Source organism: Peromyscus leucopus, chromosome 2, assembly GCF_004664715.2.
Source record: "Peromyscus leucopus breed LL Stock chromosome 2, UCI_PerLeu_2.1, whole genome shotgun sequence".
Lineage (NCBI taxonomy): Eukaryota > Metazoa > Chordata > Mammalia > Rodentia > Cricetidae > Peromyscus > Peromyscus leucopus.
The window spans coordinates 133,180,929-133,241,876 of NC_051064.1; the positions used below are offsets into that span (position 1 = coordinate 133,180,929).

Below are 60,948 nucleotides of genomic sequence, written 5' to 3' on the forward strand. Positions count from 1 at the left end.
TGGCAGCACATGCCTTTGATCCCAGCATGAGTACCAGAGTTCAAGGTCATCCTCGGCTACAGATTGAGTTCAAAATCATCCTGGACTATAGGAGTCCTTGTCCACCCTCCCCACCCCTGCCAAAGAAAGAAAGATTAGACAAGCGAAATGCCTCTAGATACTCGTATCTGTGCATTTGTCATAAGTGGAAGCCTCGTGGACGCGGACTCAGATGCATGTTAGAGTCGAGAAAAGGAGTTGAACTTTACAGAGGAGTCCTCCACTTCCACAGAGACACCTAGCCTGCGCTACTCTGCACCTTTGGTTTGTGGTTGTCCTTTTTTGTTTGTTCTATGATGATAGCTGCAGCATGGTTTTTAATAGTAATCACCAACAGTAAACACCCAGCGACAAATAAATGATCCTGTCCTTGGTCTCAGGAGTTTGGTTTGTTCGGACACAGGAAAACATGCCAGGTCGTTTTGTGCCTAATGCGCCTCCCTGGGTGCTGACTCAAGAGTTTATCTTCCTGTCACCACCCCTGGGGTGACAGCAGCATGAACCACTTAATCTGGGGTGGGGGTTGCTAAGAAAGTCTGCCGCCCCAGGGTAATTGCCATATTTACTTGTTCCGTTCCATGCAGCCAATCCATTCCAGCTGCAGGTTGGTCGGGTGTTAAGCTCCCTCAAGGGGCTAGCTATAATAGTTAATGTATTACGCACGTCCATAAAGGATTAAAGATCAGCTCCACTTTAGCTGATCTGTAACTGTCTGTTTGGGTTTCCTGCCGCTCCACAGCCTGCCCCCCACACCCCATCCCATGCTGTCTAGGGACGTCAGCCTTGTTTTCTGTCTGAGGATAATTAACCCACTGAGGCTCAGATTTCCTGGATGGAGGCTCTTAGAGATAAGGTCCTTTAGTGAGCACTTGCTGGGTGCCAGGCTCTAGGGTAAACACTTTCTGTGAATCTCTCTCCCTCATTTACTCCAGTTCCTAGCCCTCTGAGGCAGGTGGAGGTCTAGTTTGCTGGTTGCCAGAGTCCGCCATGTACTCTGCTATAAGTGTCTGGTCCTCTAATATTGCCTTACCATTAACCCCTTCCTGGGGTCAAAGGTCACATGCCATTATGTATATCATCAACCTGGACAATTTCTTTGTTCTTTTTATTTATTTATTTGTATTTTATGTACATTGGTACTTTGCTTGCATGTATGTCTGTAGTGAGGATGTCAGATCCCTCTGGAACAGGAGTTACAGATAGCTGTGAGTTACAGACTGCCATGTCCGTGCTGGGAATTGAACCCAGGACTTCTGGACGAGCAGTCAGTGCTCTTTTTTTTTTTGGTTTTTTGAGACAGGGTTTCTTTGTGTAGCTTTGGAGCCTGCCCTGGAACTTGCTCTGTAGACCAGGCTAGCCTCGAACTCACAGAGATCCATCTGGCTCTGCCTCCTGAGTGCTGGGATTAAAGGTGTGTGCCACCACCACCCAGTGCACACAATTTTAAGAATAAAAAAATTTTTTAAAAGAATTTAAGGCTTAGTCTGGAGATGCATAGAGCTCAGCTAATAGAATGCAAGAGCCCCACATTCTGTCTCCAGTAGTGCATGTAAACAAAACCAGGCATGGTGGCAAATAACTGCAAAGCCACAATCAGGATGTACACGCAGGAAGATCCGAAGTTCAAAGTCATCACCAGCAACATAGCAAGCTTAAAGCCAGCCTGTTGGTTAAATGGCGCGCTGCTGGCTGAGGAGGAGACTGCTGATCAGAAGAATCACAGGCCATGGTTACCTTTTTAGAGCTTTATTGGGAGAGAGGAGGGGGAGAGAGAGAGGGAAAGGGGGGGCAGAAGGAAGGAGAGAGCAGAAAGAGAAGGGGGGCTCACACAGGGCCCACCCGCTTTTTAGGATGGTGACATAATTAAGGATAGAATCCTTACACAGCCTGGGTTACTCTGTAAGAGCCTGGAGCAATGGCTCAGGGCTAAGGGCATTGGGTGCTCTTGCAGAGGACCAGGTTCAGGTCCCAGCACCCACATGGCGGCTCACAACCATTGGTAGCTCCAGTTCCAGGGGATCCATTGTCCTCCTCTGAACTATGCAGGCGCCAGGCACTCACATGGTGCACACGCATATGCAGGTAAAACACTCAAACACATAAAATAAATAAACCTTTAGATAAGTAAGAGGTAAAGGCCTACAGGAGTGACAGGCTGAGTTCAAGGCCAGCCTAGATAACTGAATTTGGCCTTTCCTGAAAAAGGAAGAAAAAATGAAAATAGAGGGGCTGGGGAGATCGCTTAGAGGGTGAGAGCAGTTGCCGCAGAAGCCTGAGGACTTGAGTTCAAATGCCCAACGAGGCATGGGTTGCAGGGGCCTGAAACTCCAGTACCTGGGTAGAGACAGGTCTCTAGCCTGGCTCCAGTTTCACTGAGAGATCTTGTCCAAGGGCAATAAAGTAGAGAGTGATAGATCAAGATCCTTGATATTCTCCTCTGGCCTCTGGGAGCCCCTAGGCACACACACACACACACAATGTACACACCAACACCACACACACAAACACACACACACACACACACACACACGCCATGCAATGTATACACACCAATACCACACACACATACTCATACCACACATGTGGCATATACATAACACACACAACACACACACACACACACACACACACACACACAGCACAATTACTTTTCTAAAGGCTTGTTTTTATTTCCCAACTAAGTGTCTGTGGTATCTGTGCATGTGTGAGTACAGGTGCCTTTGGAGGTTAGGGCTTAGGACCCCACAGAGCTAAAATTACAGGAGGATGTGAGTCTTCCAATGTGTGTGCTGAGAACAGAACTTAGGTCTTCTGGAAGAGCATAAGCACTCTTAACCTCTAAGCCATCTCTCCAGCCCCTTAACTTAATTTTTAAAAAGAAACAAGCTGAGCAGTGGTAGCAAGCATCCCAGCACTCAGGAGGCAGAGGCAGGTGGATCTGTGAGTTTGAGGCCAGCCTGGTCTAGAGAGTACCAGGACAGCCAGGGCTACACAGAGAAACGCTGTCTTGAAACCCATCCAACCCCCCTCCCTCACCACCAAAAAGAAACAGAGGCCTTAACAGCATGAGTGAGGTCCTGGGTTCAATGCCAGCGCTACAAAACAAAACAAAAGCAGACTACTGAGAGGAAGCCCCATTAGGAAGCAGGGACGGAGGGAATGGACGAGAGCGCTCAGAAACTCCAGATTTCATCAGAAACCTGGTATAACGCCCCCTAGAGGACAAGGCTGTTAGTGATGACGATACCTGCTGGGGGCTGGCGGACTGCATCTCCACTTCTTGGTCCTTGGTGACTGGGTCTATCAACCACTAGTTACCTAAGAAACCACACAAAAGCCCCTGTTGGCATTTGTGGATGCAAAAGTTGCGGAAGATTCGGCTCCTAGCTTCCACTCTGGTGGGAAGATGAGAACCCAGAGTGCGGCGTTGGTGTGACGATGCAGATGGGCAACATTCCTCAGCTCCCCACAGGAGAGAGTGACACAGGCAAGATGCAAATGCTCAGGCTGAGACACCATCTCCACCTCCTACAGCCAGGCAGCTTCTACGGCCTAGTGAAGATGAAAAGGAAACCCGTGTGACACACTTAGCCACAGTGTGACACACTTAGCACACGGACCGGGACTGCGGTGCCGGCAGACACGGCTGGGTAGGAACCGTTAAAATGCTACAAGCAAGAACTGCAACCAGCGTGGCTTCGTCATCACTGGTATCTGCTCTTCCCCTGGAGGACCGTCAGGAAAGGACTGTGCAAGAACCGGGACCGTGTTCAAGGTGTGACTTCAGGAAAAATCTTTCTACCTAAGATTACAGGCTGCAGACTGAAAAGAGACAGCTGTCTTCAGACTCTTGAGACTCCAGGGAAGGATGGGAAATGAAGCCCTACAGAGCAGAAGGGACTTGCCCAGGGTACAACAGCAAGCCTCAGCAACAGACAGCCTTTCCCTGGCCGGTTCCTTCTCAGCACAATTTCTCCATTCTCAGTTTTGGAGAGTTTCGAGGGAGAGACTCACTCTGTAGCCCAGGTTGGCCTCCCAAATACAAGGATTACAGATGTGTGCCACAACACTTACACACCGCGCGCGCACACACACACACACACACACACACACACACACATCGGTTTTTAGAGACAGGGTTTCTCTGTGTAGCCCTGGTTGTCCTGGAACTCACTGTTGTAGACCAGGCTAGCTTCGAACGTGGAGATCTGCCTGCTTTTGCCTCCCAAGTGCTGGGATTGAAAGTGTGTGCCACCCACCACCTGGTTATTTGTATTATATTATATATGTATGTATATGTGTGTATGTATATATATTTGTTACATTTTATTTTATTTGTGTTGGAGAGGGTATGCCACAGCATTCGTGTGGAGGTCAGAGGACATCTTATGGGAGTCAGTCCTCTCCTTCTACCATGTGGGGTTCCAGGGATTGAACTCAGGCCATCAGGCCTGGTGGGAACAAGACAGGATGTTGCTATGTAACTCAGGCTGGCCTAGAAGTCATTATGAAGCCCAGGCTAGAGTAATTTCTTTAGTCTTGTAGACTTGGGTGGATTCCTGACCCTGGGTAACCTGTGTGATTTCGATTAGTGATACAACAACTCTGAACCCAGTATTTTCATTTGTCAAATTAAATAATGACATCAGTCTTACTGGGTTGCCATAAAGATTGAATTATATGGTAAACATAGTATGCAATTATTAAAATACATACCTAGTTCCCATTTTAAGGGGAGGAACTAAGTCTTGCTGCAACTTCTCTCCTCGTAGATTGTACCTCCAGGCAAGAAAGAGCCTGGAAGTTGAAGAAACTTCTGGATGAAGACTGGGTGGGTTTGACGAAGCTAACCTCCCCTTGAACTTGTCACCGGGAGCTACCTTTTTGTACAGGAGATCTAAAAGACACCAGGCAGCCAGAGTCCTTGCCCAGCCTCTGTGGCCTAATGGACAAACAGGTTGTGAAACCACCGAGCTGTGACTCAGCCTGGACCTGCCCCACTGGTTACAGCCAGCAGGCTGGGGCTGTTTGGCTGAGTTCTGAAAGGACATTGTGTCTAACAAACACATCGCCTGTCAAAGCCCTGACAGGGTGCCAAGCACAGACTGTGAACTCTGGTCATTGGGGCGTCATGAATGACTGAACTGGGGTACCAAAGTTGTATGCCTCTCCTGCTTGTTATTCTTGTCTAATGACGCCCGGTGCTCCTGTCAGGATGAAGGAATGTGCTAGAGGCTGGGGAGCGCTCCTGTCTCTCCAGGGGAAGCTTGGCCTGGCCTTTGAGGTCAGCATTATGCAAAGCTGAGTTCAGAGCCCAGGCTCTGCTGCTGAGTGTCTTTGTGACCCTGGGAACCTATCTTTACCCTCTGTAAGCATGAACTTCCTACTATAAAAAAAAAACAAAAAAAAAAAAAAAAAAAAAAAAAAAACTCCCACCTTGAAAAGTTGTCATTTAGTGATAAAGTATGCAAAGTTCCTTCCTAAAGTATAGAAAATTATCTGTAAGTTGGTATTAGAATTCTGTGCTGGAATCCATCCTTTCCCAATTTTAAAGGGAACTTGCCTCTTCTGCAAGGTAGGGTTCATATTATGGCAGAATGTTCCCACTCACCAGCACTTAGGAGATGGAGGCAGGAAGATCTTGGGATTAAGGCCAGCCTCAGCTACATAATGAGTTAGCTGGACTACATGAGAAGGGTCTCAAAAGAACCAAAAACCAAAACCTTTTGGAGTTATACCATGTAGCCCAGGCTAGACTCAAATTCATCATCCTCCTGCCTTAGCCTCCTAATTCCTAAAAGCTGGAATAGCAGTTTTGTATCTTATGTCTGGTTGAGAAAGAAACATTGTTAATAAATGGTCCCCAAAGGCACCCAAGTCCTTATCTCTGACTTGTCAATGTTGAATGGATCACATCACTTTGCAAATGAATTGAAGAAAGGTGACAAGACATTTTTGAGTTGAAGTCATTATCCTGGAAGATCTAGGTGGGTTCTGTTTGGGATCATATCTGTCATTATAAAAGGGAACTAGATCCTACTAAGAAGAAGTCAAGAATATGTGCTGTGGTTCAAGCATGTCGCACAAAGTTTATGTGATGGAAACAATCCTCAGGGCAAGGACAGTAAACTGTGAAACTCCCAGAGTGATTAAGTCCTGGTGCTCTGTTCTCATGGCTTCCTTGTAAACAACCTCTCGCCATTTCTTCTCTCTCTCCTTCCACCAAGCCCTGGTCTTATCTGATGCCTTGCAGCATGTTTTTATGCTTTTCTATTCCATCTAGAAATCTTCACCCTTTGGAACAGAAAGAGATCAATTCTTTTTTTGAGACAGAGTTTCTCTGTGAAACAGTTTTGGGTGTCCTGGAACTCACTCTGTAGCCCAGGCTGGCCTCGAACTCAGAGATCCACCTGCCTCAGCCTCCCGAGTGCTGGGATTATAAACAACTCCACACCTGCTTTTCTTGGTGCTCGAGTAACACGAAGAGCTTCAGTTATGGAGGGCAAGCACTCTGCCAACTACACCGCACACCCAGCTTACATTTATTCATTTTCTATTTCCACTTATGTATGTTCAGGCTGGCCAATGTGTTCGTGCATGCCTGTAATCCCAGCACTTGAGAGGTAGAAACAAGAAGATCAGGAGTTCAAGGTCATCATTGTCTATATAGAGGGCCCAAGACCAGACAGAACTACAGGAGAGCCTGGTGGCCCACGCCTTTTAATCCTAGCACTTGGGAGATAGAGGCAGGAGGATCTCTGTGAGTTGGAGGCCAGCCTGGTCTACAGAGCAAGTTCTAGGATGGACTCCAAAGCTACACAGCAAAACTCTGTCTTGGAAAATAAATAAATAAATAAATAAATAAATAAATAAATAAATAAATAAAATAAAAACAAAATCCCAAGGACTGATGGTTTAACAGGTAAAGGCACTTGCCACCAAGCCTGAGTTTGAGACCTGGGACCCAAATATTGAAAGATGGTGGAAGAGAAAACCAGACCCTACAAGCTGTTCCCTGACCTCCACATTCACACCATGACTGAATGAATTAATGAGATGGCTCAGGGGTTAAGAGCGTTTGTTCTTTTGGAGGTCCTGCTTTGGTCCCCAGCACCTATAGAGTGGCTCAGAAACATCCTTCACCTCATTTCCTGGAGGGTCTGACACCTCTGACCTCCTTGGGCACAAGCGTACATGAAGGCAAAATACTCATGCCCATAAAATAAATCTAACCTGGTTGATTGTAGCTGGAGAATTTCTCCCCAGCTCCTGCCAAGTCCCACCAGTCCCGGAGCCCATTTATAAAATAAACACACAGACTCTTACATTATTTAAACTGTTTGGCCATTAGCTCAGGCCTATCATTACCTAGCTCTTACTCTTATATTTAGCCCATTTTTATTAATCTATACTTTGCCACATGGCTTGTGGCTTACCAGTACTTTACATCTTTCTTGTCCTGGCTGCAGTTCTAGGCACTCTCCCTCTGCCTTCCTGTTCCCTCAATTCTCCTCTCTGTTAGTCCTGCCTATACTTCCTGTCTGGCTACTGGCCAATCAGTGTTTATTTATACAGAACGATATCCACAGCAGTTGATGATGGTGCATGCGTTAATCCCAGCACTCGGGAGGCAGAGGCAGTCAGAGCTCTGTGAGTTCAAGGCCAGCCTGGTCTATAGAGTGAGTTTCAGGACAGCCAGGGCTACACGGTGAAACCTGGTCTTGAAAAATGAAAACAAAACAAAACAAAAATACAAGAAAGGAAGAAAGGAAGGAAGGAAGGAAGGAAGGAAGGAAGGAAGAAAGAAAGAAAGAAAGAAAGAAAGAAAGAAAGAAAGAAAGAAAGAAAGAAAGGAAACACCACATATGGTGCTACAAGAAAGTTAACAAATCCAAAAACAGTTATCTAGCATGCACAGGTCACAGGTTTGATCCCCAATTTTTTTTTTTGCAGGGGGGACAACACACCAATTTACCGTGTAGCCCAGGTTGGCTTTCAACTGGCAATCATCCTGTCTTAGTCTTCCAAATGCTAGAATAAGAGGAATGGGCCAGGACACCAACTGACTGTTGTGTTTATATTAAACATTTAAAGCAGCTAAGTCTGTAGGAGCTAAAAGTGTATCAAGATTGTGTAAATCTGAATGGACAGAAAGTTTGGGGATTGCCAAGAGTGATGACACTTACCAGTAATCTTAGCACTTGGGAAAAATGGAGGCAGGAGATTGAGGAGTTCAAAGTTATCCTGACTACATGGAAGTCCAAGGTTATCATAGGCCTCATAACACCCGATTGATAATCATCATCATCATCATCATCAGGGATCCCAACACTCAGGAGGTAGAGGCAACTGGATCTCTGGTATATTAATTTAAGATGTGCTACATTTGTTTATGCTGTGAAACATTTGTTTTAATGATGCAAAGATGTGCTGCATTCTTTTATGTTACATTTGTTTAACTCTGTAAAGCTGTGTTACTTTACCTGTCTAAAACACCTGATTGATCTAATAAAGAACTGAATGGCCAATAGCTAGGCAGGAGAGGGATAGGCAGGGCTGGTGGGCAGAGAGAATAAATAGGAGGAGAGATCTAGAGAAGAGGAGAAGAGAGAGAAAAGGAGGAGAGGAGGACAGTAGGGGCCAGTCACCCAGCCACACAGCCAGCCACAGAGTAAGAAGGAAAGAAAGGTATATAGATTGAGAAAGGTAAAAGCCCAGAGACAAAAGATCTCTATGGGCTCATGGTCATGGTCAGCCTGGTCTACAGACTGAGTTCCAGGACAGCCAGGGCTACACAGAGAAACCCTGCCTTGAAAAACAAAACAAAACAACATCAAGAACAATAATAAATAAAGGGCTGGTTATGTCATTTAGTTGATACACTACTTGCCTTACACACACACACACACACACACACACACACACACACACACACACACGCCCAAAGTTCCAGTTCGATCCCAGCACTGTCTTAACTGGGTGTGGTGGAGGTGGGGAGTGGGCGGAGAGGAAGATCAGAAGTTCAATGTCATCCTCTACCATACAGTCAGTCTAGAACTGGGGCTCAAGCTGGCCTCAAACTGAAGATCCTTTTGCCTCGGCACTGGGATTACAGGTGTGTGCCTCCATTCACAGGTCCAAAGCCAAGAGATTAACCATTTCATTTGCTTGCCATTTTGCTTGGCTCATGAGACCTCCTCCTAGACTGGCTGATGAGGTCTGCACAGAACTTTCCGTTCCCATCCGTTCCTTTGCTAGGTGCTGTAGCATTTCCTGTGACTCTCCTTTGAGGCTGAAACCTGAGTTACTTCAGTTGTCCCTGAAAGTTTCCTGATTCTGAGAAGATAGGGACTTGCTGAAGGCATGGTGACCAAGGAACCCAGCAGGATGCTCACACCAACCCTGGGACCTGGGGACCCTGCAGAGACCACAAACCAAAGACCATGACACATTAGCTTCTCACGAGCAGCTCAGTAGTCCCTTCACCGTTTTGTCACAACTTAAGGCTCTTTAGTGTGTGTATGTTTGAGGCAGCAGCAGTGTGTGACGGAAGAGTGTGTAGACCAGAGCTCAACATCAAGTGTCTTCTCTGATCACTTTACATCTTTGAGACAGGGTAGCCCCATCTGTCCTGGAACTCACTCTGTAGCCCAGGCTGGCCTGGAACTCAGAGACCTGCTTGCCTCTGCCTCTTAAGTGCTGAGGTCAAAGGCATGTGCCATCACTGCCTGGTAACTTTCTTTTTTCTTGTTTTCCTGCAAGTTTTCTCTTTTTCTTACATGTTCCAACAAATATACTGGGCACAGTTCTCATGGATTCAGCTTGCTGAACGTGTCCTTCCTTGTACCAATCTCTGTGTGTTCTAATCAGCTAGACCAGACTTCATTGTGTATCCATATCTGGAGATAAGGAGGTAGGCTCAGGCCTTCCAGGCTTCCAGAGCATAAGATAAGTGCATCTCCAGACAAAATAGCCCCATGCTGTTTCCAAGAGATGAGGAAGAGGCTGGGTGGACAAATTCATACACCCTTGCCAGGGTATTTGAGATGGGACTGACTCAGCGTGTCCCCACCCAGATAGCCTTGAGAGCTGATGCTCCTAGCTCACTGTCCATTCTGCTCCAGTTTTGAATGTACCTTCTCGGTTGTTAAATATTTTTTCCACACCCACCTGAGTCCTTCTCCAGCTCAGTCGTTAAGTACTTTGAACCCATTCATTTCTACCAAACGAACAGTTTCGGCCCAATTTATCAACTTTTCCAGACCGATCTGTTTTTACAGCTACACACACATCCTAGGGCCTGACCCAATGGTTCTGCATCTCAGAACCTCAGCCTATAAAGGAAAAGTCTACCTGCCCATCTTCTAAGACCAGTTCACCCACAGTTCCCCCCTTGAAGACTTCCTAACTGCCCCCACCTACAACTAACTTCAGAATGCCTTACTCTTACTGAACGCTCAGTCACCATCTGTCTGTGTTTGATGGATGGATTAGACTTTTGCTGTCTTCTTCTCCTGTATGAGACCCAATTGCTTTTGAAGGCAAGGACTATACAATATTCATCCTTCCATTTCCATAAAAGTCTATCACAATGATCCCGGACCACTTAATTAGCCTTGTGATACTGAGTAAAGTCATTTATATCTCTGAGGTTTGGCTGTGTGTGTGTGTGTGTGTGTGTGTGTGTGTGTGTGTGTTGGTTGGGAATTGGATACAGGCTCTGCCATGTGCTGTGGTATCTATGCAAGATTGTTTGTTTGTTTGTTTTCCAGAGCTGAGGACCGAACCCAGGGCCTTGTGCTTGTTAGGCAAGCGCTCTACCACTGAGCTAAATCCCCAACCCTGAGTTCTGCCTTTTTTAAGACAGAAATCTCACTATGTAGACCATCTGCCTGGCCTAGAAGTCACTGTGTAGACCACTGTGGTGATATATTGTGTACCCTAATAAATTTGCCTGAGGATCAGAGGGTAGAGCCAGCCACTAGATTAGACATAAAGGTCAGGCAGTGGTGGCACACACCCTTAATCCCAGCACTTGAGATCTTATGTCTTTGCTTGGGAAGCACACACCCTTTAATCCCAGGAAGTAATATGGCAGGGCAGAGAAAGGCATATAAGGCATGAGGAAACAGGGACTCAACTCTCTTTAGGCTGAGGATTTATTTCATAGAGGTAAGAACTAGTGGCTGGCTGTTCTGCTTCTATGACCTTTCAGCTTTCACCCTGATATCTGGCTCTGGGTTTTTTGTTTTTGTTTTTTGTTTATTTGTTTATTATTATTATTATTATTATTATTATTATTATAAGACCATTTAAGATTCGAACAACAGACATTCATGCTGGACTCAAACTCATAGAGATCCTCTTGCCTCTGTCTCCCAAATTCTGGGATTGAAGGTGTGTGCTATCATGCCTGCCCTAATTTTTTAATGTGCATATACTAGGTGACCCTTGCATTGGACAAATACCCATGTTGACAGAGCTGGAGTTCAAATGTTTTTCTTTAGATAAAGATTGATGTGACGAAGGACTGTTCCAAAAATCATTCCACGTAGGAAACAGTGGCTGGCACATCGCCGGGAAGCAGCAGTGAATGTTGCTAAATAACTTTTCTCAGTAGAATTGAGTTGGTTTCCGCTTTGGCTGCCCTTTGTCCTGGAGTGCTTTGGCCCTCTCCAGTTTATCCAGGATTCATCCAGGAGGTTTCATCAGATCATGTGACGCAAAGCTCTCTTGGAGAGTCTCACTAGACCGAATCTTCTGAACAGGCATCTTCTGAATAGGCCAGTGTTCAGAAGTGGGGTGGGGTTGGGGCGGGGGAGACATGGGCCGGAAGTCCTGGATCTGGAGCTGCCCAAAGGTCTTTGCGCTGACCCAGACAGCAAATGGAACCCAGACCAAGGGAGATGCTGCCTGGTGGGGAAAATGTTAGTCTTGCCTTCCCCACTGTGCCAGGAGTCCGAAGTCCACAGCTGCGTTCCGTTCTGAGCACACTGCTCACCCTTGGGTTTCCAAGGCTTTTTTTTTTTTTGGTGCTGAAACCACTTCTCTATTGGTCTGAAGCACTCCAACACACTCCCTTCACGATGCCTGAGAGAGCCATGGAGGTGCGGACTGACCGAACCCATGTCCTGCTCGTGGGGACAGTTTCCTCTGAACGCAAGCTGGGAAGATGGCCCACTGATAAATTGCTTGCACCCAAGTAGAAATCCCTAGCACCCAGGTCAAAGCCTGTATAATCTTAGCTCTCAGGAAACAAAGACAGGTGACTCCTTGGGACTCTCCTGCCAGCTGTCCTAACTTAATTTTTGAGCTCCAGATTTGGTGAGAGACCCTGTCCCCCCCAAAATATGATAGGGCCTGGAAAGATGTTAAGTGCAATTACTGTTCTCCCAGAGGATCTGAGTTCCATTCCCAGCACCCACAATGCAGAGAGAAGGGGCTCCCCAATACCTGAAACCTTAGCTCCAGGATCGCCAATGCCTCTTCTGAGGGCACCTGCCCTCACGTGCACACACCCAGACACACACACACACATGAACACACAAACATGCATACACCATACACACACACTAAAACACAGTCTGTTTGCTTTCTAGTTACCAAGCTCTTGAGACTTACCGGGTGTTAGATTGAAAACATCATGTGTGTTATTTCATTCAGAACTTATCAACCTTGGGATAGTTGACTTTTTGGACTGGATAACAGTTTGTTACGGAGCCTGTCCTGTGTGGGGTATGATGCCTGGCAGCACCCCTGGTTTCCACCCAATGAAGGTCAGGAGCACTACCAATCGGGATAAACAAAAATGTCTCCTGACCTTGGCAAATGTTCTGGTGGGTAAATTATCCCTAGATGAGAGTGGTCACTTTTTTTTTTCCTCCAGAAGTCACCCCGCGGGAGTCGGTTTTCCCCTTCACCAGGTGGACTCTGAGCATGGATCTCAGGTCGTCAGGCTGGGCAGCAAGTGCCTTTCCCTGCCGAACCAACTCACTGGACCTAATAGCACTATTTATTTTTTTAAAGAAAAGGAAAAAAAAAAAAGGACAAGGTCTCGTTGTGTAGAGTTCTTGATGGTTTGGAACTTTCTATGTAGACCAGACTGGCCTCAAACTCACAGAAATCCACCTGCTTCTACAACCCGAGTGCTGGGATTAAATGTGTGCGCCACCATGCCCAGCATAATTTTCGAAATTGATGGTGACATTACCATTTTGTAGATGAAAAAATTTAAACAAGTTATTAATGGTCCTAGGAGCACTTGGGCTCTGTTTGTTCATGCTCTGCCTCACACCAGATGGACTCGCACTGGGGTTGAGGCTCCTCCGTCTGGTTCCAAAGTCCAAGCTCTTTCTCCACCACTAGACTGAGCCCGACTGTCTGAGCGCTGGCCACAGAACAGCCAGCCAGGCAGGGAGAGGGGACTGGAAAGGAGCCAAGGCCACTGCCTCAGAAATTGTGATTGTTTTTTTTTTTTTTTTTTTCCAAATAGGGTTTTGCCATGTATGTAGCCCTGGCTGTCCTGGAACTCACTCTGTAGACCAGGCTGGCTTTGAACTCAGAGGTCTGCCTGCCTCTGCCTCTTGAGTGAGAAACTGATTTAAAATTTTTTTAAAATTATATGTTATTTATTCAGTATGTGGATGTGTGTGCATGACATAGTGTGTGTATGTGTGTGTGTGTGTGTGCAAGTTAGAGGACAGCTTCCACCACGTAGGCCCCAGGGCTTTGACTCAGTTTGCAAGGTTTGACAGAAAGTGTCTTTACCCAGTGAGCCATCTCACCAGTCTGAGATTAGGGTTCCCTGAGTGCTGCGGCCCAGCACTAGACTAGGCATTCGGGTAAAGGGGTAAAGATAGACATTTACAACTGCACACCTTGAATTCCAGCGCTCGGTGGGCAGAGGCAGGTGGATTTCTGGGAGTTCGAGTCCAGCCTGATCTAGAGAGTGAGTTTCAGGACAGCCAAGGCAAAAAAAGAGAGACCCTGTCTCAAAAAACCAAATAGATTTAAAAAAAAAAAAAAAAGACATTTACCCCACACCAATTCACTCAACCCCTGCTATGAGAATAAAACAAAGCACACCAAGCAAAAATCCCTGCCTCTCTAGGGTTCGTAAGTAAACAGGAAAATGAGATAGTCACACAAATAATTATAACTTGGATTTTAAAAAAAGTCTTTGCAGGCTAGGGATGTAACAATGATGTACTTGCTTGACCAAGGCGCTAGGTCAACCTCAGCTCTGGGATTTGGTATGGAGGGAGAAACTACGGCAGAATAAAGGATTGGAAATGGAAGGATTTTATAAAGATTAAATGTATTCTAGGGAGGGATGGGCAACCGGGGAAATTCTTTTCTGTTTTTGGGATAGGGTCTTGAGTAGCGTAGGCCAGTCTCAAACTTGGTATATAGCCAAGAATGACCTCTACCTCTGATCCTGTTTCCATATCTCAAATGCTGGGATTACCGACATCCATCTCCTTCTCCAGTTGATGTAGGGATCGAACCCAGGGCTTTGTCTATGTGGGGCAAACACTCCACCAACTAAGCTCATACCCAGCCCAAGATAGTCTTTATGTTAATTAATTGATTAATTTTGAGACAATGTTTTCTGATATATCCCCGGGTGGTCTTGAACTCATCACATATATCAAGTTAGCCCCCCGCTGTGGTCTCCTGCCATTCGTTTCGTTTAGGGTATACACCATCGAGTCTGACTGATCTCGATGTTGTTTTTTTATTATTGTTTTCAGAGAGAGGGCTCTTGTAGCCCAGTGTGACCTTAAACTCCTCATCCTCCTGCTTCTGCCTTCTGTTAGAGTGAGACGCTAGTTCCACCATGCCTAGTTCTATGTATGCTTTTCTTTGAGTCAGGGTCTAATTCTGTAGTCTAGGCTGGCCTACAACTTGTGCCTATCTTCCTGCTTCTGCTCCCAAGTGCTGGAACTGTGGGCCGGGCTAGTATACCTGGGTAGACATGTCAATCTTCCATCCTGCTTCTGTTCCCAAGTGCTGGAACTGTGGGCCAGGCTAGTATACCCAGGTAGACCGAAAACCTTTTTAGATGTAAGGTTCATTAGAACCAATTGTATAATGGAGCTATTAAAACCAGGCATGGTGACTCACACCTGTAATTCCAGAATTTACAAGACTGAGGCAAGAGATCCATGAATTCAAGGCTAACCTAAGCTACATAGCAAGACTCTATCTTTAAAAAAAAAGAGCTGAGTGTGGTGGTGCATGCCTTTATTTAATCCCAGCGCTTGGGAGGTAGAGGCAGAGGCAGACGGATCTCTGTGAGTTTGAGGCCAGCCTGGTCTACAAAGTAAGTTCCAGGGCTATTACACAGAGAAACTTTGTCTCAAAAAAAAAAAAAAAAAAAAAAAAAAAAAAGAGGTTGTAAAAGGCTCCACAGAGAGGGATGTGAGATGTGAGAGGTAAGTCAATAAGGCAGACCATGCCTGTGAAGTAGGGGTACCACATTCTAAGTCTTGTACTCCACTTCCTCTGCTCATAAATAGTATCTATTTTGCAATAAACTATAAAATCTCCTCAGAAGGTTTCCCAACAGCATAGGACAAAGGCTAAAAAGAAATTGTATTTTTATTAACTTGGGTATAAAACCCAGGGCCTAGTCCACACTGTCCAAGGTGCTATACCTCTAAGCGATAGCCCTCAACCAAAGTCCAAAATTCTACCAGGTTGTCCTGGGACTTTTCCCAGCCTCCGCTCTCAGTTTTCCCTTTCCTGCCCCTTCAAGGCCTGGTGTGGTGGCGCACGCCTTTAGTCCCAGCACTTGGGGTGCGGAGACCGGTGGATCTCCTGAGACCCTGTCTCAAACCCACAGAACCCTGTCCTTCTGTGCCAGCTCCTTTACCCCGCTCCCAAGTCCTAAGTCCACCCTCGTCCTCCAAGCCTGCAGGCTGTCCTTGCTCAGAACTCCCTGGACTTGGATTTTTCCCAGGACTCATCCTGAGTATGTCTATGAAAGTCGTCTTTCTCTCATGAACTTCATGGCCACGAGGACTGGTACTGTGTGTGTGTGTCCATTCAAAGCTGTTCTGTCAGCATCCAGCTGTGCGGCAAACAGGAAGCACTCAGAAAGGTATAAACAATAAACAAAAAGTTTTTGTTTGTTTGTTTGCGTTTTTCTTTTCTTTCTTTCTTTTTTTAAAAATACCTATTTTACTTTATCTGTATGAGTATTTTGCCTGCATGTATGTCCATGTCCCAGGTATGAACCTTGTACACATAGAAGGCATTGGTTCCTCTGGAACTGGAGTTACAGACAGTTGTGAGTCACCATATGGATGCTGGGAATTGAACCCGGGGCCTCTGGAGGAGCAGCCAGTGCTCTTAACCTCTGAGCCATCTCTCCAGTCTTTGCTTGTCTGGTTTTTTTTTTTTTTTTTTTTGAGACAGGGTTTCTCTGTACACAACAGCCTTGGCTGTCCAGGAACTAACTGCCTCTGTCTCCTGAGTGCTGGGATTAAAGACTTGCACCACCACTGCCTGGCTTGATGTTGCTTTGTTTTATTTTTTTATTTTATTTTTTTTTTTATTTTTTCGAGACAGGGTTTCTCTGTGTAGCTTTGCAGCTTTCCTGGGACTCACTTGGTAGCCCAGGCTGGCCTCGAACTCACAGAGATCCGCCTGCCTCTGCCTCCTGAGTGCTGGAATTAAAGGCGTGCGCCACCACCGCCCGGCGATGTTGTTTTGTTTTGTGTTGTGTTTGTTTTTGTTTCTTGAGACAGGGTTTCTCTGTGTAGCTTTGTGTCTTTCCTGGAACTCACTCTGTAGACCAGGCTGGCCTCGAACTCATAGAGATCCACCTGGCTCTGCCTCCCGAGTGCTGGGATTAAAAGTGTGCGCCACTGCCACCCGGCTGTTGTTTTTAAAGATGGGGTTTCATGGATTTGAGGCTGTCCTTGAACTAACTATGTAGACAAGGATGACTTTGAACTTCTGATTCTCCTGTTGTAGTGCTGGCATGGAACCCAAAGCTTCCTGTAATCTAGGGTAGCTCTCTACCAGCATCCCCTAACACCATTTTTGTTGGGGAGGGGAGATAAGGTTGGCCTGAGTAGTCTTGGCTCCCAAGTTGCTAATGAGGCTTGAGCTACCACACCCACTAAGATGCTCTTTGTTGACTCTCAGAAATTCAGCAGGAGCTCAGGTTATCCCTGCTATTCCCATTATTCCTAGAGCAACAGGAACGCAAGTGATTTGGACTTAGGAAGAAAAGAATTTCCACTGCTAAGACCAGTAAGACTTGTTTTGTTTCTGTTTTTTCTTTTCGGGGCCAGAGGTTGACTTCAGAGAAGGTGGAACACTCTGGCACCGTATGTTAGCTTTTCTACAGGGGGCGGAAGTGACTTAGCCAAGGTCTCCAGCAAGGGAACAGAAACCTAATGTGGCTAACATACCTGCTGCCACCAACCAAAGGAGGAGGAAAAATAAGGCAAGGAGTTTGTAATTCCTACACTTGGGAGGTAGAGGCAAGAGGATCAGGAGTTCAAGGCCAACCTCAACTACACAGTAAATTTAAAATCAGCCTGGGCTACATGGAACCCTTACTTGTCAGGGTGAGGGTTGGGGGGTAGGGAATGTATGTGCGTGTGGTGGGGGTCGGACAGGACTGTCAAGATAGCTCAGCACTTCCCGATATGCCTGAGGACTTGAATGTGGTCCTGGGGTTCCGAATGGGAGAAGAAGAAAACAAGATCTCTCAAGTTGTCCTTTGACCTGTTTGTGTGTGTGTGTGTGTGTGTGTGTGTGTGTGTGTGCTTTAAAACTTAAAAAATGATTTTACTAGAAGTAAAATCATTTTAGTGTGTGTGTATATGTGTGTGTATTTGTGCACCATGTATGTGCCTGGTGCCTGTAGAGGCCAGGAGAGGGCATCAGATCTCCTGGAGCTGGAGTTAGAGACAGCTGTGAGCCACCGTGTGGGTGCTGGAAACTGAACCCAAGTCCTCTACAAAACAAGCAAGTGCTCTTCACCAACGAGCCATTTCTCCAGCTCCTTAAAATAACTTTTTTCCCCTCTGAGTGGCCTTGGCTGTCCTGGAACTCACTCTGTAGACCAGGCTGGCCTTGAACTCACAGAGATCTGCTTGCTTCTGCCTCCCAAGTGCTGGAATTAAAGGGGTGCACCACCACCGCCCAGCTACATTTTAAAAAATTTATAAATTATAAATAATTTTAAAGATAAAAGGAAAAATCAAGGCAGGAAGCTGTGGGATTATAATACGACATCCATGAGACTTTGAGCAGGTCCTTACTCTGTTATCTTTATTTTCACCATGTAGAGGAACAGAGTGTCTTGGTGAAGCATGCTGGTAAGCAGACTCTGAGGTGGAAATTTGCATACAGCTTTACTTGGGAACAGTGTCCTAGGCTGAAGCCAGGCTTCAGTGCAGTTCTAACAGCCAAAGCCAGGGGCCTGCGCTGGGTAATCCTTCCAGGTTGTTTGAAAGAGAAACAGAAGGACAAACTTCCCAAAGAGTTTTTCAGAGACAGTCTTGGGGTCGAGGCTGTAGCTCAACTGATAGAGTGCTTGCCTAGCATGCAAAAAGCCTTGGGTTGGGTTCGATCCTTAGGGCCACAGGATCCTGGCATGGTGTTACACTCCTTTAATCCTGACACCCAAGGGGCAGAGGCAGTCTCACATAGGGGGTTGGAGACCAGTCTGAGGTTATGAGATCCTGTATCAAAAAGAACAAACAAAAAACAAGGTAACATGGTCTTTCCTTGTTGCCTAGGCTAGCTTTGAACATGCCTGGTAGCCAAGGCTAGCCTCAAACTCAAGATCCTCTTGCCTAGTCTCCTGCAACCTGGAATTATAGGTGTATACTACCATGCCCAGTGTAGGGTAAAGGGGCTAGCCAAAGAAACCCATGCTAGCCCTGAAAACTGAGCCAGTGAAAGAGAACACTTTAGCCCTGAACCCAGAACCAAAAAAATACACCCTGACCCTGAAACCAGTGCCAAAGAAACACATTTTGGCCCTAGAATCAGAGCCAGTGGGAGAAATATGCTCTGGCCCTGAAATTAGAGCCAAAAGGCTAAAAAATGGCCAGTGAAAGAAACACGCTTTGGCCCTGAAAGCAGAGCCAAATCTGCCCCTGACCAACTAAGCAGAAAACCAGCCAATCCCTGAGCAGGAAAACCAGCCAATCCCTGAGCAGGAAAACCAACCAATCCCTGAGCAGAAAACCAACCAATTCCTGAGCACATGATCTAGCCAATCTGAGGACTGAAATCTGACCAATTCTCACCCTGAAAATCTTCTCCCTGGAAAAACTCCACCTCTAAGAAATCCTGCCTGTTTGGTTTGCTGCTCCCATTTTCCACCCAGGTAGAGGCAGCCACCCTCCTGGATTCCTCCCTCCCAATAAAGCTCTTGAATGAGGTTTGGGTGAGACCTTCTTTCGCTGGAGCAGAGATGGCGCCTGGGCCAAGCAGAGCAAGGCTGTAACACTTTTTTTTGCTGAGGAAACCTTCCCCTACCGGAGAGAGTTGTTACACTGGGGAGGGGGGGGGGGGGACCTGAGCAGAACTGTAACAATTTTGCTGGGGAAATCCTCCCCTGCTGGACCAGAGCTGTTATATTGGGGAAATCTTTCCCCGGAGCAAGGGTGTAAACTGCTATGTTTACTGTTGTATTCCTAGGCCCCCAATTGCCAGAATACTTTTCCATCTGAGCTGTACACTTAGTATTCCTTGGCTCCTGAATGCCAGAATCTCTTTTCATCCGAGCCGCAATGCTTAAACTTGGCAGACCTTAGTACACTCCTCTCCCATCAGGGACTCATTGGAAGTTGACTGCCATCACCTAGAGGGGGACATAACCATCACCCACAGTGTTCTCTTCAACCCAGTGCAGCTCCAAGAGAGAGACTTAGCTAAAACATTAAGCAACCAACACTTTTTTTTTTTGTCTCACTGTGTAGACCTGGCTTGTCCTGGAACTCACTCTGTGGACCAGGCTGGCCTTGAACTCACAGAGATCCTCCTGCTTCTGCCTACCGAGTGCTGGGATTAAAGGCGTGCGCTACCACCTCCCGGTGAAACCAACACTCTTAATGGAGTGAGGAGCAAGGGAAGGAGTGGGTACCACAGTCTAGGTGGAATGTTAGGAAAATGTAGTGAAGATCTCCAACTGCCCTGTGGGGACCTTGGCTTCCAGAAGGTACTTCAGTGGATTGGGAAAGTGCTCTTGAATGTGCTGTAGCTGCTGCAACAGTCTAATCTATCTTGGAAGAGAATTTTCTGCCTTTGAGTTGGAAGTTGCTTTGTAGGACCTCACATTTCTCCTTTGAGGTGCCAATCACAATTGCAATGTAAATCATTAGATGAGTAACAATTTTACACCAGGCTCCTCCACTTGACAGTTACTCCCAAGGGACCGGAAACTTCATCCCAGGATTTACTCCTGTATCTATAGGGCTCTTTACCTATTAGGTGATCAACCTCTGTTGAGTGAGCAAACACCAGAGCAGAGGTTACAGATGTAACAAACATATCCAGCCGGAGGATCCTGAGGTGTGACTTTGTCCAGCACTTCTATCTACCTGCTCCAGGGCTCTGGTGACTATCTCTAAGCTGCAGGGGATTCCCTCTGCTCCTTCCGGGCAAGCCAAAGGATACAGTGCTGAGTGTGTAAACAAAGCTGCAGAAGTCAAGCAAATAACCAGGACCTGGCTGTGGATAGAGCAGCCAGGAGTTCAAGGCCATGTTCAGCTACAAAGCCAGTTCAAGGCCTCCATGGGCTAATGAGACACACACACACACACACACACACACACACACACACACACACACTGTCAAAAAAATACATAAAGAGAAAGAAGGAAAGGGAAAAGGAAAAATCAGGTCATAGCTGCCTTTCACAAACTCCAAGCAGGGCAGTTGTGCTCAGATCCAGAATTGTTACCTGTAGAGGTTTAAAACAAATTCATCACACACAAGCTGGAGCAGAGTCTTGAGAGTTTTCAGTTCCATGTGCTAATTGAACAAAACATGCTTTAAGCCAGGCAGTGGTGGCACACGCACTCGGGCAGCAGAGACAAGTGGATCTCTGTGAGTTCGAGGCCAGCCTGGTTTATAGAGGGAGTTCTAAGACAGAACCCAAAGTCACAAAGAAACCCTGTCTCAAAGAACAAAAAACAAACAAGCAAACAAAAACACAACAAAACATATGCTTAAAAAAAATTCAAGTTGAAGGCCCAGCATGGTGGCACACACCTTTGATCCCAGTCTCCGGAGGCAGAGATAGGTGGATCTCTGTGAATTTGAGGCCAGCCTGGTCTACATGGAGAGGACAGCCAGAGCTACATAGTGAGACCCTTGGCTTAAAAATAAAGAAAAAAATATTTAGATTGAGAGCTGGTGAAATGTCTGTGTATAAAGATGCCTCTTGCCAAACCTGTCCTGAGTTTGATCCTCAGGTCCCAAGGGATGGAAGTAGAGCAGTGACTCATTCCAATTGTCCTCTGACCTCCACACACAATTTTATTAAAAAAAAAAAAATCACTGGGCGGTGGTGGTGCACTTTAATCCCAGCACTCAGGAGGCAGAGGCAGGCAGATCTCTGTGAGTTCAAGGCCAGCCTGGTCTCCAAAGCGAGTTCCAGGAAAGGCACAAAGCTACACAGAGAAACCCTGTCTCAAAAAAGCCAACAACAACAAAAATCAGCTGGGCGGTAGTGGCACACACTTTTAATCCCGGTACTGGGGAGGCAGAGGCAGGCGGATCTCTGCAGTTTGAAGCCAGCCTGGTCTACAAATTGAGTTCCAGGATAGCCAGGGCTACACAGAAGAACCCTGTCTTAGAAAACAAAACAAAACAAAACAAAACAAAACAAAAAAATAAACAGCCAGTCTGGGAACAAAAGCAATACAATACAAAGAGCTCTGGAATAAAGCCTTACATGGTGTCACGCTCACCCAAGTGGCAGAGGCAGGAGGATTGTGGAAAGTTTGAGGCCCAGCTTGCACAGTTACCTCTGGGGTAAAGGGCTCACAAATCTTTCAAGGGAAGGTGTCTAGTGACGTTCACAGTAAATGGGAAGCCAGCAGAGTGCTTAGTGACTCTGTTTCCTGATGTGTTTACTAGTTCCTTTGAACAAGCAGCTCGATCAAAGTCAACACCTTTAAATAAACGAGCACAACGTAGGCGATGAGTCCAATTCTTTTCTTCTATTTTTTTTTTTTTTGGTTTTTCGAGACAGGGTTTCTCTGTGTAGCTTTGCGCCTTTCTTGGGACTCACTTGGTAGCCAGGCTGCCTCGAACTCACAGAGATCCACCTGGCTCTGCTTCCCGAGTGCTGGGATTAAAGGCTTGCGCCACCACCGCCCGGCTATTTCTTCTAATTTTTAAAACAAGTGTGTGTGTGTGTGTGTGTGTGCACGCCTGGAATAGGCACACATGCCCCGGTATTTTGAGACATTGTCTCTCTATTTTTTATTAAATTGTTTGTTTGTTTCTTTGTTTTTCGAGACAGGGTTTCTCTGTGTAGGTTTTGGTGCCTGTCCTGCCTGGATCTCGCTCTGTAGACCAGGCTGGTCTGGAATTCACAGAGATCCGCCTGGCTCTGCCTCCCAAGTGCTGGGATCAAAGGTGTGCACTACCACCGCCCGGCTATATTTAACTTTCTTAAAAGATAGCATTATTCTGTTTCTATTTATGTATATGCATGTGTACGCAGGTGCCATGTAGGACAAAGGAGGGTGTTGGATCCTTGGAGCTGGAGTGATAGCCAGTGTGTGGGTGCTGGGAATTGAACTCAGGTCCTCTACAAGAGCAGCCAAGTGCTCTTAACCTTGAGCCACTCTTTCTGATAGGTCCTGCCTCTTCAGTGCTAGACAAGAAGCATAATGTGGGCAGGGGAGAACCCTCAGGTGGTCACACATCCTTCCTGCCACAAGAATGTCCAATAGGAGAAAAAACAGGAAGGCAGGTGCCACGGCCTCAGTCAGGCAAGTCCCACCAGAATCCTGGCTCTACGGCCTCAGCAATATTATTTCACCTCAGTTGCAAGTCTCTTCCAAGATGGTTGCAGCTTCAGAGAAGTGGCCTCCCACTACCCAGCTCAGGGCCACCTTAGTCAGAAAACATTGTCATTCATCAGTGCACAGTGCCCGACATGCCAACTGGGTGGCAGGATTGGCCACCCAAGCAATGGCAGACTTTTGTTTTGTGGTGCCAGGGATCAAGCCCGGGACCGCACACAAGAGGCCAACTCTACCACTGAGCCTCAGCCACGTCCCAACTGACTGGCGATACCAGCAGTCCTCAGTCTTGCAATTACTGTGCGCGGGCACAGGCAGGACAGAGGCCATGAGGTCAAGTCCATGACTCAACCACAGCTTCTAGCTTATGCTAGGAGGTGAACTCTGACCTTCAGGAAATGGACAAACATCCCATTAACAAGGACTACAAAACAAACCTCAGCGAACTTTTATTTCTATTACCTAGAACTGCTCACAAGGCCAAAGACTTCAACACTGGACACCCCTCCCGCCCACCCAGGGGACACCGACAGCGTCACAGCGTCCCCTCTAGAACGTGTACCCCCATGCCGAGGCCCCCTCCCCTCTCGCCCACCTTCACTGCAGGGAGGCCTTTCAAGCCTGGAGGGGGTACTAGTTGCGTCCCGTGCCTGCATGGGTATGAAATGTGGCACACTGGCCAGGCTCCTGTTTTGCCTGGCCCAATGGAGGAGAGTCGGAAACAGCAGCAGCGTGTCCTGGATTGTCCCAGACACCTCTGCACTGGCACCTACTGCTGGTGCAAGGGGAGGGAGTCAGAATTCACAGTTGTTTTGCTATGTAAAGTGCCTGCCAGTCCTTGGCAGCTTTGGCCCAGCAATCCTTTTAAATCCAGGAGAGGGGACAGATGGGACACTGGGGTCGGGGTGGTGTCCCTTGGAAAGATGGCTGTAGACAAAGGGTCCCCAGAGGCAGGCCTTCCGGGTCTCGCAAGAAAATTAGCCTGCTGTTGATGGTTTGGTCTGGGAGCCAGAGGAAAGCATCAAACCTTGAGAAACTGAAGCCAACCCCTCAGTCTGCAACTGGGAAGTCCAAGAGACGCAGCAATGTGGCCAAGAGAAAGAGAACCTTGGTATCTGCCTCTTCCTGGGTGGGCCCTGGTGCCACCTAAGAAGGGCTCATTTTTTTGGCAAACATTCTTGGCAGAGCTGGAGGGATCAGAAGAATGGGACACCGGCCTCTGAGTGGCAATAGTCTAGAATAGGACCTCTTCCCTCCTAGCACTTGACTCTGGCTCCGCGGTAAGGTCCTCAAGAGGCCAGACCTCCCCCCCAAGACCCAAATACAGAGTTCATCCGCATTTACTCCCTCCTCTCCCGACAGCAGAGGGACCAACCTGGGCTCCAACTCTCCAGAGACGGTGTGTGTGTTCTTTGGATATGTTTGGCCCCTCTCCCGGGCCCTACACCAACAGGCATGGGAGAAAAGGGTATGAGGGCAAAGGAGAGGAAAAAAAACTGAACCAATATTCAGGCAACCCCAGACTAGGCTGCCCAACAGAACAGGCTTGGGGGAACTGGGTGCACAGACCAGCTGTGAGTCCAACTTTCACATTGATGGGTGGAAGGCAGGTGGGAGGTAATGAAATTGGAGAATGAGGAAGGAGGGAAGGCAAGCTTCCTGGAGTGTGAGTCCCTTGAGGTCTTTGCTCCTTTCCCACAGGGGCAGCAGGGGCTTCCCAGTCCAGGAAGGCTCTAGTACTTGTGGTGCCTGGGCCCAGCCTGCTGGCACATAAGTCTGAGCTTTTAATCCAGTCACCTTCATCTGTTTTTAGGAGCAGGAAAGAAAAAGGGGCATGGCCTCTTGGGCTTTCCTAGTCTTCTTCTAGCTCCAGGGGCAGAGCTGAGACCCCCTCCCAAGTCAGTGCAACAATCCTGTCCAGTCCAGTGAGGAAAGGAAGGTGCGGCTTGCCTAGGGGGCTGCACAGCACGCACATGCCCATCCCCAGCATTCGGTGGAGGGACATGAGACAGAAAGGGTCCTGGATCTGTCTCCAGACACACAAGTCCTTGCCGAGAGGACAGTGCCCCAGGGTCGGCCGCTCTGGGTGCTGGTCCCACACAGGGAGGAGTCAGGTCATATAGCGAGTGATGGCCCGGAGGGCATAGAGCAGGGCTGCTTGCATTCGGGCCTCGAGGAGCAGCAAGTTCACGTGAACCTGTGGCACAGAAAGAACGAGGCTTGCTGATGGTGGCTCCGCAGCTCCCCCCCCCCACGATTCCCAGGGCGCTCACCTCACCCTCGCCTCCCACCAGCACGCCCGCCCGACCTGCCCTGCGCCAGGGCTCTGCAATCTGGTGCAGTGACTGCTGAGGAATCCCCTGTCGTGACTAACGGCTTAATCTCACAAGTCTAAAAGAAGAGCTACCATTAACTGGCTCCAGGGCAGGATCAAACGTTTCCATACATAGTCTCATTGTGTCTTCCCAACTTTGAAATGCAGGCAGCGTCTCTTCTTATTATAAAGGGGAAAAGCTCAAAGATGCAAGGTCACGTGCCCAAAGTCACACTGCTCCTATGTGAGGCTTAAGATTCAAACCTATGCCTGCCAAACTGCCATTGAAGGCCCTGTGGGAACACTTTGCCCCTGAGTACTGGATTTCAATGAAGTCTGAAATCACACAGTGGAACAGGATTTAACCAGACAACAGGCCCAGGTTCCCACTGTGACCCTCACTGAGTGCCACCCTCTGGGTCTTCTACAGGCCTGGCTTGGCTGTTTTCACGTCCATGTTGCTGTTACCTTCTCTGAGTGGCGGAAGTGCCTCCAGAAGAGGTTGTACATCCTGCGGGTTGTCTTCTCTGGGTAGCAGGCCACGGTCTTGATATAAATTTTGAGGTTCCTTTCCAGGAGCTGGTTTACCTCCCCATAATCATAGTCATCATATCTGATGGAAAGACCCAGACAGCATTACTCACGATCTGCTCTCAGAAGCAGTACATCCCACCTACCCCACCCTACAGAAGGAGGAAGAGAGAGTGGCAAGAAAAGCCAGAAGGTAGGAAGCAACCAGAAGCCTGGTTCCTCTTAGAAAAACACTAACGTCATATGTCATAGGCTCACAGAGGACCACTCTAAGTAACACTGACAATGAGCATGCTCTATTGAGCTCTGATTGTGCCAGTCACGAACCCACAGACTACATGCTCTGTCACATCCAATAATCAGTTTCATTTCACTGAGAAGGGAATGATTTCAAATCCAGCTCTCCTGTACTCACTGCTCTACAGTAAAGGAGACGAAGGTCAGTGCGTGTTAGTCCTGGGGAACCAAGTGGCTTAGGGAAAAAGGAGACAGTGCTGATTCCACACAGGCAAGCTAAGGCCTAGAGAAGGCATTAACTTGTTCAAAATCCAAAAGCGAGCTGGTAGTGAGCCTAGAAGCTACTTGTCCCTCCCTAGTCCAGCTTCTATGTATGTATGGAAAAAAGATAGGAAGGAAACACCTGATAATAAAATAAGTTGACCTCCAGGACAATTTCGGTGGAGCTTTTTTGTTTTTTAGTCTTTGTTTTTTTTTTTTGAGACAGCGTTTCTCTGTGTAGCCCTGACTGTCCTGAAATTCACTCTGTAGACCAGGCTGGCTTCAAACTCACAGAGATTCTCTTGCCTCTGCCTCTCAAGTGCTGGGATTGAAGGTGTGCACCACCACTGCCCAGCAATTTTGGTGATTTTTATTTCTTTTTTCTGTTTTAGGGTGTGATTTTCTTTCTTTCTTTCTTTCTTTCTTTCTTTCTTTCTTTCTTTCTTTCTTTCTCTCTCTCTCTCTCTCTCTTTAATTAAGGAATTTTTTTTATTCATTTTACATACCAACCACAGACCCCCCACTGTCCCCTCCTCCTGCTCCCCAGCCCCTACCCTACCCCCACACTTATTTTCTATTTTTATTTTTAGAGTCCTGAAGCCCAGCTGGTGAACTTGTTATATAGCTAAGGATGGCCCTGAACACCTACCTGATCCTCCTGTCTTTGCTTTCCCAGTTCTGGGATTACAGGGGTGAGTAAAAGCAAATAGAGAAAGGAAGGGAGAGAGGGAGGGAGGGGAGGAGAGAGGGAGGGGGAGGGAGGGAAAGAGAAGGAAAAAGCCTGGAGTCAGCTCACACCTGCAATCCCAGCACTGGAGACTGAAATACATGGACTGCTGTGAATTCAAGGTCAATCTGGCCTACTGTGAGATACTACTTCAAAATAAAGTTCTGTATATATCTTGGATAAATCATTTTCTTTGGGGATTTATCTATGAGAACGTGTGTGAGAGCAGTAAGTGCAATAGTGTGTATAAGAGTAACACTGAGTGAGATGGGGTGGCAGCACACGCCAGTAATCTCAATACCTGCGAGATCAAAGAAACAGGGGGGTTCCAAATTTGAGCCAACAGACTCCTTCTTAGGGATGGGGAGAGAGGAGCCGGGGAAGAAAAAATATAACAACAAAAAAGGAACACAAAAACAACCCTACAAACAACCTAAATATTCAACAGTAAATATCTCACATCACTTAAAAAAAACTCTTCCCTAGAAAAACCAGTGGACAGGCAATATGGCTCAGTGGGTAAGGGAGCTTGCCATCTAGACTGATGATCCAAGTTTGATCCCTTGTCCCACATAGTAGAAGGAGAGGACAAACTCCAGCAAGTTTTCTTCTGACCTCCACACGGATACTGTGCCACACATGTGTACATATATACACACACATACAAATAAATAAAATAAAAATATTTTAATTAGAAAAGATTTAACAAGATAAAAATATAACTCACTATACTATGTTGTACAGAGATAACCACACTTAATATTTTAGTGAAAAACCTCCCACACACCTGGCTCTTGTTCATAATTTTCCTGAGCTGCATAATACGTTATGAATGGAAACATCATTATTTAAAGTCTGCTGCTGATGCATATCTGTGCTGTCCTTATTTACTATGAGAAAAGATGTGCTATTTCAAAATTTAGACATGAGTCTATAGCAGGGCAGAATTGGTGCATGACTTTAATCCCAACAGGCAGATCTCTGTGAGTTTGAGGCCAGCCTGGTCTACAGAGTCAGTTCCAGGACAGCCAAGGCTACACAGAGAAACCCTGTCTTGAAAAACAAAAACAAAAACAAACAAACAAAAAAAAGATAGCTCGGTGGAAGGGGGGAGAATAGGGGAACCCATGGCTGATATGTAGAACTGAATGGTATTGTTATATATATATATATATACATATATACATACACACACACACACACACACACACACATATATAAAAGATGGCTCAAAGGTTAAAGCACTGGCTGATCCCTGATCCTCCAGAGGTCCTGAGTTCAATTCCCAGCAACCACATGGTGGCTCACCACCATCTAAAATTAGATCTTGTGCCCTCTTCTGGCCTGCAGGTAGAACACTGTATACATAATAAATAAATCTGAAAAAACAAAAACAACAAAAGAAACAAACAAACAAACAAAACCATGAGGCTATGTTGTGTGTACATATGTATGCACATGTTTATGTGTGTATTCGTATAGAGGTACCTGAACACACATACACACATGAAACCACAGTTAAAGAGCTTTGGGAGAGCAGGCCTGCAAGCCCAGCTCCTAAGAAGCTAACGCAGGGGAATGTCCAGAGCTCAAGGTTAGCCTGAAGCATACAAGTTCAAGGCTAGTCTGGGTTACAGAGTGAGACCTTGCCTCCAAACACCAAAAATAAATAAATAAAATGACCTGAAACCATACAAAATAAAATAAAAGTGCTTGTCTAGCATGCACACGGCCTTGGATTCAATCCTCTGTATTGCATGGCAAACAAAGCCCTGTTATCTCTGGGAGAGAGCGTAAAGAGTTTTGTTTATAGCGTTTGAACAATGAGCATTCACATTAGCTTTAAACCTGCAAAGACATGAACTCGCCCTAAAAATTATTATAAGGCAAGAAGAAAAGGAAAAGTAAAAATGACAGAGTGTTCAAGAAAGATTTGTAGCATCCACATGACCTGAACCTGGGGGTCACTCACTCACCTGATGCCAAAGACACAGTGGATATAGTTCCAGATGGCCCTGCGGAGCATGGAGGTGTCCACACCACTGTGCATGGCGATGGTGTTATAGGTGAGGCTGTAGGCTACCTGAAACTTCTCATCCAGCAGCTGCCCTCCCTCAGGGTAGAGGCGCTGGATCAGTGAGTAGCCATGGTCTTCCCAGGTATAATCCTGAGGAATGAGGGAAGAGGTCAGTGAGCAAGACTTTGGAAGCCCAAGCCTGGCCGGGATCTGTCCTCTGGACCTCTACGATTCACACCTTAGCTTTGCATAACATCCCCTCCCTGAACCACAAATCTGATACACTGCTTGCGCTGGGCCTGAGAAACCAACCAGGATGTCCCAGGATGACGACCTTTCCCCTGAATTGGGATATTTTTGGTCTTCATTGCCCTTATGGGTATTTTGTTTTGTTTTGCTTTGTTTTTTTCAAGACAGGGTTTCTTTGTGGAGCCCTAGCTATCCTGGAACTCACTCTGCAGACCTGGGTGGCCTCGAACTCAGAGATCTGCCTGCCTCTGTCTCCCAAGTGCGGGATTTAAGTCATGTGCAACCATGGCCTGGCAGCCTCATGGGTTTTTGAGGGGAGAAAGTATCCACTCTGGAGCCATGGAAGCGCCTGGTCCTGCTTCTGTGCAAACCTAAAGCAATGAACAACACCAGCCTTACCTGCGCTCGGAAGGTAGGGGGGGCCTGAGCCCCTCGACGAGTGAAGTCTTCATATCCAAAAGTGGGGTCTTCCACAAAGCATAGAATATCTGGGTGCGGAGAGGGCTCCAGGATATCCGCTGAGGGCCATAGCAGACAGAGGTGTCAGTGAGGCTGAGCCTGGAGCCCAGCAGGCTCCCTATCACCAGAGGGGCAACCGGAGGTACAATAGGGGACCACAGAGAGCCTCTCCCCACACTAAGACTTTAGCTGGAACCACTCCTGGGGAGGAAGAGACTCCTGCCCAAGAACCCAGGAGGCAAGGCCCCGTAATAGTAATAGTGGTAGTTCTGTGGGATGGCTCAACCTGGGAAAGGCTCTAAGCTTGGCTCCATCTACCTGACACAGCCCGGAAGGGCTAACAGAACCAGGATTCAAAGGCCGAGTCTGAGCACAAGGCCCACGCTCAGAACCTCTTGGAAGGAGAAGGCATGGTGCATGGAGATGTCTACTCCCATCCAAAGTGTAAAGACAGAGGCAGCCCCTCGCAATGACGTCGTCTGTGATCCTGTACCTGAGGGGGTTACCAGCAGGCTTTCTGATTTCTCCAGCTCAAAACGGTTCTCCATTTCCTCCTGGGAAGCCCCCTCATCTCGCAGCAGGCTCTCCTGCAGCTGCTGCATGCGTTCCATCAGAGCCTCCACATCGCGGGCAGCCTCAAAGCCCTGTAGAGAGGACCCAGGAATTACCAGCTAGTCCTCCCTTCAGGGTCCCCTGGAAAACTTCACTCAGATTTCCCACATCCCAGGCCTTCCTGGGTGACCAGAAAGGACTAGAGCAGTTTCGGAGCCAGCTGCCACACCTGTCTCCCACAGGGACATTATAAGGCCAGAGAGGAGACAGGTGTCTTCCTTCACTTGTAATTTACAAGGTTTCTGAGTTTTGTTTGTTTGTTTGAGGCAGGGTATTCACTATGTAGCCCTGGCTGTCCTGGAACTTAGGATGTAGACCAGGCCTTGAACTCACAGAGATCTGCTTGCCTCTGCATCCTGAAGGCTGGGATTATGGCAGTTTCTGTTGATGGGTGGGTTTTGTTTTCTTGCTGTCTTTTTTTTTTTTCTTTAATATTTTTAAGTGCATTTGTGTTTTGCTTGCATTCATGTCTGTGTGAGGGCATCAGATCCCCTGGAACTGGAGTTCCAGACAGTTGTGAGCCGCCATGTGGGTGCTGGGAATTGAACCTGGACCTCTGGAAGAGCAGCCAGTGCCTTCACCACCGAGCCATCTCTCCAGCCCCTGTTGTTTGGATTTTGGTGCTGTTGCTGATTGAATTCAGGCTTCACACCGACTAGGCAAACAGCCACCACTGAGCTATACCAAAACCCAAATTTTGTAGTCAACTGAACAAAAACATGTCAGACATGGTGACTCACAGCGAGAGGACTGGGATGTGGGGAATCACCCCGAGTTTGAGGCTAGCGTGGGCCACAGAGTAAGACCCTGCCTCAAACAAAATTACAAAACCAAACCCAAAACATCCACAATTAACCACAACAACAAATCAGCTGGCACAATGGTGCACACCTGTAGTCTCAGTACTGCTTGGCTCCACAGTAAGTTCGAGGCCAGCTCAGGTTCACTACCACCAACAAACAGACAGAAACCCCAGTGGACTGCGGTCCTCAGAGGCTGTGTGCTGCTGTTAGTCACGCACATAGTGCCTCACTTAGTCCTCACAACTCACTGTGGCTAGGTCTTTATCCCCATGTCACACACACACACACACACACACACACACACACACACACAACACACACATACCAACACACACCAAAAACAAAACAAAACAAAACACCTGAGTTTTAAAGCCAAGCACTCTTGCTGTAGCCTCTCACTGTGAGGAGATGGAGAACCCGTGGTTTCTATTCCCAGAGCAGAGGCTGCACCAGCTTTCTCCCACACCAAGACCCAGGACCATGACTTACCCCAGAGTTGTTCAATGGGTCCCCACTTGGGGGACTGCCTTGCTCGCTGGGGGGCGAGGGTGCCTGTGAGGCAGGGCTGCCCTCTGCATCTCCTTCAGGAAGTATTCCACAGCCAAACACGAAGGAGGCCAGAGAGTGGCAGTGGGTAAGCAGGACCAGAGCTTGGATGAGCTCAGCCAGGGACCAGCTGTGCTCTCCAGTCTTCAGTAAGGCCTGGAAGGGAGAGAGGGCTAACCCACTTAGTGACTGCCCCTGGGCTGCCCCGTCCAGCCCCTGGGCTGCCCCTAGGCTTCCTCAGGGTCCCAACTCTGCCTACCACACCTGGATATGCTCCTTCGTGATGAGCCATGGCCGATGTGCCAGCAGCTTGTTGATCTCACTGAGTTTACGGAGCTTTTCAGGGGCCCGGTGGAGGCCCAGCAGCCACTCGGGGTCACCGCCGGTCTGCAGGAACTCAGTCATGTGGGAGCCCACCAGGTAAGAACACTGGTGGCGGGCAGCAGCCTGTGAAGGGAGTTGATAAGCCTGAGTTACTGTCCTCTGGGCACCATTTTGGAAAGATCCCCTTGAGATCTAAGGGGTAGAAAAATCTATGTTCTAACTTCAGCTCTGCTACCAACTTGCTGGTCATCTGACCCCTTTGTTCCTCAGTTTCCCCATGTGCAAAACATACACTTAAAGATGCTTCTCCTCTCTTCAAAACCTAAAATTCCATGGACATCATCAGGTAAAGCTAGACACTTCCTCTTCACCTAAAAAAAATCAACTCAGGAGAGTCCCAGGCAAATGAATCTGAAGCTAGACCATTTGGCTACCCCCGAAAGCACCAGGCCCCAGATAAACTTACCATGATGGCAATGTAGTGGCGCCAGGAGCTGGCCAGGGGCCCATCTGTATGCAGCAGCAGATAGTGCAGGCGCCAGAAGCTGCTCAGGTAGTCGGGGTGGAGACCCATCACCACTGCCAGGTTGTCCACCCGTCCTGAAGACATCAGAGTCTCCAGTCCCAGGTGCTGGTCCAGGCTCTCAGCTCCTTCCTGAAGGATCTGCTAGGAAACAGGAGAGCATGGGTTCCCTTCTGCCCCATCCAGAGCAACATCTTCCTTGTTCTGTATACATAGTTGTAGTATATAGATATAATAGCAGGAGACTGAACACTGCCATCACATCCAAAAGAGGAAACTGATCAAACACTGATTAGGCAGCTGATATGACTTAGACATGTCTATCGATGTCCAAGTATATGTATTAACTCACTCAATCCTCAAGACAGCTAGGAAATTAGAGTCCAATTTTCTTTATTTTATTTTGTAATGATCCCCCCTTCCCCCCCAATGCTGAGGATCAAACCTAGGGCTTCATGCATGCTAGGCAAATATCCTACCACTGTGCTATGTCCCCAGGCCCTTCCCCCTCCCCACCCCCTTTATTTTATATATTTCAAGACAGGGTTTTTCTGTGTAACCCTTGCTGTCCTAGAACTCATTCTGTAGACCAGGCTGTCCTAGAACTCAGAGATCAGCCTGCCTCTGCCTCCAGAGTGCCTGCCTCTGCCTCCTGAGTGCTCTCTCCTGAGTGCCTGCCTCTGCCTCCTGAGTGCCTGCCTCTGCCTCCTGAGTGCTGGGATTAAAAGTATGCACTACCCCTACCCTCAGTCTCTTCTCCCTTTTTATCGATGAAGATTTAGTGAGAGAAATCAAGAAGAATGGTTGCTGGAGACTGGGGAGTAGCTCAGTGGTAAAATGAATGCTTAGCATGTATGAGGCCCTGGGTTTGATCCCTGGCAATAATAAAAAAAAAAAAAAAAAAAAAGAACGTATAGTTCCTCCTGTCTTCATAAGATTTCTCTTCTAATATGGCAGATGCAGACAGCTATGGAGGGAGACGTGCAGAACTCGTCACAGGCCCCGAGTGTCCTCTCATGTAGAGCTGTTTAACCTCATGTGACTTAAGGATTTAGAGTCTCATGTAGGCCAGGCTGGCCTCAAACTTCTGATCCTCCTGCCTCTGTCTCCCAAGTGGTGGGGTTATAGGCATGCACCACCATGACCATTTTTGTGGCGCTAAGGATCTAAGCCAGGGTTTGGTAGATGCCAGGCAAGCACTCTAGCATCTGCACTGAGCTATATACCACAGCCCCCTTTCCTCCTTTTTTCCTTTTCTTCTATTTTTTTATTGGGGAGCTGGGTACCAAATCCTAGCCCTTGTGCATGGTAAGCAAGTGTTCTACCACTGAGCTGCATCCCAGCCCTGACTGATTCATTCATCTGACAGATAGCTATCCAATTATGAATCTCCTTGAGTGTCTGAACTTGTCCTGCGAGGTGAATACTATTATTTTCCTCCATTAATAGATGAAGAAACCAGATTTGCTTGAAGCCACAGATCTGATAAATGACAGAAACAGGATTCTAATGTAGATGAACTCCAAGGCCTGTTTCTTTCCTTTTTTTTTTTTTTTTTTGGTTAAAATAAGAGTTATTTATAAGTGGAAAAAATAAAATCCAACAACAGCCGGGCGGCGGCGGCGCACGCCTTTAATCCCAGCACTCAGGAGGCAGAGCCAGGCGGATCTCTGTGAGTTCGAGGCCAGCCTGGGCTACCAAGTGAGTTCCAGGAAAGGTGCAAAGCTACACAGAGAAACCCTGTCTCAAAAAACCAAAAAAAAAAAAAAAAAAAAAAAAAAAAATCCAAGAACAATATGTGAGGTTAAAATGCTGGGATACAGATGTAAATACCAGCGGGTGGTTGTTTACCTTACATCACAAAGGAGGAGAAGAGAAGTTAGATGTTTTGTTAGCAGGCCACAAACCATTTGGCCTACATGTAAGACAGCACAAACTCAAGACCAGACTAATCGACACAGTGAGTTTTAGGTAGGCTTAGTAGAGTAAGACCCCATCTCAAAACCAGAAAACCAGGAAACGAAAACTCCATGGCTGTATAACAAATTCCTCTGTATATGTATTCTGAAGGCATTCCCATGTCACCCAAGCACTAGAATGCAAGCTCCACAATGGCAAAGTTGTTTTGTTTTTTTCCCCATACAGGGTTTCTCTGTGTAGCTTTGGAGCCTGTCATGGAACTTGAACTGTAGATCAGGCTGGCCTCAAATTCACAGAGATCCACCTGCCTCATCCTCCCAAGTGCTGGGATTAAAGGCATGCGCCACTACCACCCGGCTATGACAAAGATTTTTGTCTATCTTATTCTCCATCCCTGGTTCCTAGGTCAGCGCCTGATACCAAGTCACAATTGAATAGCTATCTGTTAAATGAGTGAATGAGTGGGACTAGAGATGTGGGCCAGAGTGGGTGGACACCGGCCTAGCATGTGCGGGGCACTAGATTTGACTGTTAGCACAGAGAAAAAGTAAACACATAACAATGAGCTAGATGCAGTGGCCGGCAGCTGTCAGCCCAGCATGAGGGAGGCTGAGGCGGGAAGATCACTCACCGTGAGTGAGGTCAGCCAGGCTACAGAGTTAAGACCCTGTTGCAAAATCAAAATAACAACAGAGTGAAGGATGAACCAATTCTGTAGATGAAAGAAAGATATCCCTGCTGTAAAGAACACAACAAAAACAGGCCTTGAACCATGACCTTGGTTCTGTGGTTGTGTGACCCGAGGGAGCTTGCTTTCCCTTCCCCACGCACCGCTGCCTCCACCCCAGACAGTCTTTCTCCTCATCCCTGATGGAGATGAGGAGCCCATGCTGGCTTCAAACCTATAGCAATCCTCCTGCCTCTGCTTTCCCCAGTACTAGGATTACAGGCATAAGCCACTGTGTCAAGTTAAACCAGTGCTCTGGACACCTGAAAACAATAAGCAGATGCTAATTTTAGAGCATATTTTTTGGTAATATATACACTTTTATAAGTGATCATGGGTCAGATGAGACATGGATATATCTCTTGTCTTATTACGTAGAAAGAAGCACTAGTTTGGGAATCTCAAGTTTGGCTGGGTCACTATCATTTCACACACACAACCCCACCCCAGCCCCAAGGTTTCTCTGTGTAGCCCTGGCTGTCCTGGAACTCACTCTGTAGACCAGGCTGGCCTTGAACTAACAGAGATCCTCCTGCCTCTGCCTCCGGAGAGCCACCACTCCTAGCTTTCAAGAGTTTTTTTTTTTTTTTTTTTTTTTTTTTTTAAATGAAATTAAATAAATCAGGAGTGGGAAAATAAAAGATACTGATCTACCCATGTTCCACAGCTTTTCCTCCGAGGGACCAACGACTCCTACCCCGCTTCAAACTCACCTCCTCCACTGGAATGAAGGCGCTGGGTCCTGGAGGGCCTCGCCGAGCCCGGCCCTCCTGGTGTTCCTATGGAAAAACACATAGTGGTCATTTGGCAGGAGGAGGATGGAGAGGACTGTCTGCCTGCTAGCCTCCTTCTCCAAGTCTGGGACACTGCGTTTCTAAACTACCTTCTTGGTACACCCTGCATGGAGGAGCTGGGGGTAGCATTTAGACCCATTTGGTGAGTAGCAAGTGGGTGAGAGAGCAGGTAAGAGGGCACAGCAAGGCTGACCTGCTCAGAACTCAGCAAGAACCCGGAAACCCTGGCATGGCTGAGTGGGAGTGACCAGAGGAAGGAAATAGTGTCATGTTGCCCGTCTCCAGGAGGCCAGTGTCTTTGCAGTCCTAGAAGCCAAAGGGATGGCTCGGTGGGTACAGGTGCTTGCCACCAAGTGCGAAGACCTGAATTCAATCTCTGGGCACCCATGTGAGAAAGAGACCTGACTCCTACAAATTGTCCTCTGGTCTCCAACACACACACACACACACACACACACACACACACACACACACACACACTGTGATTTATGCACACACCCATTTTGTAAAACATGAGATTAGACCATAAGTGGTCGCACATGCCTTTAATCCCAGCACTGAGGAGGCAAAGACAGAGGATCTCTGAGTTCCAGGCCAGTGAGGGTTACATAGTGAGACAATGTCTGGGCCTCATGGGGAGACCTTTTTAAAATAAGAACCCTTTATATCCAAAGCCAGTTACCACCCTACAGGCTTATGAAGAAGCTTCAATTCTTTTCAAATAGTCAGTTTTCTTACTCTTTTCATTTTTTCTTCAATGCTAAGGACAAACCCAGGCATGACGCTTGGCGGCTGGGCACATTCTACACTGAGCTGCACCTGTCACAGCCCTGCAAGCCGTCTTTTGTTGATCCTTCCCGCCACATCTTCTAGGCTGTCACCACTCTGAGCCTCGCAACTGTCCCTGCCCGCACTACTCTGCCCACTCCTCTCCATCCACTGCCCAGCACCCATCTGATACCCGTAACCAGATGAACTTTCTCAAGTATGAATCTGATCCAGTCACTAAAAACCCAACCTCCCCTTACCAAAGGCTTCCAGATGAATATGTGGTCCAGCCACGTCCCTTTGGAGCTGAACGGCTCTCCCAGTTCTACTGCCAGCTCTACTGCCCATGACCCCACATTCCCCGTGTTTCTGCTTCCACAAGCACTGCCCACTAAGGGCCTCTTTTAAGTTGCTTTGCTCCCACATCACATTTTGTGGCAAGCAGGGCCAGGTCATTCATTCTGCTCTATGAATGAAAACAGAAAGCAGAGTGGCGGGCGGACACGGACACGGACGGACACGGACGGACACACACACACACACACACACACACACACACACACACACACACCCCAAGTGGGGTGTGCAGGCTGGTGGCAGCTATTCTGACCTGAGCTTATTTGAGCCAGAGCCATGTACTCAATGTAGCTGCTTCTCCTGCTCCTAGAGACGAGGTCCAGGAGAACATTCTATTTTCTTGGTTGCTGAATGTCAGCATGGGGCTCTCCATACCAGCCTTGACATAAGTGACCCAAATAACAGTTCTGCCTTCACTACAAAGGGACTGTCCCCCAGACCTTTCTCCTGGCAAGATCCAGGCTTAGTACTTCAGATGTTCAAGGACTCAAAACTATACTCCAGCCTTTTATTCTTTAAGTGGCCAAAAGTCCCCTCAAGGAGAGGCGACCTCTGGGGTCTATGAGATAACAAAAGAGAGAAGTAAGGAGCCTAGAGGCCTAGGTGTGTATACTGGCTCTGCTGCTAATTTGCTGTGTGGTCTGGGAAAGTTATTTAGGCCTCTGAGGTTTGAATCCTGAGGACAGGACAGAAGGGGACTAGGCTGACATACTTTTTTTTTTTTTTTTTTTTTTTCGAGACAGGGTTTCTCTGTGTAGCTTTGCGCCTTTCCTGGAGCTCACTTGGTAGCCCAGGCTGGCCTTGAACTCACAGAGATCCGCCTGGCTCTGCCTCCCGAGTGCTGGGATTAAAGGCGTGCGCCACCACCGCCCGGCTCATACTTTTTTTTTTTAAAGACAGTTTTTCTGTGTAGCCCTGGTTGTGCTGGAACTAACTCGCTTTGTAGACCAGGCTATCCTTGATCCACCTGCCTCTGCCTCTCGAGTGCTGGGATTAAAGTCGGCATGCACCACTAGCCTCCATGCAGGCCTTCAAGGCACACTGCTAAGAGGGAGCAGGCGAGGCTGGGCTGAGGGCACACAGAAACACCACAGTCCCCAAAGCACCCTCCAGCTGCTCCCCTCCTCCCTTCCTTGAGAAAGTGCCCAACAGCTCCGTCTGGGAGATAAGAACTGCTGACTTCACAGCCTGGGCCTCCCTCATCCAGAGGACCTGAGGGCAGATAGCCAAACACCTGTAATACCAGCACTGGGGAGGAGGCTGAGGCAGAGGATCAGGAGTCTGAGGCCACCCTGGGCTACACAGTGAGACGTTGCCTCTAAACAAGCAAACAAAACCATTGGGGGGTATATGTGGAATATGCAAATATTAAAATTCTAAGATGAAAAATTAAAATGAAAAGGAGAAAAAGGAAACCACAGCAGCAGAGGCAGAGAAATAAGGGACTCTGGATGTTCGGGAGACTGCCTTAGGATCATCTGAGTCTCAAGTCTGAGCCAGGAGCCAACAAAGGAAGGAAACCATACCCCTGGGTCTTAAGAGATGGTTCTAAACCCATCAGTATTTCCCAGCAAAATAAATAATAATAATAATAATAATAATAATATCGAGTTGACCAAAGACAGGAGCTTTGGAGGCTGGGACCATAGCTCCTCTGTGGAGTGTTGCCATGGAGGGAGCTGAAAGCACAGCTCAAGCAGCCATGCTGCACAAGGCCCTGGGTTCAAGGCTTAGCACAAATAATAAATAAATAAAAATCGATAGCTCCACTCATCAGTTAACTATGTGAGCCTCAGTTTCCTCCCCCGAATAATGGGACTTGCACTGGGTAGCCACAAGGATTTAATGGGAGGAAGCCACACCATTTACCTCAGCACATCCACCAGGGAGAGCATTAACTTCATTGTTATTCTCTGCCCCAGCGTCCATTAGAATCCCTTTGTGAAGTGGTATATGACAGGAACCAAAGTCCCACCTCCAGCAATCCACAGTGGGGGGTGGGGGGGCGCGGACACTGATGGTGCCATTCAGCGATTACTCTCTCAGGCACAGAGTACAGTGCTGAGTGCTTTCCAGGCAAAATCAGAATTAATTTGTCCATTTGACAATATTTTGGTGACTATATTACAGGCAGTATGAATACAGCTGTGAAAAGACAACGTCCCAGCCAGCTTTCACGTCATTTCAGTTCCCAGGGAGAAAGCAAACACAGGATAAAAAGGTGAAACAGCGTGGTGAGTAATGACGGGGTGGGAGAGCGTGTGTACGTGTACGTGTGCGTGTGCGTGTGCGTGTGTGTGTGATTTTAGTTTAACAGGGCAGGAAAAACCACTGGGGAGGTCGCTGACCTGCCAGGTAGGTTGTGAAGGCAGCAGAGCCTTGTGAAGATGGAGGGGATACTGGAAAGTCCTGAATGCAAGACTACGGTTTGGAATCCATGCCTCCAGTATCCTGAATGCTCCCTTGACCTTGACATGGGGCAAGTCCAGGGGAAGCTGGAGGAGCAGGCTCTCACTGCCAAGAGGTGGCACCATCAAATCAGCCCCCTCCCATTCCTGGGACCGACCGTCAATAACAATGTTGAGTAATAACAGGAGTCGGTATTCCCTGGCTCTACTGGCCCATGCACTGACTTCATGTGTACTAACTGTCAGGATTTGAAGGTAAAAGCTGTAACTAAAACTTCACAGATGAAGGTGCAAGTCACTTCCGGTCCCTCAGCTAGGAAGGAAGTGGAGGGGGAATACAGAGCAGGTTCCTGCCGGCATGGAAGTCATTCCCCATTCTCAACAACCAAGATTTAGGAACCAGCACCCAGGATTAGCCAAGAATGAGAGGCCTCTTATCTGCTTAAGCCTTAGGAATTCACTACCCCCACACCCAACACCCCACCCCCTTCCAGGGGAACTCTTACCTTGAGGGCACAAAGGGTCTAGTGTCCTGTTGTCGATCCTCTGTCTAATACACTAGTCTAACACTAGTCCAGTAGAGCTTTGGGGCCTGGAGCAGCAGGTCAGTGGTAAGACTATTTTCTACTCTTTTGTTTGTTTGTTTGTTTTGGTTTGGTTTTTTTGAGACAGGGTTTTCTGTGTAACAGCCTTGGCTGTCTCTCTGTAGACCAAGCTGGCCTTGAACTCACAGAGACCCACCTGCCTCTGCCTGGGATAAAGACATGCATCACCACTGCATGACTCAACAAATAACTCTTTAAAGAGTACAGGGGCGGCCGGGCGGTGGTGGCGCACGCCTTTAATCCCAGCCTGGTCTACCAAGTGAGTTCCAGGAAAGGCGCAAAGCTACACAAAGAAACACTGTCTCGAGAAAAAAAAAAAAAGAGTACAGGGGCTGGAGAGATGGCTCAGCAGTTAAGAGCACTGGCTGTTCTTCCAGAGGACCTGGGTTCAACTCCCAGCACCCACATGTTAGCTCATAACTGCCTCTAACTCCAGTTCCAGGGAACATGTCACCTTCACACGGACACACATGCAGGCAAAACACAAATGCACATGAAATAAAAATAATAAATCATTTTTAAAAAGAAGAGAAAAAGAAAGAAAATGCCTCTATCAGATTGGCCCATAGGCAAGTCTGTGGGACATTTTCTTAAAAAAAAAAAAAGTACAAATGGAGCTTTCTACATGGGGGAATGTTTTGCATCTGTTCTGTCTCATACACACGGTGGTCTTCACCCCAAGCATTTGAAATATGACTACAACAAAAATCTCTAATTTTTGCTTAACAATCTGAATTTAGCTTAATTAGTTATTTTTTGAGACAAAGGTTTTTTTGTTTGTTTGTTTGTTTTGTTTTTTTCCGGAGCTAAGGACTGAACCCAGGGCCTTGTGCTTGCTAGGCAAGTGCTCTACCACTGAGCTAAATCCCCAACCCCTGAGACAAAGTTTTGATATGTAACTTTTAAAACTTTCAATCCCCCTGCCTCTACACCACACTAATTCTAAATTTTGTTTTGTTGTTCTGCAGGCAGGGGTGGAATTCATCCTGCAGATGTGAACTCAGAGCAAGACTCCTAATTTAGCCTCCTAGATGCTAGGATTACAGATGTGTGCCACCATGCCTGGAGTTACCAGCTCTAAATTTTGTCAGATGTGGCTGGGGGCTGCCTGCCATATTGAAGTGCACACCTGAGGAAGGCGTGATTCCGCCTTAGAGACAAAGACAGGGAAACCCAGAGGGGCAAGTCACCAGTGGCGGCAGGAACAAAGAGGTTAGATGGCTCTCCGGGAGGACTCTCTAGGGGGTTTTTAGAGCCTTGGTAAAAGGGACTACCCCCTCAGGCAACACCCCCTGGCTCCTAATTCAAGTTCTAGCTAGATAGTAACTTTGGATGTTTTGTGAGGGTGTGAGGATCCTGTCGCTCTCACTTTTCTGATGGGCTGTAATGGTAAGGAGTATACTTTTGGTAATGACAGCTTGGATTTATGGGGTGTTCAACTCCCAGAAATGCTTCAGTTTCAAGTCTCCAAATCCTATTGAGGTTTGCAGAGGAGGCCGAGGATTATTGGCTATTGGTGTTGAGGAAACTGAGGAATAAGTAGATTAAGAGACTTGTCAGGGCACGAAGGTTAAAACAGCACAATGGATCTCAGATTTCAGGGTCCCATCCTAAATGCCACCCTGGGCCTGGCTGCATCATTTATAGAGAGAATTTGGACAAAGGACAAAGAATGGGAAGTGTAGGTAGGGGCCTAGACACAGAAGCCTTAGAAACAGCAGGAGCCCCGTGTTCTGGGGATGTCTGACAGCTCCTGGGCCAGCCCCACTCACCAGGAGTGAGGTCATGTGGTGGCTTGTCTGTCAGTCCTCACTTGTTCGGCTACCCTCTCCTCTGATCTGGAGCTTGCCATATTGTCTAATTACATGGTCTTAAAGGCAGCCAACAGCATAGGGATGTGTAAGAGACTGGAGATGACAGTGTACATCGGAGCCAGGCTCCATGAAGACAAAAGATAATGGTGATGAGCATCAGGGAGCTGTAGATGAAAGCCTCTCTCTACAACAAAAAAGAACAGGGATTTCTGCTGTTAGTGCTTTGTGACTCCTGTGTCCTGAGCAAAGGATATGAGGCCCTGCTGCTCACTCAGGCCCTCTTACTCCACAGGACAGGCAGAATGTGGGTCATGTCCCTGATAGTGGGAGACACTGTGGAAAGGCTTCAAAGCAGACAGAACTAGTCCAGATGAATGAAAAATTGGGACAGTGGTGCCCAGAGCAGCAGCAAGAAGGACATGTGCAAAAATGCAGAGATCAGAAAGAAGTGTGCAAAGGGTGCAGAGGCCTCAGCATTATGTATGACTGGGAACAAAATAAACTCTCTAAGGGTTACCATAATTTGTCCTAGATCAAAAGGATTTCCTGACACATAGTGAAAATGAGGAGATCACAGAGCTGGCTACACCACAAAGAGAGACACACAGACACACAAACCACACCAGAGGAGACATACCAGTGTGTGGCTATATCCTTATTCCTTTCTAAGACAGAAATGTGACTAACAGAGGTCTTCTAAGCCCAGCCTAGCAACCACCTCAACACAGGCCTGTGGACATCCCCAGCCTCCACCCACTATAACTGTCCTCCTCAGAGTCCTGCACCATGGTACAAGACTCCATGCCCACAATGAGAACTTTTTTATAAAGGCTGGTAGCTTGAAGAAACTAATGGCCAGTGTTTCTGTCTTCCCACATTACATCATGACTGATGTGAGTCAGCCATTCTTACAAAGACTTCACGTTGAAAGTCCATTTCATACCTCTTTTGACATCACGGGAGAGAGCATGACCCAAAGAGTGACACCACCAAGTGTCAGCTGGGAGAGAGCCTCTCCAGTGGCCTCCACCTACTGACCAGCATCTCTAAAGAAAGTCCTGAATTTTCTGGCCAACCCCTGTGTAGTTTCTCGGGCTGGAAAAGCACAGAGTGAACAAACATCTCATCTGAGCTAGAGATGATCTGAGCCGGGACAGTAGAGACGGCCATGGCTCCTTCTTCAGAGGCAGTGCAACAGATGCTGTCGAATCTCTGGATGACTCCTGCTTCATGAGTGCTCTGCGTTATCCAGAACTGGCTGTCTGTCCATCTCTCAGCACCTGGCTACAGTAAACAAGCCTTCATTTAGTGTGCAGTAACCTGACTGTGCTCTGAAAGATGACTTTCTAGCCAGAGTCAGAGTAGGTATTCAGAGGGAGGGCTGTGGAAGTCCATTGCTGCCTTCTGGTTCTGCACCAAGGAAAGCTGAATCATGGAGGAGCTGGCATCCTTAGAGGGTGACAAGCCCTCTTCCTCTCCAAGGTCCTGAGTATGCTGTGCTGGCCTGTTCATGCTACCATTGATGAAGCCTGTGAGGCTGACTGGGAGCCCTTTGAGATCTCAGGTAAGAACCCAGCCAATGCTTCAGCTGAAAATATCCCCATCCACAGTTCCCTGTGGGTTGTCCCACAGTTCAGCAAGATGGTTTGGTGGGGAAAAGCAAGTAAAGTACCTGCTGCCAAGCCATCTCCACCTGAGCACTGTCCTATGCAGCATGTGGTAGGAGAGAACTGACTCCTACAAGTTGTCCTCTGTCTTCCACATCTGCTCCCCTGCCACAAATTTTAAATTAAATTATTGTAAATTTTATTACAATAAATTATTAAATAAATGTAATAAAAAGTATTGGTAAAACAGCACAATAAAAGCTGCCTGACAAAACAACACACCCAGACGTGCAGATCGGGAAGCCACTCCATCTGAAGTGTGTGATGGCCACATCCCAGGGCCCATCTGGTATGCAGGTCCACTGACTACAATGGGAGAAATGGAGCAAAAAGCTGTAGAAACCAGAAAAAGCAGCTGGCCAGGTCAGAGACAGCTATAGCAGAACTGCTGGTGGTTGCTGGGATATTTGTGTATGTCGGGGAGAAAAATGCATGATAAATCACAGAATTTAGTTATTAAATTTCTGTTTCTCAAAACAAAAACAAAAGTGATTGTAAGCTGAGAATCAAGATGCTAACACTACACAAAGGAAGTGACTACAAATTCTAACATGCACAACATGTGTTGTAAAGATTTGATCATCCACAGTTTTGAGCCAATTTCTGTTGCTATTACAAATAATATAATTAGGCTGGCATTTGTAAATAAAAATAGATGTATTTGACTCAATTTTGCAGGCTGAATGTTACAGCAGCATTGCTGGCCCTTGTGAGGAGCCCACTACCCTATCATATCAAAAGTGGCAGCATCACAGTATCCCAGTGAGAATCTGTGAAAGAAAGCAATCAAATGCTCAGATGGGTCAGAAAGAGGCTCTTATTAATTGTTCTGCTGAGAACGAACTTAGGGCCCAAGAAATTACATTAATCCTGCCCAAGGATACCCACTATGATCTCTCAGTCTACCTTATCCTTAAAGGTTCCACCGCCATGGCCACAATGGGGACAAGCCCCATCAAAAGCATAGCACACAAGTGCAATGATGTCACGGAGGCTACAGACCTGCTAAACAGCCTGGAGCATCTCCTTCAAAAGGAGCTATTTTGAGGCCAAACCCCACCCCCTCGGCACTGGTGTGGGTTTCTAAGGTGGGGCAACTTTGAGGGGATCAATATTCACTTCTAATTCAACACATGCTTTTTCAATTTCATCGTTTCTTGTAAATTCCAGTGATGAAGAAATGCTCCTCCCAGGAGCCGAATCTCACAGTTAAATGAGGCCAGTTTAATATGCCTGTTATCAGATGCTTCAAACAGAAAAGCCAATTAAGGTAATTTAAATAATGCTTAGTTTTTACTCAAGCCACTAAGTAACAGCAAAGCTTTTGAGCACTCATTCGATGAAGCCCATGTCATTTGTGTTGGTTTTGAAAATGCAAGTGTGAATGTAAATTCAGTTAAATCCCCAACAAGGCTGATACAATCTTTTGTTTTTCTAATGATGACACAAAAATAAACAGTGGGGCTGGGGCATTATGGTAAAACGTCCATTGTTATGAGTGATGCGTGGGTGATGTAACTTTAACTGAGAGGTAAAAAGCCGCTAGATACAGAGAATTACAAAGATGTTTACATCTACAACCTAGTAGCCATTCTAAGGGTTACTTAATAGGGCAAGGTGTGTTCTTCCTGCGTGTCAGCCATCTCGAGCACAGCTGTAGTAGTTTGTGAGTACCAAGTTTGGCAAGTCCTCGTTACAAGTAAAAATACTTGCACGCTGATCGCTAAAGGGGGTTGCATGCATAATTTAGCTAAAGTGCGACAGATGGTCTTAGTAGTTGTCAAATTGGCCTATGATTGAGTCAATATAAAATAAAACAGCTGAGTAACTGGCCGTGGGAGGCCAGGCAGGAAGTTACCCCGGTGGGAGTGACTAACAGAGGAGGAAGGAAAGTTAATCAGGAATCAGGGAAGGATAAGGAGTCACTGAGGCCCACTGCCACCGGAATAAGACGAAGGGAGTAATGGAAAGGATGCACGGCAAAGGCACAAAGCCAGATGGTCAGGAGAGGTCACTAGATTGTGCAGGATAGAGTGAATGATTGAGAGTTGTAAGAGTAAACATAACAGTTAGCAGCAAAGCCTGCCTGGCCATAAATGTCTTGTAAGAACAGTATAGACGCTCTCTGTGTGTTTACTTTGGAGAGTTGGTTCTAGAAAAAGAGATGGGCTCGATGTTGGACTAGACAGGTGGGAGATGCAAACGTGAACTCCAGAATTACCCGTGCTCCAACTGGTCCTCCAATTTGGACGTATTCGCTATTTTGTACCACGCCAGCAAGATTAAGGACTTAATTTTCCATTCGCAATCAAGCAGATAAGATATAGCCTAGAACAGTCAATTTTTTCTATTGTGAGAAAGTATTGATATTCAATTTCATATACAACTAATTGAAAACACATTGCACATCATTTTAGTTTGTGCAATGCCCGAAAGAACAAAAAAGAGCCAGCACAGTGTAAGTGACTCCAGCCCATAGAGAGCAAGAGAACTCAGATTCAAAATTGCTTTTGGGGGAAGAACTGCGTTTGTGACCAAATGTTCCCATATAGCTTGTATTTAATTGACCATATGTATACTAAGTATCAAGTAGAATGAAATTCAAGAAGCCTTGTGGGCCGTGTTATAAATCCACAGAGGAAGTCTCTGGGACACAGAACCTGTGAAATATCTGGTGAAATATTGGCACCTTGATAACAATGATGACAAGAAGAGTTTTCTCCTCTCTACAGAACTGACTGGATCAGACCTCACTGGATACATTCCTTGATTGCCTCACTCTACAGAGCAGATGCCATTCAAGTCATCAAAAACTCAGATTATTAGCCAAGAATGTCTCTTAAAGAAAGAGTCCAGGCAGCTTCAGGAACATATGAAACTAATAAAGAAGTCAGGCAGGGTAGTGCACATCTGTATTTCCAGCTCTTGGTAAGCAGGAACAGGAGGATCATGAAGGAAGACCAGCCATTCCTATAGAGCAAGATCCTATCTCTAAATAAAGAAAACCCAAAACATATACCAGCGGACTGGAGAGATGCCTCATTGGTTAAGAGGCATTTGTTGCTCTTGTAGAGGATACAGGTTCAGTTCTTAGCACCCAACATTAGGCTCACAAACTTCTGTAACTTCGCCCGCCTAAGGGGATTTGACGCCCTGCCTTTGGCTCCTCTGCGGGCACACTGCACAAATGTGGGACACATGCAAAAAGGTTTTCTGTCACTCGATAATAGTTGCTCCACCAATGCAGTAAGCCAGATCAAGCTGAACTGAAAAAGCAAAAGAACAGGTATATTTGAGCAAAGCAACTCCTGGTTGAGTCCTCCAGCCCCAGAAATGTGGGCCAGAGAAGTCATGTGACCAAATTAAAGCAGGCAGCTATACCCTGTAGGGTGAGGGGGTGATGACGTGTCCTCCACAAGCTGGGTTTGTGTCCAAGTATGGTCAAAAGCTGACCACTTCAGGAAGGGACTTGGATGCTAGCAAACTTCAGGGGAGTAGCTTGCCACAGCGTGCCAGAATGGGTACCTGGGCTCCTTGGCACCTTTTCTTGGAGATTCTCTGAGAGAGTGGGGTTTGGAGAGAGATGAATGGGGCTTTCCAGATCAAGCAGGACAATGAGGAGAGGTGTCCAACTGAACATATACATGCAGGCAAATATTCATACAAAAAATTTTTATAATTAAAAGATAAAAAAATAATAAATAAATTAATTTAAAAATAAAAATAAGATATATAATTACAAACTAATTAATTAATGATTGATTGTGATTAATTAATTATTAAAAGATAAACCTCAAGATGATGTATCCTCCTGGTATATCCTATCCACATGCTTCTAGGAGCAAATAAAACTAAACCCTCTAAAGAATGTAATATTGAATATTACTATTCAGCTTATACTCACTTCTTAATGTCCAGAACTCAATGCAAAGATGTGTTTTTGCTTTGTTTTTAATGACAGAAAGTGTTATTTTTATTTATTTTTTTAGAAAGTATTTTGATATTTATATATTTATTTTTTAGCTGGTAGGGGTGTACTCAGTAAGTAAGAGCACTTCTTTCAAAAGCATGAGGATCCAAGTACAAATCCCCTTCAACCACATAAAGTGAACTAGGCATGATTGAGCATGCCTATAACCCCAGGGCTGTGAGGGACTGGAGAAAGGATATCGCTGAGAGATTGTTGGCTGCTCAGATTACTCCAGGTCCTGTGCGAGGACCCTGTCTCATGGGGATAAGGTAGAAAGTGAGAGCAGGACACCCAAAGTCTTCCTCTGACTCTGGGAGCACAATGAGATGATCCGTATAACTCCCCACACATACTATGTGTGCATGCAACTACATCACTATACCACCACGACCAACGAACCAATCCACGCCACACAAACCACCACCCTGCCTACATTCTCATTTTCTAGACGGCTGTGAGAGCATGGTTCATGGTTACAAGGCAGTGACTTTGTTCTTCATACGATCAGATTCAAGTTCGCCCAGTCACCATACATGGAGTATGCATCACCAAACCTTGTCCTGAATCATAATCAGATCCCAGGGAGTATTGGCCATCTGTGGGCCTGCGTCTACATGGTACAACAGACCCTGTATAGCATCAAACATCATGAAACTAGTAAAAATTACATACACTTTTAAGTGATGCTCAGGTTAGTGGTTGGAGCGAGTGTGTTAAAGCGGCAACACTCAAGATGACAGGCAGGCAGATTTTTGAGTTCTAGGACAGCTTGATCTTCAGAGTGAGTATCGACAGGGCAGTCCAGGGGGCTAACACAGAAAACTCCTGGTCTCAAAAAAAAAAAAAAAAAAAAAATACGCGGCTGGAGAGATGGCTCAGAGGTTAAGAGCACGACTGCTCTTCCATAGGTCCTGAGTTCAATTCCCAGCAACCACATGGTTGGCTCAACACCATAACTGTAATCGAGATCCTGGCCCCCTCTTCTGTATCATACAGTATAATAATCTAGTTTAAAAAAATTAATATATATCATCATCATCATATTCTTGAAAACGACATGCTGTATATCACATATGTTCGCCGCCTTACCCCACATGCCCAGACTTGTTAAAGAAAGTGAATTTTTTTTCTCCAGCTTTTACTGAGTCTTCATGATCCAATAAAATGGGTCAACGTTTTAAGCCCTTACAACGCCGGTATGTATCGGGGAGCTTGTTTACGTTTGCGAAAGTGACCACCCACCCATCGCGAGTTTCATTTCCTCTGTATCAAGTACACTTCACGTGCTGCATCTGTGGGGAGCCAATACCTGTTTTATGTAGTGACATATCTGAGATCCTCTGTGGGAACTTCAGCTCTACGCATGGGTGCTCGTGGACGTGACCACGTGGGTGCTTCTCTAAATAAGGTGTACGCAGCGTGCTGTAGATGATCCGCCTGCCCTCTGCCTCTCAAATGCTGGGATTAAAGGCTGTGGGCCACACCACCACTTCCAGCTCTCGAAAGATTTGTCTTGTTGTTTCTTCTGACGCGCAGTACACAACAGGCATTGTAGATTGAGAATTTCTAGAGCGCAGTTACACTCGGTCCCAGAGAGCACTTAGCTTTTCCTGAGCTCGAATACTAACACTTATTGCTCTGTTCTGGATCTTTATTCTTTTCTATGCATCCTCTTGTCTTTCTGTCTTGATGTCCAAATGAGGGGAGGCTACTACTAGTACTATAATAAAGCATCTCGAGAGATGTTGAGGGGAGCACCATGTGAGATGAGAATCTCACAAAGGAGAATACAATTTGATGTGTATGGTCGATCCTAGAGGTGGTGATGTATAGAGTAATTGTGGTTGGTCATCACATATGATCCATTTTAAAAGACTTACCGAGGCCAGACTTGCATTCTTTGTATATTCACTCACAGGTGAGATCAACCCTTGTGCTCTCCACACTACACAACTGCTGGTGGTATTCTTTGCGCTGGAGGCTGTCATCCATTTCCTCTACCAGGCAGCCCATCCTCACCACTCGACATTCCCAATCCCTCATACTGCTCTTCTGTAGTCTCACACCAATACTCAACCGACCTTAGTAGTATAGTGATTTGAGTGTAGTCCGCTCTGCGCTGACTTAGCACTGTGGGCGCACCGCACGCACTGAGGGTGACGAGCGTCTCTCTCTAGTAGGACTCATCCGCAGACGACAGTATATATACAGAGATTACTTACGAGGTGGAGTCACCGTTCCTATATAAGCGTCACTTTGGAAGTGGGGGAGGATATCAGGGAGAGAGGCCAAACAGAGGGGCGCACTGTCTGCTCGTAATGCACAGTAGAGAGCAAAGAGTCGTTAGCATCTCCCTTAAAATGCCAATGGCATGTTTCCCCTGGCTTCATGCAGATGACAAAGTTCAGTAAATCTGTATCACAGGCACATCGCAGTTCACTTTGCTGAGTGAGCTCTGAGGTTATTTGTTCAAAGGGTGGAACATTTGTTCAAATCAGTCCTCTTAAGACGCACTCTTACCATCAATCCTATGCAAAGAAGACCTGGCAGTCAAAGTGATCGCTTGGCCAAGATAACCCCGCAAGGAAGTGGTGGGTGGGACTAGAAGCCAGCACTCACCCAATGCTCAGGTGCTCCCACTAAAGGTGTTCACAAAGCTGACAGACAAAAGTGACCAGAAAAGGATGGGCAGGAGCGAGGGGTCGTTTCTTTCTTTTTGAGAAAGCAGAGGGAAATGAGCTTTAGCCAAGGCTACCAGGCAGTTTGGTAGAGAGCAGCCATCCCCTGGGTGGTGGTCTGAATGATAATGGCCCGAGAGGGGTCGTTTCTTCACACAGATTCCTAAATCATTTGGAGGAACCACCCACCACCGATGGAGAACCTCCAGAAATGACACTCCACAGACATGGGCAGAGATTGTCTTAGGGTCACGCACACACTTGAGGACCAGCACTCTACCCACCAGCACTCTGCCAGCTCTGTCAACACGCCTTCCACACTGTTCTAGACTTAGAAAAAACCAAAACAAAAACAGTATCTTCTGCAGTGCCAAGCGTTCTCCAATATCCTCGACATACACAGGCAAAGGATGAGGGTTAAGTCAAAGAAGCCTCTCTCTCGGGCCCTTTTGGGCTTCAATGTTCTCATTCTGTAAAATGGGGCTCAGTACAGTTTGTATTCGCTGTCTTGTCAGACAAAACCTGTACCCTGGCATATAGTAGGCTCTCCATAAATAATAGACGGCGGCGTTCATTGTCGAGTCTGCCGGGAGGAAAAGGGGGCTTTATAACAGCATTATACCTTCTCTCCCTGCTAAGTCCCTCTATTCTCTGAGGAGACAGCAAAACAAACTTTGAGGACCCCAGAACATTTTAATAGGAAGCAGCCTGAGACTTGTTGGTCTTCGGGAGTCGGGACCAAGGGTTATCCGCTTTCTCCCCCAGCTCTGGCCGCTGCCGCCGAGGATCAGGCGGCCAGCCAAATCCCTAAAGCACTCCGGCCAATTTCAAGATCGGAGGTGCAGGTGGGGACTGGGGAAGGAGATAGATCTTCGCTGGCCGGTCCCAGATAGGCTCAGTCCCTTTTCATTTCGCGGTCGGTGCAGAAACCGATCCTAGAAAGAGCTCCTGGCCCGCCTGCCCCCACCCAGAGGAAGGGAATCTGCGGAAGGAGGCGGGGAGGAGGAGTGGTCGGGTCTCTCCGGCCGGGATTTGCCTGGACTTGAAGACGCTCGCTCCACCAGAGCACAAACCCAGTGAGCCACGAGGAGGCGTCCCCTCTCATTGGCCGGGAGTCCGAAGGAGCCACGGAGGGCTCCGCAGCCCTCTCCCCCCCGGGGGGGGATAGCGAGGGCAAAGGGAGAGGAGGGGGAGAGAGACCGGAGGCTGCAGTTGATGCAACCTTAGTGCTAGCTTACGTGCTCCCAGACCCTAAGCCCGGTGGGAACACCAGACTTAGCTCGGGACAGCCCGAGGCTCGGCTGTGGCTGGAGAAGAGCCGGTGTCGCCCGGCGGCTGCTTACCTCTCGGGTCCCGGGGCCCGCGACGCCGCCCCTGGCGAACGGCAGGTAGCCCTTGATCTCGGCACGGCACTCGGAGTCCGCAACGATCATGGTGTGCGTCAGGACCCAGCCGCGGCTCGTCCGCGCCCGGGGCACCCGAGGGGGTCTGGGGCGGGCGCTCGCAGGAGGCCGGGGCTAGGGGTCGCCGGGGAAGCTCGAGAACCCCGGGGTGTCTCTCGGGATGCCGAGAACCGGCGCTACCACGCTGGACACTCCTTCCAGCGCGGCTTGGGGAACTGCGGCCGGCCTCGGAGGCCTGAGGTTGGCCGCGGCGCGGGGGTTTTCACGGCCCTGAGTGCCTCGGAAGTCCGCAGTGGCCAGCGCTGCTCGCGAAGCCGGCGCTCCTCAGCATCCCCACCGCGGAACTGCCAGCGCTCACCGGGCTCTGTCAGCCCGCTGCGGTCCCTGGAGGAGGGCGGGGACAAAAAAGCCCCACGGAGCAGCCAATCAGATGCCTGTTTCCCGGGGAGGCGGGGCCGACACCGCCCTCCGGAGCCAACCGTCTCTCCAATCAGCATCGAGAAGCACCCGGGAACTCTGGGAGCTGTAGTTGGCCTCGCACAGATGCTGCAAACTTTTGCAAGAAGGGGTTAGTCAGACCTCTGGCAATACCAGATGAGAGTGACAGCCCAGGGAGTCATTAGGGCTGCGTGATGAAACGGGACTTCACTGGGCTGGGCCAGACAGCCAGGTGTGAAATCCCTTCCGAGTAAGTTCTTCAGCTTTCCAGTTCCTGGAGGGACTGGTTAGGGCTGCAGAGAGCCCTAACCACATCCAGTTCTAATTATAGATCAAATACCACACATTTGAAGGCCGAGAGCCACCACCCTGTCCCCTCAGGTCTTGAGGAATCTGCACCTTCAGAAGCACTAAACCAAGGAAATCACCCGCTTTATTTGCGGAGTCTCTGGAAAAGCCCTCCTTGAAAAAATACCCCTGGCAATCTCAAATTTAATCTCAATCCTAGAGCTACAATTTCCCCTTTTCTACTCTGTCTGGGTGCCTTCACTCTTGTCTTCCACCCTCCAGGCACTCCTGGGAACTTTGTAACGTGGGTGTTTGCCTGGGTCTCTTCTCACTTCTCCCTCTGGCCACTCCTCTTCTGACTCCTTTTTTCTTTTTTCCCTTTCATTCCCTAAATGTGGGTGCTCCCCTAGTTCCTGTTTTTATCCCTCCTTTTTTCTAGGCACTCACCCTCATCACTTCTGGCATTTACCTCTCCTTTTTCAAGGAGACTGGCTCTTCCACTTTAAGCTGGATACATCCATTCACTATTTTTCTTCAGGCCTCTCTCTCTCTCTTTTTTTTTTGGTTTCAATTTGAGTTCTCTTTATTCTGGTCAAGGAGTCCTGGACAGGGCCAGAGCTGCCTGGTCCTTTCAGACCCCCTCTGAAATAGTCTGAGTTTAGGCTTATGATACCAACAACGGTCTTCCCACTCTGTCTAATGTCTTTCTAGCTGCGGTGGAGAAGGCAGTTTGCCCACCCACTCCTGAGTGCCCCAAGCACTTGGGCTGGGCCTTTTTCTCTGCATTTTAATATTTTTCACGCTTTACCCTACATTATCACTTTCTGTATATTTGTTTTCTTTTAAATTTTCTATTATAAACTTGTTTGAGGGCAGGGTCCATATTTTGACATCTTTTCCAGCTCCTTGCGCCCATCCCTGCCACAATGTCCTTCTAGTAATAGACCTGAATGTCCCTTTGGGTTAAATTCTCTTCTAAACAACTCTATAGCAGATTCAGCTTTCATTTTAAAAATATAGACTCTGTGGGCCAATCCTGTGGTACAGGATTTAATTAGGATCCCAAGGCCTTGGGTTCTATTCCCATTACCATGCAGACACACAAACAAAAATAATTATAATGGTAATGGCCAAATTAAAAAAAAAAATCCAGTGGTATTTCATCAGCTATCAAATAAAGCTGACCCTAAAGGGCTGCCAAGATAGGTTTCAACCCCTTCTGCAGTCTTGTCTGTCACACTCAGGACCCTTCAACTTCTCCCTACCCTCTGCGAGTTCCACCCATTGAGGCTATATGGAGAATCCAGGGCCTTCATCCTGTTTGTGGCCCAAACAAAGCCTCCGAGATGCCTCTTCTCCCAAAAGCCTTCTTCAGCTCTGCTGAAAGTCAGCCTGCGCACTCAACACCTTCAGCCTCCTTCTAGCCCTGTTTTCCAAATGCACTGAGCTTCCTTAATGTGTTTACTAGTCTCACTGCTTCCTTCCAGTCAATGGGCTGTGTCACCAGCCCCTCACACAAAGCGAGGACACTTCAGTTTAGAAGGGTAAAACTGATTGTCTAGGTCACGAAGCATCTTCTTTTGACTGCATTAAGCTGTGGGAAAAAACCTGCTGGCAGTGGTGGCACACACCTTTAATCCCAGCACTTGGGAGGCAGAGGCAGGTGGATCTCTGAGTTTGAGCCAGCCTGGTCTACAGAGCAAGTTCCAAGACAGCCAGGACTAAACAGAGAAACCCTGTCTGGAAAAACGAAACAAACAAACAAGCACTCATTTAAGGCAGGAATCATATCTATCTCTGTATCTCTCATCCCACTGGCTTGTGTATTTAATACTTTTTTTCTGTGCTGGGGATCAATCAGAGTTGCATACATGCTAGAATGTGCTCCTCCACTGAGCTACCCCTCCATCCCCCAAGTACATATTTTTGAGTGACTATCAGTTGTTGTCTTCACAAGAATAATCCTTTAACGAAGGTGGGCACAGTGGTCCATTCCGGTAATCCCAGCAGAGACACATGAAGAGACCCTGTCTAAAAATAAGAGGACACTGACTTTCTGATCTCCAGAGATGTGATTACAGGCTGCACTTCCAAGGACAATGATTTCGTGGAGGAAAATCAGAAGACACTAGTAGTCTAAAGTGGATGATCTTTTGTGACCCAGCTTCCAAAGAATGAATGCAGAGGAGATGTAGGCTTTGAACATTATTCAGCTCTGCCAACGAGAGTCCAGGATACACCCATTCTCCCATTATAACTCTCACCACCACTTCCTCAAGTGGATTTTAGGTCCCCATTTGGCAGAGGGCAAAACTGAAGTGCTCAAAAGGTGTGCTGGCCCAGGTCAGGTGGCTTAGCAGTCTGCAGAGTGCTCAAAGGCAGCATGACGTCATAGCAGAAACTGCCACACCAGCGATGAGAGAAGGCTGGGAATATCTGAGAGGCAGGCTGGCACTTGTAATTGATGCCTAAAGCAGATATATTAACTAGGAGTAAGACACATAACTGTAAAGTGGCCTGTAATGGGTGTGTCTGCTCATCTTCTTCGTGACAGGGTTTCTATGGAAAGCTAAGATATTATATGAAGATGGCTGGGGCAGCTAGAATCTGAGCAAGAGTAACCAGTGTGGAGGTGGGGAGAAGGCTGAGCTGCCTCTACTCAGAAATCTGCTCTTTCCCTTCCCCTTTCATTCGGTAAATATTTTGGACCATGTTGTGTGTGCCAGTTGCTGGGCTAGTCACTGGTGTGTGTGTGACTGGTTGGATGCATTCCTCCCCTCCCCCATGCCTTGCATTTTTTGGTTCAGGCAAGGTCTCCTTCCTCCTGTTGCCATACTCTCCGGACTGTTGCATCAGCTGTGTTAAGGCCACTGATTGGCCAAAGCTATTTTTACTCCTCAATCGTATTGCAGTCCTGAAGACATGTCTAGATCAGATCTGAAATGTTTCTGAGACTTCTTCAGCCTCGGATCCTCTCAGATTATGACCCTAATGGGACTCTCATCTTTTTTTTTTATGATTTAATTCTGTGGCATCAAATTCTTGGATTACTTTATTATGACCTTACATTATGACCATTCTAGGGGCTATGATTTATCACTCCTTGTGTCTTTTTTTTAAAAAATCTCATATTGTTTTCCAGCTTCAGTCCCCAACTGCAGAACATAGTTTCTGCCCAGGGAAATCTTCTAGGAAAGAAGCCTCACTCCAATTGGTTTGATAAAGCCAAAGCAGACAGTGCACACACTCGCCAAAAGCCAACTCACACATATTCATTCATCACTCAGGAAGCAGGTATCGTGTGAGGTGCTGAACAAGGACCTGGGCTGACAAAACCACAACCCACACTGACCTAGTCCCTCAAGTTGTCACAGACTCAGAAACAGAGTCAACAATCCTAATAGCGTTTTTTGAGGAGTCCGGCAACTCAGATGCTTGTTTTTATCTTTAGTCACCAAACTGAACCTGTTCCTTTCTCAACTCTTAGAATCTGTTTTCTTCCTTCCTTCCTTCCTTCCTTCCTTCTTCCTTCCTTCCTTCCTTCCTTCCTTCCTTCCTTCCTTCCTTTTCTTTCTTTCTTTTCTTTTTCTTTCTTTCTTTTTCTTTCTTTTTTTTTTGAGACAGGGTTTGTGTAGCCTTGGCTGTCCTGGAACTGGCGCTGTAGACCAAGCTGGCCTGGAACTCAGACAGCCATCTGCCTCTGCCTTCAGAATGCGGGGATTAAAGGCGTGGACCCCCACCACTCGACTAGAATCTGTTTTCTTATCTACAAGGAATTTCAAAAAGAGCCCTCTCTCCCGGCATTGTGCAGAGAACTTGTGTTTTCTGGATGACGTCACTTCCCTCGACTGCACATTTTGGATAGAAAACTTCAAGTTTGGAAAAGCTCGTCCTTCGTAATAAAATAGGAAAGCTAACCTACTCTGGGTGCTTTCCGGCAATCAGGGGACTTGTCTAGTTTAATCAGTTGAGCGAGCCCGCAGCGCCCCCTGCAGGCCAGATCTTGGTACACTAGCTCAACCACCGTGGACTGAAAACGAGTGGCAAGGCCGCTCCAAATGATTCAGTGTACACGATTGTCTGGCCCCACGTCATGGCCTCAAGGTCTTCACAAGAGGCCAGACGATGGCTAAGTAAACATCGCTTGGCTGCTGAAGAGCCTAGCAAGAAGTAAGCTTTCATAGGACTTCGCGACCTAAATATTTCTCCCATTGCTCTGGCCTACCCTCTCATCGCACAGGCAGGAAACCTCTGCTCAAGAGAGAATGAATTCGCTAAATCCCCTCGTTAAGCTGTTTGCGGAGACTAGATCTTGAGGTCCAGCCAATGGACATTTTAACAGGTTGATCCAGGGGCCGCTTATTTCCAGAAAGAACAATCTCTTTGCTATAGTGTCCTCCCTCTCCCACTCCATTCCAACGGGTCCTTTCAGGACAGTGGAGGTGAAGGATGCGGTCCTAGCTCTTTAAACCCCTGTGAAATCTGGACAAGCCATTTTTCTCTCTGCACCTGTTTCCTGCTGTGTCAAAGCAGGGCTGTTGTTGAGGATGAACGCTAACGCCCGAAAACCCTTCAACAGGGCTTCGTGCAAACGAAGTGGTCAGTAAAGTGGCCGGGGTTAATATTTTATATTGTTGTTTTCCCTAAAGTCTCCTCGGCGAAAGCTGCATCACTTTTTTTTTTTTTTTTTTTGGAGCTCAGCAACAGGCTCTTCTTACGTAAATCGCGGCGGCCAATGAGCAGGAAGGTGGGCGGGGTTTTGTGGCAGCCAATAGGAGCCCTCAGCGACGCTCAGGATAGGACCAGGCGGGTTTCCAGGCCGACTAAGGAAGCGAGTCTCCAAGGCTGTGGAAGGGACCGGAAGGGTCTTTAAAAATCTTCCTCACTGCCTATCAACTGGGCTCTGATTGGTGTAGAACTCAGCGCCTGCTATCCTCCGCCCTGCCAGAGCAGAACGGGTAGCTCAAGGCTTGCTCTTTGCCTTTTTTTTCCCTAACTTTTTGAGACCGGTCTCCATTACAGCAGGCGGGTCAGGAACTCAAACTCCTTATGTATCCAGAGGCTGGTCTTGGCTTTGTGATGCCTCTGTCTCAGCCTCCCAAGTAGCTGAGATTACAGGTTTGTATCATCTCCCTGGTGTTTTAAATCTCTACACATTTTTAATCCATCTACATTTAAATGCTTCAGTGTGTTACAGTTTTAACACTAAAGAGATCCTTACACGGGGCACGATGGTGCAGGCTTTAATGATTACTTCTATTTTTTATGTGCATTGGTGTTTGGCCTGCATGTATGTCCGTGTGAGGGTGTCAGGTCTCCTGAAACTGGAGTTACAGACAGTTGCGAGCTGCCATGTGTGTGCTGGGAATTGAACCCGGGTCCTCTGGTAGAGCAGCCAGTGCTGTTAACCTTTGAGCCATCTCCAGCCCCATCTTTGTGATTTTTACTACTTATTTGTATTGTCTTTGTAATCTCTTACATAAGGGAGGGTCTCCCGTAGCACAGGCTTTCCTTGGACTTTATGTAGCCCAGAGGATGTCTTTGAACATCTGATCCTCCTGCCTCCACCTCTGGAGGGCTGAGACTATAGGCCTGTGCCATCTTGCTGGGCTCTTCAACTTTTACTTCTTTTAAAAATTGTTTATTTGTTTTATGTGTATAGGATTGTGCCTGTATATAAGTGTGCAAGTTGCCCTCAGAGGCCTGTGCTACATGAGACCTCGACCATGCAAAAAATCATTTGAGTGATTTCACATAAAATCCCCCATTTATGATTTCTCTTGTGACACCGAGCTCACCAGCCAGTAGCTAGATTTGTCTTTTTCTGTTTTCAGTAATCATAAAGCACCTGGGCCATTTAGCTTACCCAGATTATCTATAGGAACCTCAGTCTAAAACTCCCAGAAAATATACTTTCCTCAGCATAGCTGAGCCCGGCAGCCCTTGCCTGGAATTCCAGCTCTTGGGGTGCTGGGGCAGACCACAGTTCCAAAGCCAGGTTGAGAAACATAGTGAGACCCTGTTCCCCTGTCCCAAAATGAAAAGTAAAGGTGGGGAGGGGAGGGCATTGGCAAGACAGCTCAGCAGTTAAGAAGACTGCCTGCTCTTCCAGAGGGCTTAGGTTCAATTCCCAGCATCCACATGGTACCTCACAATCACTTGCAACTATATTTCCAGGGGATTCAGTGCCCTCTTCTGACCTCCACAGGTACCAGGCACGCAAGCGGTGCACAGATGTCCATGCAAGCAAGACACCCATAGGCACTTAATTTAAATAAAAACAAGTGCACTTCAAGCTGGGGTGTGGCTCAGTGTGCAGCAGGTGTGAATGAGGTCCTGGGTTCAATCTTCAGGACTACTTTCCTTTCCACCTTTACTCCCCTCCCTCTTTTTTTTTTTTTTTGAGACAGGATCTCATGTAGCTGTCCTGAATCTCGTTATATAGAGCAGGCTGGCCTCCAACACATAGATCTTCTGCTTCTGTTTCCTGGATTGCTGGGATTAAAGATGTGCAACATTATGCCTAGACCTTCCTTTTAAAATGTGCATTTATTTATATTTAGCCTGTGTGGTGTGTGTGTGTGTGTGTGTGTGTGTGTGTGTGTGTGTGTCCGATCGTGCTCATGGCTCATGCGTGTCATGGCCTGAAAACAACTTGTGGGAGTCAGTTCTCTCCTATTTGAGTTTGGAGGATCAACTCAGGACCTCAGTTTTGTTGGCAAGTGCCTTTACTCACTGAGCCCTCTAGCCTGCCCCCCTTTTTTTGTGCTGGAGATCAGACCCTGGGTGTTGAAAATGTTAGGCAATCGCCCTGCCATTGAGCTACATCTGTACCCTCTACTTCCTCCTACTTTTGCAAGTACTTATTGACACACCTTTGCTCAAGGTCAAAGTGTAAGTCAACGGCAGAGGAGGAATTAGGAGTTTCTCATTCACTCTCCAGGCTCTTTGAACTCCTTTACCTAGTGGTTAAATACTCATTAACTTCCCCCTCCCACTTAAGAAACAAGGTCTATTTTGCACAGCTAAAGTTGGAAACTTGGGTTCAAGCCTGGCGTGTTGGCACATGCCTTTAGTGGAAATAATGGGGAGGCAGAGGCAGGTGGATCTCTGAGTTTGAGGACAGCCTGGTCTACAGAGTGAGTTCCAGAACAGCCAGGGCTACACAGAGAAACCCTGTCTTGAAAAACCAAAACCAAACAAATAAAGTGAAAATAAAACATTTTGTTTAATGTGTTTTCCCTGTATGTATGTGCACCAAAGCCATGCTTGATGCCGTTGGCCCTAGGTCTCCTGGAACTGGAGTTAAAAGCAGTTGTGAGCTGCCATGTGAGAACTAGGAACCTAACGTGGGTCCTCTGCAAAAGCAGCAAGTGCCCTCAACTGCTGGGCCACCTCTCCACCTCCTTTTTCTTGAGATAAGGTTTCGCTATGGAGTCCAGGACGGCCTGAGAGGCTCCAGTGCCAGCCTTCAGATTGTTGGGATTATAGGTGTAAGCCATCATAGGTAGGAGGACTGTGATCCGGGAGGTGTGTCTGTGTGTGTTCTTAGCAAGGTGTATGCACATGTGAGTGCATGAGTGTGGAGGGTGTCTTTCTTCCTCTCAATCACTTTCTGTCTTTTTATGTTTTGAGACAGGGTCTCTCATTGAACCGGAAGCTTATGGATTAGGCTGATGAGTAATGGGCTTCGGGGGTCCTCCTGCCATCCCCCCACCCCATGTGGAGTTATAGGTCCTCGTGCTTCCGAAGCAGGCACTTGGTTGACTGAGCCATCTCTTCAACCATGAATCTGGATTTAATTGGTCCTACGATGATGATCTTCCTCTTCTTCCTCATCTCCCCAACTTCTCTTCCTAGCTGGTACTCAAACCCAGGGACTATTCAAGCGCTACTGGGCTAGACTTCTATCTCTGGAGATTTTGTTTGTATCCCCAGGTATTTCCCTGTGCAGCCTGAGTTGAAGACAGCTTTTGAGTTAACTGCTATGGAAACCTCAGATGGCCAGGATCACAAGTTTGCATTGCACAGACATGCACAGACATGTAGACAGGGTTCGTGCCACAGCCAACACCAGCCGAAGCCACTTCTCCACTTAACTGCCAAGGAGCCTTGATTCATCCATCCCCAGATGACCATCTACACCACTTCTCACACCTGACCCACGTCGGGGAGGGAGCTATAGAGTACCAAAACTGCCACCCCAGAACTCTAGCTAAGGACTTCGAGAACTCGTTCTGAGCTAACAGCTTGCTGCTTAGGGCAAATCTCTTTATGAGACCTGCTAGACGTTTCTTCACAATCTGCTTCAGTAACTTTGGCTGTAAAATTACACCAGGGCTGGGGTGTAGCTCAGTAGTAGAGTGCATGCTAAGTATGTGTGAAACCCTTCATTTGATTTCCCAGTATTATCAATTATGGAAAAAAAAGTATGCACAACTAATGAAATTAACA

At 47.2% G+C, this 60,948-nt stretch overlaps 1 protein-coding gene across 2 annotated transcripts; it reads right to left on the reverse strand.

The window, feature by feature from the left end:
- Positions 1–23,568: 23,568 nt before the first annotated feature.
- On the reverse strand, positions 23,569–52,103 carry Sesn2 (sestrin 2). Of its 2 annotated transcripts, none has more exons than XM_028888141.2 (10): positions 51,709–52,103; positions 36,018–36,083; positions 32,601–32,801; positions 32,075–32,257; positions 31,754–31,966; positions 30,343–30,493; positions 29,790–29,908; positions 29,101–29,291; positions 25,837–25,981; positions 23,569–25,251 (listed from the first exon to the last, which is right to left on the reverse strand). In XM_028888141.2, the coding sequence occupies exons 1-10, from the start codon at positions 51,796–51,798 to the stop codon at positions 25,165–25,167; spliced, it is 1,446 nt and encodes a 481-aa protein (XP_028743974.1). In that variant the 5' UTR covers positions 51,799–52,103; the 3' UTR covers positions 23,569–25,164. The 2 variants fall into 2 exon arrangements, with proteins under 2 accessions (XP_028743974.1, XP_028743975.1); XM_028888142.2 differs by having other exon boundaries at positions 24,217–25,251; positions 32,601–32,798; positions 51,709–52,102.
- Positions 52,104–60,948: the final 8,845 nt, after the last annotated feature.

Excerpts from the sequence above, each read along its gene's own strand:
- Sesn2 (XM_028888141.2), bottom strand. The coding sequence starts at position 51,798 with ATGATCGTTGCGGACTCCGAGTGCCGTGCCGAGATCAAGGGCTACCTG. Across the intron at positions 29,292-29,789 it reads CCCCTACCTTCCGAGCGCAG|GATTATACCTGGGAAGACCA; the intron begins GTAAGGCTGGTG and ends CTCATTCCTCAG. Across the intron at positions 25,982-29,100 it reads CACTGTGTCTTTGGCATCAG|ATATGATGACTATGATTATG; the intron begins GTGAGTGAGTGA and ends TCTTTCCATCAG.